Source organism: Sorex fumeus, unplaced genomic scaffold (genome assembly GCF_029834395.1).
Source record: "Sorex fumeus unplaced genomic scaffold, SorFum_2.1 ptg000006l, whole genome shotgun sequence".
NCBI classification, from domain to species: Eukaryota; Metazoa; Chordata; class Mammalia; order Eulipotyphla; family Soricidae; genus Sorex; species Sorex fumeus.
The window spans coordinates 57,667,398-57,728,345 of record NW_026606063.1 but is presented as its reverse complement, the minus strand read 5'-3'; the positions used below and the strand labels follow the sequence as shown (position 1 = coordinate 57,728,345).

The window sequence follows — 60,948 nt, the reverse complement described above, 5'->3', positions numbered from 1 at the left end:
CCACATGACCTACAGTTAAGAAATTGCTAATCTAGAGCTCCTGAATTCACTCTATTCTTTGAGTTTGTTATTTTGTCAAGAAAGTTCTTGGCATGAATGATTTTAGATTTTTTAAAAGTCATTTGCGGCTAAAAATACACTAATATAACCTCGGGAGATCATTTGTGATGCCCAGGATAGACCCTGGATCAGTTGTGTAAAAGATGGGGTTGGAGCAATAGTGCAGTGGGTAGGGTGCTTGCCTTGCATGCGACTGACCTGGGTTTGATCCCCAGCACCCTGCATGGTTCCCCGAGCCTGTCAGGAGTGATCCCTGAGTGCAGTCAGGAGTAAGCTCTGAACACTGTTGGTGTGATCCAAAAAAGTTAATTCATTCCTTGGGCCAGGACTGTAGTTTGGTGGAAGGGCACCGCCGGGTGTGATCCAAAAAAGTTAATTCATTCCTTGGGCCAGGACTGTAGTTTGGTGGAAGGGCACCGCCGGGTGTGATCCAAAAAAGTTAATTCATTCCTTGGGCCAGGACTGTAGTTTGGTGGAAGGGCACCGCCGGGTGTGGCCCAAATATTTTTTAAAAAAGATCAGAAAAGAGGTTTCAGGCTGGCGAGGTACAAAAATACAGCAGGTAAAGCACTTGTCATGCACATGGCTGACCCGAGTTCAATCCCTGGTATCCCTTATGTTCCTTAGAGTACCACCAGGAATGACCTCTGAGCACAGAGCCAGGACTTACTCCTAAGCACAGCTGAATGTGACCTCAAAACAAAACACCCTCCCCACCATAGACAATCTATACCACCTTAATATCCTGGTCTGTAAGAATTGCTCTATATGAGCAATAGTACAGTGGGTATGGTACTTGCCCTGCATATCTATACACACACACACACACACACACACACACACACATACACACACACCACATATGTATATGGGAGAAATTTTGGAGAAATCTTTTAGAATTCTTTGTCCACTTTAAAGCTGTCTTTAGGAGGGGGACAGACCTGGGGATGCTGGGGACCATATGGGATACCCAGTGAGCACCCTACCCACTGTACTATCTATCTAGCTCTCCAGCCCTGGATTGTCTTTTTTGTTTTTTGGATCACACCAGCAGTGTTCAGAACTTACTTCTGGCTCTACTCTCAGGAATCACTCCTGAAAATGCTCAGGGGATCATATGTGATGCTGCGTATCGAACCCAGGACAGCCCAGTACAAGGCAAGGCTTTAATATCTTTGCCATGCTAAGAACTGAACCAAAGGGCTTCACACATGCAAATCAGGGCTCTTCCATCAAACTACAGTCCTGGCCCAAGGAATGAATTTACTTATTTGCTTATTTTTGGTTTGGGGGCTCCATCCTGAGTAGCTCAGGAACTACTCCGTGCTCAGTGGGGGATGCTCCTGACTATGCTTGAGGACCATGCAGTGCCAGGGATAGGACTTAGACCTCCCATATGCAAAACATGGTACAGCCTGTTGAGCTAGCTTCCGGCTCAAAAGTACTCTTTCGTTTTTGAGCAAATGGCAGAATTGAGTAAAGACTTTATTTAAGGAAAGGTAAGGGAGGGGAAAGTAAGGCAGGGAATCTCCTTACTTATAGAAGGAATCTAAAGTCCTAAAGTAGGATTCCCAACTCTTACTTAAAAATTTTTTTTTTTTTGTCACACCAGTGGTGCTCAGAGCCTACTCCTGCCTATGCGCTCAGGATCTCTTCGGGGCAGGGGGCGGAGGGACCATTTGGAATGCTAGGGATCAAACTGGCTTGGCTGGGTGCAAGGCAAGCTCCCTGTCCCCTGTACTAGTATTCTGGCCTTAAATTGTTTAGAGATTACATAGCTAGAAGGAAACTACATTACCTTCTCATGCATTTCAGATTACTATTTGATTCTTTTCCCAAGAGCTGTTGACTTTTCTTCCAATCTTTCAGCTACTTAGAAAGAATCAGGCCAGCTCCAATTTCTGTTTTTTGTTTTATTTATTTATTTTTTTATTTGGAACACATCCAGTGATCCTTAGAGGTTGCTCCTGGCAGTTTCAAGGACTAAGCCGAGGCCTCTTGAATGCCAAGCATGTCCTCAATTTACTGAACTTTCACTCTAATCCTTAACATCCTGGTGTTTTTTTGTTTTGTTTTAAATTTTGGAACCAGTAGTGCTCAGGGTTTTCTCGGGGACCTGGGCTTGCTGGGGATTGAACCTGGGTCAGTAGTGTGCAAGGCAAGCACCTTACCCACTATACTATCTCTCCAGTCCCCCTCAACATCTTTCTTAAGTATGTAAGAAAGGAACTGGAGAGATTACAGAGTAAGTCACCTTTTACACAACTGACCCAGGTTCTATCCTGAACATCAACAAATGATCTCCTGAGCACCACTGTGAGTAATTCTGTGCACAGAGCCAGGAGTAATGCCTGAGCACTGCCAGATCTGGTCTCCAAACCTCCACCTACAAAAAAAGGAAAGTTTAGGGATTAGAGAGATAATGTTGCAAGTAGGGCACTTGTTTAGAATTCAGCCAACCTGGGGTCTCAGGACCCCATATGGTCCCCCAATTCCTGCCGAAAGGGATTCCTGAGCAGAGCCAGGAGTAATTCCTGAGCACAGCTGGGTATTCCTCCCTTCCAAACAAAAAGGGAAGTTTGGTGTGAACCTGGTATTTGGTAACTATTTTCACTACCTTTGAGAGATTTTTGAGCCCATAAAGCAGAGAAGCGAAGAAGACTGTCTTCATGTCATCATATTTTAATCTCTGGGGATCTAGTCAAGACCCCCTTTCAGTTCTGGGAAACAATAAATTCCACTGATGGCACACATTTGTGTCTTGCAGCTCCAAGTATTCTAGCCAGAACTTTGGCATTCTGGGTCCTTGTAGGCTGAGCCCATTTACCGAATTTTTTCCACTGGGGATCACACCCACTCAGAATACAAACTCAGTGTTTCCCAAAGCCTGTCCCTTTCATTCACATTACATCGTGGTCTCATGAAAGCCCAAGTCAGGCCTCTTGTCTTTCATGAAGCCTCAGTAATCAGAGTTCCTTTACCCTCAACAGATGGACTAGACAGGTAGCTCCTGAGGATATTAATATGTGTTCATGACTACATCCTTCATAGAGCACATTGCATCCAATATATTTAGTGAGTGAATGTTGGTGAAAAACAAATGAAAACCTCTTGGCCCTAACGAACACAGTACAGTGGGTAGTGTTTGCCTTGTTCACAGCTAACCCAGGCTCAATCCCATATGGTCCCTGAAGCACCATCAGGAGTAATTAAGCCCTGAACATCACTAGGTGTGGCCCCCCACCGCACCAAAAAAAGAACAACGTAAAAATCAAGAGACACAGAATGCCTTTCTGCACAGTAGAAGTGAGGGCTCCCATTTGCAACCATGCACACGTGCACATTCTCTCCCCTCTCCTAGAGTGCAGGGAGGCAATGACGGGAAAGGAGTAAGGACACCTCCCCTTCTTATTACAGCAAAACCCACCCACCACTGCAAGGCTATTTCAGAAGAAAATTCCCCACCTAAAATGGCCATACTAGAAATCTGGGTGAAAGGTAAAGCCAGAGGCGGCTAGTGGGTCTTGTTAGGCCTTCCCAAGAGGAAAGGGTCTCTTATGGTGCTAGGTGCTAAGTAGATAAGTGGTGGACTGACGGGCTTATATCCTTGAACCCTATTAGGAAGTCCCTCGCCACAGACTCCACCGTTTCCCCACACAAATCCTTCCCTTCCCAGAGACCAGTGATGTCTCACCTGAGGACTGCTTCACCCTCCACACGTTGTGTCTTAATTCTGAATCCTTAGCAAAGTGCCTTTATTTCATATAGACCCCAGGAGAGTTTCCCCCTCTCTGCGCTTCCAATGCCCATTCAAGTGCCATTTCTGCCAAAAAAATACAGGAAATGAGGAAAAAACAAAAACTAGAAAAGCAAGGACCATCAATCCATTTGTTCCTCTATTTCTCCCTTTGGGCTGGAGTGATAGCACAGCAGGTAGGGCATTTGTCTTGCAAGCGGCCAACATGGCCTGCCTGAGTTCGATTCTTCCGCCCCTCTCGGAGAGCCTGGCAAGTTACCGAGTATCTCGCCCGCACGGCAAAGCCTGGCAAGCTACCCGTGACATATTCAATATGCCAAATACAGTAACAATTGTCACAATGGAGACGCTACTGGGCCTGCTCCAGCAAATCGATGAACAATGGGAGGACAGTGACAGTGACAGTTTCTCCCTTTAGGGCTTCAGAGGGATAGCACGGTGACACGGTGACACGTTACTTACAAATGTTCCCTAGTCATCCTAAGGAAACTATCCTCCCCAGAGACCTTTCCCAGATCCCTCAGGTTCTCCCTGCCACCTTTCACCTTCTGGAACTCCTCCTGTGTGTGCCTCTAGGCATGGTTGCTTGGGTCTGCCATCATGTGATGGGCCAGCAGGGCCAGAACCCTTGGGCTCCCTCCTCTTAACACTTGGCTGAGACCTTGGGTCCTGGGCCAGCTGTGTCTGCGCCTTTCCTGCTGTTGCCAGCTCTCAGGCTCCCCCGTGCCTGCACTCTCTGCCTCTTTGGCACCAGACTGACCTGCCTTCACATGGCCGCTGGGCATTAAAGCCAACCTGGGCTCTCCTCTCTCCTCAACGTCCACAGCTCCCTCAGCACTTTTTGTGCCTTCAGTGAGCCTCCTTACCTAACCTCACGTCACTTCTTGGCCACCGGTTGTGCTTCTGTTGTCATCCAGTCAGCAGGCACACCCTCACCTCCAGATACTCTCCACGGTCGATGTCATCTCTCAGGCTACCCCTGGCACAGCGTTTCCGCAGCTGTCGAGTAGGCCTGTTACTTCCTTCTACCATCTCTTTGCTTTTTCCTTTTGGTTTTGGGGCCACTCCCAGCGAAGCTCAGGGATCACTCATGGCAGGCTTGGGGGACTCTATGGGGTCCGGGGAATAAATTTGGGTCGGCCATATGCAAGGCAAGAATCTTAGCCACTATCACTATCACTGCCGAGTCCTTCATGCTGCCTTTTCATGCACAGATCCACTTACGAACTAACATAAAATCCCTGAGAGACAGGGATGCAGGAGACAGGTCAACACATTTCCCTCATGACACTGTGTTCACAAAACAGGGGCTCTTGTAAGTGTTGCATGTGCTTTGCCAATCACTGGCACTGCACAGTCACCCGAGCATCAGCAGAAACAACCCTCCTGCACAGACACAAGTAACTCCCTTAAACTTAAAAGAAATTAAATTAAAAAAATTAATTTCTGGGCCAGAGCTATAGTATAGCAGGTAGGGTGCTTGCCTTGCATGTGGCAAACCTGGGTTCAATCCTTAGTACTCCAGATGGTCCCCTGAGCACCGCCAGGTGTGACCCAAAAACAAAACATAAAACAAACAAAAAATTAATTTCTTCTTCCTCTCTAAGAGTAAGTGGATATACTAAATGAGGGAAACTGTGACCCAAAAATGACAGGAAGCCAGTGGCATTTACATTCTTATTTGTGGTCTTTTTGTTTTGTTCTGCTTTTTAAAATTTTTTTCCTAGAAAAAAAAAAAACACAACCAGGGGATTTATATGACAAAGTCTTAGTGTTAGGATGGCAGGGAAAGAGAAAGGAAGGGCAGAGGCATGGGGAAGCTAATAAAAAGTGGGTTCCGAGAGGTTCACAGGGCCATGCCAGGGCCTCAGGAGATGACGGGTCACTCTGATACGTGTTCAGTGCTGGTCACCCTCTTGGACACCCACAGTCGGAGAGAGCTGGCCCAGACGAACTTGGACAGACAGAAGACAAGACTCAATTCAGCTCGTTGGCTCTGGCTCAGGTACCACACAGCTGTCCTTGCCTAAGAGAAGAGTCGGAAGCATGTGAGCCCCCGCCCAGGTCACACTTTGGCATCACAGTGAGCTCCAGATGGCTGGTCACTCCTGTGCAGACATGGTCTTCACCGCACAAGCGTCTGTCCGGCAGACCCAGGCAGCCTGGCTGAAGAAGATGAAGAGCATGACATTCCCTATCCTTGGCAGGCGTGGTTGTTGTCCAGTCACCTGCTTTTTTTTGCTGTCTCTGCGGCCTTGGGGAGTCAATGGCTCTTGCACTCAGCACTGGACACTGATCCCAAAGCAGTGTGGCCATCTGGGTCCATACTTCATTCTCAGGTTTCTCTTGTGTTATGACCCAGATCTCCAGGGCGGGAAGTCAGCCTGACCCAGAGCCACATGTGGCCCACAGGACAGCCAGGGTGATGGCTGGGCAAGAAAGAGCGAGCAGCACACTGCAAGGTCAGAGAACATTCAAGAAGGGGGGGGGAGAGGCATGCAGTAAGCTGTTATGCCACATCACAGTCTCAGGGCTACCCTGAGCCTGAAGGACACAGCCAGGAACACGAATGTGACTAGGTGGCTCTGACGCCCAGGTGAAGGGGCCCTGCCGGCTGTGGTTTCGATGTGGAGAGTGGGGTCTGCCCGTGTTCCTGCGGGAAGGCCAGGTCCTGTCGGTGCCACAGTCCTGAGGAGCACCATGCTGGCCAGCCAGCCAGGCCACAGTCCTCAGCCCCTCTGGGGACGGGGCTCTGGGTCCACAGGAAGGCCTCTGGGAGCCAGGGCACGGGGGTGGGAGTGGGGGGTTAGGGAGGAGGGCTGCATTCTGCTGGGAGAAGTTCTGGGAAGAACACGTATGGGCTGGAAGGAGCGATGGCCACAAACGATGCCGAGCCAAAAGGAATGGGAGAAACATCTGAGAAACGACAACAGTCCTGTCCCTAGTTTAAAAAGAGAGTATTTGTTGCTGTTGCTGGGTTGGTTTTTTTCCTTTGAAAACCACTCTCGTTTTTAAAAGGTGAAGGGGCCAGGGAGTTAGAGCCCCATCACTCTGGTCCTTTATGGGGACCAGGAGGCTTCAGGCCAGGCTCAGTCCTCTCCTTGCCAGGACTCCAGCCACCCAACGGTTCTGCTCCCCAAAAGCAAATCCTTCTCCCCATAAAACCAGAACACACGTGGTGGGGACGTCCAGAGACTAAAGTGCAGAGAAGTCCACAGAGTGGGTGGTCCCCTGAAAAGGGATAGGGTCGGGGGTGGGGGAGGCTGCAGGGGTAAGCCCCGAGCTACAGCTAGGGATGGAACCTTGACCCTCAAGGACAGGAACATGCCAGGCACAGTCCCTGCTGCCTGGGGCTGTTCACGGTTAGCAGCTCCCCAAGGAAGGGCCTGGTCTCAAAGATACGGCCCGTGACGACAGAACACTGTGTGATCACCCCTGGTTGGTAATGACTTAGTGACTATGAAGGAGAGAAGGTGGCAAGAGGGTGACTGCATTATATAAAACTGCTGAATCTCCAGAGCTGCGTGCTGTCACTAGTGCACACGAGTCTCACGGCAAAGTCTGTCCTGGGACAGGTCTGGTGACGAGAGTCAGGGTCCTACTGGTGAGGCCTGCCGGGGCAGGAGTGCCTCTGGAAGTGGGTGGAGGGGGGTGCTGAGGAAGCAGGCACCCTCTGGTGGTGGCTTTAGGGCGTGTAGGCCGGGGGCGGCTGAAACTGGTTGATGACCTCATACTCTGCAGGGTAGGGCTCGTTCTCCTCCATCTCCGAGAGCAGCTCCAGCGCCTGCTCCTCCTCCTCCGTGGGGTAGTGGCGCAAGAGGTTGGCCGCCGTGGCCAGGATGGACGCGCCACCAGCTCCTGCCACCAGGTAGAAGCTAACGGCGAAGGTGACGTACACCTGGGATCCGTGGTACTTCTTATGTTGCTGCTGCAGGGCCAGGATGAGTTCAGAAGCCCAGTAAGAGAAGCCGATAACAGTGGCACACTGCAGGACTGGAGACACAGGGGACAGTGGGAAAAGGGGTGAGCAGGCTGCCTGAACCCATAGCAGCTGACTACCCAAGTCGCCATCTCAAAGGCATCACTCAGTCACGGGATTCTGGGATGCTGGGGCCCCGGATTGGGACAGACACTGATACTCTGCACCCCGAGGCCAGTTGGCTTCTCCAGTTTATAGACGTGGTCACTGGAATACTAGGGCTGCGTGAAGCTGGCGGGTGGCTGAAAGAAACAGACAAGGTCATGCGACCTGAGCCCTGGAATTGGCACCACCAGGGGCCAAAATGACACTCCAGCCCCATCCTGAGAGAGAGAGGGGGGATCATGCACAAGTGGAGAAAGCTGGTCCACAGCAGGGCTGAGGGGAGTGGAGGAGAATCTGATGAGATGGTGTGCTGGGGGGGGGGGGGTCGGGGATACACACACCCAGTTCCAGGACCCAAGAGTCCAGTCAGAGGAGCTTCAAGCCCAGTGCTTAGAGACCCAAGACTTCTCGGGTGATTCTAACAAAATCCCCTTCCCTGCTGCTGTGCAAGTGGCGTTGAGTCCTGGCAAGCGACACCAGCAAGCTGCCATCACACCTGTACTATCTAGGAAGGGGATGAACATGTGGACAGGTTTCTGTTCCTGAGCAAAGGAATCCTTTTGTCCCCACCTGCCTCACCTCCGGCCGTCCCCCTCCAGCCGGCTGTCTTACCTGTGAGGATGTGGGCAAAGGCATAGCGACGGGTAATCTTCAGGGCTGGGTGTTTGGGCCCAAAGACGTCAAGAAGGAATGCAGAGAGACTACACAGGATGCCCAGGAAGCAGAAGGCAGCGATGACCCGAAGGAGCAACACTGTCTGGGGATTCATGCAGAAATCTGCAATGGGAGAACCACATTCAGAACCCAGGTAGCACACGGGGCAGGAAGCCCCCAGCTGGCGGGAGCTTCCTCCTCTCCATCATAGTCTGGGGGAACCACAGAAATAGTCTCGCTCCTGCAGAAGAGGTGAGGCAGCCTCTGTCTCGCAGAATAGGCACTGAGCCTTCCTCCCTTTCAATGAGACCAGGCTGGAGGCCCTGGTTAGTGATCAGGAGTAGAGTGTTGTTTGCCATTCAGATGTGAGGCCCTGGGTTGGATCTCTGGAAACACACACACACACACACACACACCTGGGTTGGATCTCTGAAACACACACACCTGGGTTGGATCTCTGGAAACACACACACACACACACACACACACACACACACACACACACCAAAACCAAAACCCAGAAAGCAAGACTAGGCGAAATGCAGGGCTGTGTACACACACACACACACACACACACACACACACACACACCTGGGTTGGATCTCTGGAAACACACACACACACACACACACACACACACACACCAAAACCAAAACCAAAACCCAGAAAGCAAGACTAGGCGAAATGCAGGGCTGTGTCTGTACACACACACACACACATACACACCTGGGTTGGATCTCTGGAAACACACACACACACACACCTGGGTTGGATCTCTGGAAACACACACACACACACACACACACACACACACACACACACACCCCTGGGTTGGATCTCTGGAAACATACACATACACACACACACATACCTGGGTTGGATCTCTGGAAACACACACACACACACACACACACACACACACACACACACACCCCTGGGTTGGATCTCTGGAAACACACACACACACACACACACACACAACAACAACAAAAACCAAAACCAAAACCCAGAAAGCAAGACTAGGCGAAATGCAAGGCTGTGTACACACACACACACACACACACACACACACACACACACACACACACCTGGGTTGGATCTCTGGAAACACACACATACACACACACACATACCTGGGTTGGATCTCTAGAAACACACACACACACACACACACACACACACACACCGCAACCAAAACCAAAACCAAAACCCAGAAAGCAAGACTAGGCGAAATGCAGGGCTGTGTGTGTACACAGACACACAGACACACAGACACACAGACACACAGACACACACACACCAACAAAAACCAAAACCAAAACCCAGAAAGCAAGATTAGGCGAAATGCAGGGCTATGTGTGTACACACACACACACACACACACACACACCCCAAAACCAAAACCCAGAAAGCAAGACTAGGTGAAATGCAGGGCTGGGTTCCATTGTATGTGCTGTGTGGTTCTAACCAGGCGCTGCAGACCCTGACAGTTACTCAGCAGCTCCCTCATTGTTCTGAAGCAGACCTTGGGCAGGCAGGAAATGCCTTCTGGCTTCACTGAGGACACAGCTGGGGGAGACTAAGGCCAGAGGCTAATTAATGTCAATTCTCCAGCCAGCCACTAGCTCAGTCCTTTTTGTCTAAGCTCTAGCTCTGACGAATGTTCCATTACCAGAGGGCACTAAACAGACAAGGAAAGATGACAAACTGGACCTTCACCTTTACTTTGGCTCCCTCCCTGAGGCCCACTAAAACAAAACTGAACAATTTTTCTTGTTGGATTTTTTTTTCATTTTTGGGGGCTACACTTCATTATGCTTAGGGCTTATCCTGGCTCTAGGCTCAGGAATTACTCCTGGAGGTGCTCAGAGGGGCCATATGGAGTGCAGGGATTGAATCCCAGTTGGCCACAAGGAAGGCAAGTGCCCTACGTGCCATACTATTGTTCCAACCCAATAACTTTATTTTTATTTTTTTATTTTTAGATAAATTTAAAAAAAATAAGCCCACAAAAAGCTGAGGGGCAAAAAAAAAAAATTCTGAAAATTGGAAGTAATACGATGTGGCACTATCTCAAATAAACTTGAGACTAGGGGGTGTAGATCTGAGTGGGGAGCTACAGTTTAGGGGCACGAAATCTGAGGAGCACCTAAGTTTATACCAGAAAGATCTAAAAAGGTCCAGACCTTGATAGCACCAAGTATCTTTTATAAGAAGGGAAAAGGGACTGGGAGAAGACTGGAAGGGCGGAATCACAAGCTTTGCATGTGGGTGCCCCAGGTTTGACCTCAAATACTGCAAGGGTTCAAAGAGCAATGCTGTAAAAAGAAATCAAACAGGACAAATAAACAACATGAACCTGTACCTTTGAAGGGTGCAGGTTCTACCAAAATGGGGGAGCAAGCCCAGTATGCAAGCAAAGGTCAGGACACCGATGCAGGGAGAGCCCAGGAGGACCACATACATGCACAGGGGAGAGCGACCTGTGTTTCCTGGGCAACTAGACAGCAGGTGAGTCCCCTCTGATGTCTATGCAGTCACAGCACCCAGCATCAAGGCTGACCTGGAAAGATGCCAACTGACTTAAGAAGTTCTGGAAAGAGGTGGTGAGATCTCAAAGTCCTTTCCAAAGCCTGCCTCAACACCAAAGGGGAGAAGGCAGCTAGAATAGAGAAGGGATCACTAAGAAAAAGATGGCTTGGACTGGAGAGATAGTACAGTGGGTAGGGTGTTTGCTCTGCATGCGGCTGCCCGGGTTCGATTCCCAGTATCCCATATGGTCCCCTGAGCACCGCCAGGAGTAATTCCTGAGTGCAGAGCCAGGAGTAACCCCTGTGCATCACCGAGTGTGACCCAAAAAAAAGAAAAAGATGGATTGAGGAACTGGTTGGGATGGGAGATGTGTGCAGAAAGTAGATAAAGGACCAAACATTGTAACACCTCAGTGTCTGTATTGCAAACCATAATGCCCAAAAGTAGAGAGAGAGTATGGGGAATATTATTTGCCATGGAGGCAGGGAGAAGGTGGGAAAGGGGGGGTGGTATACCAGGGATATTGGTGGTGGGGAATGTGCACTGGTGGAGGGATGGGTGTTTAAGTTTAACATGCTTAAACCAGCGTGTTAAGCACCAATGGGGTTTGATCATTCTGTGATTGTAACCCAAACTTGAAAGCTTGTAACTATCTCACAGTGATTCAATTAAAAAAAAAAAAGTCTTTTCCAAGTCCTGATCTCAGGCTGAGATGGGGGTAAGGAGCAATAGTACGGCAGGTAGAGCACTTGCCTTGCATGTGGCCAAACGGGATTCAATCCCTGGCACTCCATATGGTCCCCTGAGAACTGCCAGGAATAATTCCCGAGCACAGAGCTAGGATAAGCCCTGAGCACAATGGAGTGCACCGACACCCCCCCTCCAAAAAAAACCCAACAAAACCATCACTCTTTAGACCAGTGGTTATCCATTTTTTGTTTCTCTAGAGCAGCACCAGCCTACAGATAGATGACTATTGAAAACCAGCATGTTAAGCACCAATGGGGTTTTTCCCCCCCTCTTGGGGAAGGGCACACCCGGTAATGCTCAAGGGTAACTCCTGGCTCTGCATCCAGGAATTACTCCTGGCAGTGCTTGTGGGACCATATGTGATGAACCTGGCTTGGTTTTGTGCAGGGCAAGTAAGTGCCTACCTGCTTGCCTGTTATCGCTCCAGCTCCAACAGCTTTTCTATGAGCCAGCAGGCAAGGTGTGCTGACCAGTACTGGTCCACAGATCCGTGGCTGAAAACCACTGTTCTGAAGCACTGCAGAGTTAGCTGAGTACTGGGCGAAAGAATTTTCCCAGCCCCCCGTGATTGTAAGCTCTGGATCTGTAGCAGGAACTGGGAACATGGTGGGTATTTTCCACACAGCCACCGTCATTCCTAAGCAGGTGAGTTGATCCTGGACCTACAGGAAGGTGGAATGACAAAAACCTGAAGCTGGGGCCAGAGAAAGTATGCAGGTACCACGCTTGCTTCACATGCAGTCAACCCGGGTTCAATTCACAGCACCCAATAGGGTCCCCCAAGACTCATCAGGAGTGATCTCTGAGCGCAGAGCCAGGACTAAGCCCTGAGCACTCCCAGGTGTGACCCAAAATAAAACCTGACGACAACAAAACAGACTGAGAGCAATACACCTTGCTGCATGGGGTGGTGAGCAGCTGCTCACCATGGGGAAGCAGACTGGCCCCGCAAGGCCTGGCTGGCACAGCATGCATTCTTCCCTCAGGAGCAGCATGTCAGGCCCACACATGTTCTCAGTCTGGCTTCAGGTCACCCACTAAGTGGTCGTCAGAGTCATGTGTCACCTCCAGTCAGCTGACCACCTGGCTGGGCTCTTGTCATCCATCATGGAGCAGCTGACAGCAGAGGCCTGACCGAACTTTAGCTCTGCAGCCTTCGCTTGCTGCAGCCCCACAGAGCCAGTGTTGTGGGTTGAGTCTAGGGGCTTCCTTGAAAGAAAAGATCCTAGTGGGCTGGGGAGATGGCTCAAAGGATCGGGCCACATGTCTGGCATGCACAAGACCCCAAGGTCAATTCCTGATACTTCAGGGGCCTTTCAAACACCCACTGGGTATTGCTCTAGTGGCCCTCAGAACTGCTGGAACCAAGTACTGAGACTTAAGTCCACATAGCTGGACTGAATATTGTTGGAGTAGCCCCTGAGACCCCTGAATATGGTCGAGAGTTCCCTACCACCGCCCCCCCAATAAAAGATTAAGTTTTCAATTAACAATGTAAGTTATTTATTTATTTTTAAATTATTGTTCTGTTTTGTTTGGGGCTACACCCAACTATGCTCAGGGCTTACTCCTGGCTCTGTGCTCAGGAGGATATATATGGTGTTTGTGGGACCATATGTGGTGCCAAGGATTCTATATGAGATGTACACAAAAAATACATTTTTTGATTTGTTTTAGGGCTACACCTAGTTGTGCTCAGGGATCACTCTTGGTGGGGCTCAGGAGACCATATATGATGTTGGAATTGAACAAGTTCGGCCATGCACATGGCAAGTGCCCTACCTGCTCTGCACTCCCCCCCACAGAACTCCCCCCGGCCAAAGTACATTTTTTTAAATTAATTTATTTATGTGGGTTTTTGTAGCTGCTATTTGTTTGTTTTATTTTGGGGTCATACCCAGCAGTGCTCAGGGCTTACTCCTGGCTCTTTGCTCAGGGATCACTCCAGGCATGGCTTGGGGAACCATATAAGATGCTTAGGATCCAATCCAGGTCAACCACGTACAAGACAAAGGCCCTACCCACTCTACTATAACTCTGGCACATAATACTCTTCTTTTAATTCTAAGGAAGAAGTACTTGGGATAGAAAACCTCACAGAGACCATCCCTCCCCTCCAGAGGTAAACAGACCTGGCAGTTTCTGGTGCACTCACCAGGAATAGCCTGCGGGCACAGCTGCCTTAAATGTTGTCTTTGTCAAGTGCTGGGAATGTGGCTCAAGTGGTAGAGTAGCTCTGTGGCAGGTTAGAGGCACCAGGTTCCCTCTCTGGCCCTGCAAGCCCCTCACCCCAGCACCCTGAAGTTAGGTTCTAGAGGCCCCAGCAACAATAAAGAAAGGACCATTTAAAAAAAGTGATTGTAAAGACAGTAGAGGTGAAGGGGCTGGCCTCTTTATTTTTAGAGCCATATCCAGCGATGCTCAGGGGTTACTCCTAGATTCTGCACTCAGGAATCACTCCTGGAAGTACTCAGGGGACCATATAGCGTGCTGGGAGCAGAGCCTGGTTCAGTGCGTGCCTGACAAGTGCCCTACCAACTGTACCATCGCTCCAGCCCCAGAGGTGCTTGCCTTGGATGTGACCAATCGAGAACCACAAAATCTCTCCTGGGCCCCACCAGTATAGAGCCAGGAATCAGCCCGGTGCACTAGTAGGTGTGAGTACACCCGTCACCTCCACACCCAAAACAAGTGACCTCAGGGATGCTTCCCTGAACTCAGGGGATCTCCGCACAGCTCCAATGAGAGGCAGAGGCTCCAGGAGGTTAAGCAGCACAGAGCTAGACCCCAAATCCTGGCCAGGTCCCCTGTGTGGCACTCCTGGAATCACCAAGCACCAGTTTCAATGTTTCCCGGATGGACCAGTCAGTCCAGCCCTAACAGCTATGTTGGAGCAGCTGACCAGGAAGGAGACCAGCACTGCCCTCAATCCACCAAGGGCTGCCAAAGCAACAAGGCTGGGATCACTGGGCAGACCTGCTCAGCATGGCTGAAGCCTCAGCAATCGTCCAAGCCTAGAGACCCCTGAAAGGGACATCTTAGCCCCAATCCCTAGACCTAGACACAGCCCGAGGGCAGGTTCTTCATCTGCTAGCAGCTCTGTCCTCAGCCACCAACTGAAAACACTTCGGCAGCCCTTGCCCACGCTCACAGGGACCGTTGGCAGCATTCAACCTGTGGAGACCACCCTTGCTGGCCCTCCAAGAAGTAGTAGAAACCACTGGGTGACCCACCGGCAGCTTTTTCTTGGACCGATCACATTTCTGGACATTTAATAGCACCTTAACCCTTATTCTACCTCTCTGGCCCCACACCAAATGATTTTTAAGCTCAAATTTTAATACAAACTGTATGTCAGTGTGACGGCCTTTCTCTAATCCCCAAATAGTGAGTAAAGCCTCAGCTTTGGCAGAAACCAAGCATGAATTTCCCTTGGAGGGATGCCAACAGGCACCCCAGGAGAACTGCCCTATACCCTGCTGCCCTCTCTTCAGAAGGCCTAGAGGCATGGAGCGGTCAGCAGTGGGTCCAGATGTGCCCCCCTGGGGATCTCATCCTCCTGGCCCAGACATCAACGTGTCAGGCCTTGAGAGGGCTGAGAGCAGCAAGGGGCCTGCCTTCTCTGGAGCCCAGTGTTTGAGAACGAGCACCCCTGTCCTCTCCCCTCCCATGGGCAGACTTGCGGGCCGCTGGGGCCGATGGACTCTGGTCTACACTGCATGCTGGCCCCTCCAGTCACTAGGGAAGAAGGCAGCTGCTATGTAACAGGATCCCCAGGCACTGACTTTGCCCAAGGTCACTGGTGAGTCACTGGGCTGGGTTTTGTTTGGAAGGCCCTGGCTCTTCCGGTCTACCTGCTCGTGCCGACGCCAGCTCTTCAGCTCCCCACACCCCCTCTGACCCTCCCTGGACATTCAAGTCACGGGCATGGCGCTTGGCCCCTTCTCAGCACTCATCCACAGGCCCAACTGCGCAGCCTGTCTCCTCGGGTGGGGGTGGGGGTGGGGGTGGGGGGTTGGTTATCTGGTCTGGGACCCAACAGGGCCCTCCAGTACCTGGCCGGGTCATCCCCACCCACAGCCAAGGGCCAGCCCCACTGCCTCTGCGGACAGGCCTGGCAGCATGTGGACATACCAGCAGCATCAGTCATACCCCTCCGGCTCTCAGGGCCTCCCTGGAAAGCCTCAGTCTCCCTGTGGTTAGTTGTCGTCACCTGACTTCCTCATTTCCCAAAGATGCTTCCCGAGGCTGCTGCCTCGCTGACCTTCCTTGGCTCGCCACACTCGAGGGCAGACAGAAACAGAGGCTCAGAGGGACGATTGTCTGGTGCTCCACTGTCTGGGGTCACTACAGTCTGAGCGTTATTCTGGAGCCACAGCCCTGGATGAAGAGCTGTGTGAGAAGCAGGCCCCATACACTCAGCCCCCAGTGGAAGAATTTGGGAATCACTTTTTTTCTGGTTTTGTTTTTTGGGACACCTGAAGGTACTGGCAGAGGGACAAAGCCACGCGGGTTCCGGGGCCGAGACCTCCAAGCCTACTCGATTTGGAGTCGAGCATCTTCCACCCAGATCCTCCAAATTCCAGTAGGCGGGGGTCACACCCACCACCTGGCCCCCTGGCGCCGTGTAATCCCATCAGCGGCCAAGACTCAGAGACTATAAAATCCAGATCCCGGACATCTTATCAGGACATCTTTTTATGACATCTTATTATCTCATTCCTACTTTGGACAAACTTGCAGGCTATCGAATGTAGCCTGCCCACAGGGCAGAGTCTGGCAAACTCCCCGTGGCCTACCAAATATGCCAAATACCAGTAACAATGATGGGTCTCATTCTCCTAAAGAGCCGTGAATATAATCTCAGGGCTAGGATGAAAGAGACGTTACTGGGGCCTGCTCGAGGCAATCGACGATTAACAGGATGATGAAATGAAAATGTTTTTTGGGTCACAACCAGCTGTGTCCAGGGCTTACTCCTGGATCTCTGCTCAGGGATCATTCTTGGTGGGCTGGGAGTGGGGGGAGAACCATTTGGGTACAAGGGATCAAATCCCAGTAAGCCATGTGCAAACAAGGGCCCTACCTGCTGTACTATCACATGGGCCCTAGAATCTGGAAACCTTCTAAACTAATCCACAGTTGCTAAAGCCTTCCAGGCCCTGCAATGACGGTTTGGCCTTTGAATCATCAGCTGAAGACTGAATACAGAGGCAATGGGAAAAGAAACAGGCAGCTTTGACTATTCTTATCAGAAAAACTCAACCAGAATGGGAACTAAGCCTTGGGCCACCCAGATCCTAGGAATGAAGAAAAAAGGAAGCCAGAAAGAACAATGCTTTGTTTAGTGTCTGTGTCACGCAGATCTGCCATGTGCCCTGAGCAAGTTCTTTGGCCTCTCTGAGCCGGAGGTGTCTGTCAAGTGTGGGGTTGACCGTAAAACCTTCCAAATAGGGGCTGGAGCGATAGCACAGCAGGCAGGGCATTTGCCTTGCACACGGCTGACCCAGGCTGGATCCCCAGCATCCCATATGGTCGCCTGAGCACTGCCAGGATCAATTCTTGAATGCAGAGCCAGGAGTGTCCCCTGTGCATTGCTGGGTGTGACCCAAAAAGCAAAAACAAACAACACACACACACACACACACACACACAAACACCTTCCAAATAATAGTGTGGCCCAGAAGAAAGGAAAATTGAGCCTGCTGTGTGCCTGTCCAAAGTGTGCCAGTCCAGGTCAGTGCATGACCTCTGCTTCCTCTAGAGATGGGGAACCTCCAGGTTTCCAAATAGGCCTGACAATGAGCTTGCAGGTCCAGTAAGCACAGCCGGAAGGTGACAATATGTCTGAAGGCCCTAGGGGAACCAAAGAACAATGGAGACAAAGGACAGAAAGAATCAAACTCTTGGGGCTGGAGTGATAGCATAGAGGGTAGGGCACTTGCCTTGCAAGCTGCGGACCTGGGTTCTATTCCCAGCATCCCATATGGTCCCCCAAGCACCACCAGGAGTAACCCCTGATCATCGCATTGCTGGGTGTGCCCCAAAAAGCAAAAAAAAAAATCAAACTCTTGTCCATCTTCTGTGATGCTCCAGGCCTCCCCTTGCCTCCCCATGTACTCTATGATCGGACAGGAGATGTTCCTAGTTTGTGAGATGGCCACCAGCAGGCAGGGAGAAGTTCAGTGAATAGAGAGCGGTAAACTCCAGAACACCTCAGTGTCCATGTGTAGGAAACACACTTTTACAAAAGTCCTACTCTGGCCACAGTTACAGTTTAGAAACAGTAAAAAACAACAGAGAACTTGCACAAGAACTTGTTCTTATGTTTTACATACTTTTCTCAGGGAGGCATGTGACAGTGAGGTCACTGAGAGCACATGCCCAACGAGAACTGAAATGAAATAAAGGACAAGAAACTGAGACGAGGGCCAGGAGCCATAGCACCACGGGGAAGACACTTGCCTGGCATGGGGCTGCCTGGGGTTTGATCCCTGGAATCCCATATGGTTTCCAGAGTCCTGCCAGGAGTGAGTCCTGAGTACTGCTGGAATAGCCCAAAAGCCAAAAATAAAAAAAGAAACTGAGACAGAAGGAAAAGATGAAGGCAAGCTCAGTTATGCCTCCCCAAACTGTGCTCTCTGGAGAGGCCACTTGTCTGAGCCACAGATCCCTGGACTCTGATATAAAGACCTGCCATCACATTGCCTCTCTCAACCCCAGGAATTCTGGGAGCCTCCCTTGAGAGCAGCTGACAAGAAAGGAGCATCCTCATGCTCTCTGGGGTGAGCAGGAAGCACCAAGTACTTGGGAGACAGAGATACCAGGGGATAACCGCAAAGGTCTGGATGCAGGATGGAGGGGTGGCAGCTGTCCTTCAAAGGACAGTAAGGGCCTGAGTGCGCAAGGACAGGGGAATGTGCTGAGGGAAAAAAACAACATCCAGCCTCCAATCAAATGCAGTGGCCTTTACCCAACAAGCCCACACTGGAGAAAAGGCTGCATGTCACGAAGCCACATGCTGGGATTTACGCCTGATTCAATGAACCAACTCATCAAAGGCATTGACACAATGAATCAGGTAATCAAGTAGGGGCTCCCAATCTGTTCTCCACAAATTCTCCTAGAGCCACAAAAATGCAAAAGCAGGAAGGGAAAGGCAACCGTAGGTCATGGGGACAAGATTTTCCCCGGCCAGCCCTGTAGCAATAACCTGTGATCCAACGTACAGGAACTTGACCTTTTCAACAAATCCCCCCACCACCTGCATAGACCTCTAAAGGGGCAACATAAAACTGCCTTACTGGAAGGGCTTCTGGAATGCATCGTGGATAGGAGGAGGCAGAGAGAAAATATGAAGACCTTCAAAATCAGCTCAAAAGATCATGGGGGTGATAACAGTATTGCTATGGTCTCTATGGTGTCCACTGACTGTATTTTTTTGGGAGGGGTCAAAGGGAGATAGTGCAGTCCTGTTGTGAGAGTCAATCACCCTATATATTCTTTCCTGGAAACAGGGCTAGGTAGGATGAGCTCTGGGGCTCTCTGGGAACATCCTTAGGAAACCCCCATCCCTGCCCCTTTCTCTTTTCAGTACCTCCCTGACTAGGAAGGATGAAGATCAACTGAACAACCTTAGCTCAGCAGTGTCATTTGATCTAATTCCAGGACCCATTCTCAGTGGTTCTTCTGCAACTGATGTCTGCATTAGGCTCCCTTTTTCCTCCAACAACAACAAAATTCCATTAGCACAGTTGTCAAAAATATCTTTTCAACTGTAATCATTCCAAGTTCCTTTTTCTCCACTCATCAAGCTGTCCCAGAGAAACCTCACTGCATCTCAGAGGCTACTTAGCAGGGGGCAGCTACCGCGGAGCTCCCGCACCCTTATCTCTCCTCCACGGACAGCGCCCTTCCTCCGGCAGAATCCGAAAATAGCAGCAGTCCGGATTAGCACTGGCGTGTGGAGTAGGTGCTTGGCTGAATAACAGCAGAATTAATGACAGGTCGGACCCCAAACAGAGCCACCTGCTGGGCATGGACTGCTGGGCTGTTAGCTGCAAGCTCCGCGCCAGCCCTCTCTGCTCTGTCAGTCCGTCGGCCCCGCGCCGCTCTCACCTTTCAGCAGGTCCGGGTGCACGTAGCCCAGCACGTCGGAGACTCCCAGCTCCTGGCGGGAACAGGTGCCCCCATGGATGTGCAGCCAGGCGGGCTCTGCGAGGGCGGTGCACAGCGCCGTGATGGACAGGGCGCCCGGGAGCGCCGAGGCCAGGCTGCGCTCCGGCTGCTTGGGCAGGGCGCTGCCTCCCGGGCTCCTCCGCCGGCGCCCACCGGGCAGCCCTGCGCCTCCGGGGGCGTACATGCCCAGGGCCCCCAGCCGTCGCTGCGCCGCCGCCGCTGGTGGTCGCCGGGCTCCGCGGGGCGCGCAGAGCCTGCCTGTCGCGGGGAGAAGAGCAAGGAGCTGGGTTTGCCCGGGGAAGCCGGCGCAGGACAATCGGCGCTGACACCGGAGGACGAGGGGCGGGACCTGGGGCCGAGGGGGGCCGGCGAGGCTGCAGGGATTTGGGGGGCGGGGACCGGGTGCCGGGAATGAGGCTGCGGAGGTGCAGGAGAAGGGGAGACCCCGAGGAAGCTGGAGTCCCGCTGGGACCTAAGGTGAGCAGGGTGGGCTGCAGAGGAACGGAGGTTTCGGTGGCTGGAGGGAGAGAGACCTGGAAGCCCGGGTTCGGTCAGAGAGAGAGAGGAGGGGCGGAGGACCCGGCTGGGCCGCGGGGATAGGGACCCGGGTTCTGGGGAAGGCGCTCTGGGGTGCGACCTCCACGAAGAAAGGACTCGGCCCACGCCGCCCTTTTGCCTCACCGGTCAGCAGGCCTCAGGCTGGACTGGCAACGCTCCGTCCTGTCACAGAGCCCTAAGCAGCTGCAGGCCGGCGATCGCAGGCCCAATCTCGCAACGCCCGGACCGACCCGGGCCGATCCACTTCCGGCTTCCTTCAGCTCTGCCTCCGCCCCCTCCGGCTCCCCGCCCCGCCCCGCGCGCGTCACAGCCCGGGCGCGCCGCCGCTCCCTGCGCAGGGCCTCACGGGACTTGTAGTTCAGCGCAATGCTCGGGGCGACGGGCAGGATGCGGAACTACACTTCCCAGGGGGCAGCGCGGCCGCAGGAGCGGGCACTTCAGTTCCCAAGACGACCCGGGCCCTCGGGGCGGAAGCGGCCGGACCCCGCGGCCGGAGAGGTGGAGTGGACCTTGAGAGGGGATCGCGCTCGGGGACCGGCTGTCGCCTCGACTGGCTCCGACCACCCGGCCCTCCCCGGGCCTCGCCGCTGCTCCGGCCGCCATGAAGGAGTCGCTGGTGCTGCTGGGCCGGGTCCCGGCGCACCCGGACTCCCGCTGTTGGTTCCTGGCCTGGAACCCCGCGGGGACGCTGCTGGCCTCGTGCGGGGGCGACCGTCGGGTCCGCATCTGGGGCAAGGAGGGTAAGGCCGGGCGGGGCGGCGCGACCCCTTGCTGCCCAGCGCCACGCCGCCGGCGAAAGTAACTCGCTTCCCCGGGAAAGAATTCATGGGCTGAGGACCAGAAGTAGAACCGCCCGCCTGCGGGCTAGAGCTGTTGGGGCAAGTGTTACCCTGGCCGAGGCAGGGAGATAACGGGGGTGGGGGCGTGGGGGAGGGCTGCAGGAAAATCGCCCACCTGCGGCGCAAACCCGGGCAGGTGAGATTGAAATCTTGGGGTGCAAAAGTACCAAGGGCACTGAGGCTACCCACTGCCGGGTGCCTCCCGGAGTAGAGTCGGTTACATCTTTGCAAAAGCTTGGTGTTAAACTCACTGCCGGCCTTTGTGCCCCAGTGTGGCTCTGGTGCTCGCCCTTCGGCTTCTAGGTGACAGCTGGATCTGCAAATCCGTCCTGTCCGAAGGCCACCAGCGCACCGTGCGGAAGGTGGCCTGGTCCCCTTGTGGGAACTACCTGGCCTCTGCCAGCTTTGATGCTACCACCTGCATTTGGAAGAAGAACCAGGATGACTTTGAGGTAACCAGGCCTGGGCTGCTATTTACTGTTGCCTGTTTGCTTGTTTGCTTGCTCCCTTGGGCAGGGACCTGAGCCAGTAGGGCAGAACCAGCAGTAGGCCCCCCTCCCCCCCCCCACCCAGGGAAGTCTGAGCTCTTGCTCTTGTTGATTTGTAGTTTTCTACCCCCGCCCCCCTTCACAGTGTGTCACCACTCTGGAGGGCCATGAAAATGAGGTCAAGTCTGTGGCCTGGGCCCCATCTGGTAACCTCCTGGCCACCTGCAGCAGAGACAAGAGTGTGTGGGTCTGGGAAGGTGAGTCCGGGGGCACTGCTGGTGCATTTTGGAGGCTGGGCAGACACCCCTCTCCACCTTTGTGTTCTGACACAGTTGGCTTATGAGTTTTTCTTCCACAGTTGATGAAGAAGATGAGTATGAGTGTGTCAGTGTCCTCAACTCCCATACACAGGATGTAAAGCATGTGGTTTGGCACCCAAGCCAGGAGGTAAGAAGTGAGAAGGAAATTTGGCCTGGACACTTGTGCCCCAGCCTTCCTCCAGCTCTTCAGCCTCAGCATGGCTGTTTTCAGAGAGCTCAGTTTCTCAGAACCAATCCCCAGAACTGTCCTGCCTGAGCATTTCCAAGGTGCTGCCTATACATTCTGTTTTCCTCCCACTTCAGTTGCTAGCTTCTGCCAGCTATGATGACACAGTGAAGCTCTACCGAGAGGAAGAGGATGACTGGGTGTGCTGTGCCACCCTTGAGGGCCATGAGTCCACAGTCTGGAGTCTGGCATTTGACCCCAGCGGCCAGCGCCTGGCCTCTTGCAGCGATGACCGGACTGTGCGCATCTGGCGCCAGTATCTGCCAGGCAACGAGCAAGGTGAGGGGCTGTTGGGCCAGTTAATGGCAGTTCAACTCCTGGGGTTTGTTTCAGTCAAGGGGCTAAGATGTGTCGATGAATTCTAGCAAGTAAAAGTCAGAAATAAGATGTGGGGGCTCCAGAATGAGTGTGGGAACACTCTGGGCAAGCTTGGCTCAAGAGGAACCAGACTCGAAAGGATGTGTAGGATTTGCTCAGGAGAATTCTGGGTGAAAACATGCACATGAATAACTGCACTGATGATAGAAACAGTAGCAGTGTTTCATTTAGATGAAACAAAGGGTATAAAGGCTTGGGAGAACTAAAGGAGATTGGGCTGACTGGTGGCAGGCTAACTTGTCTGCAGCAAAGAGTTTTTTGGTTTTGTTTTTGGCCCACACCGGGCTGGGCTCAGGGAAGCATATGGAGTGTCAGGGGTCAAAATCCCAGTCAGCTGCATGCAAGGCAAGTGCTTTACTCACTGTGCTATCTCTCCAGCCCCTCCAGTAAAAGGGTTTTTATTTATTTATTTATTTATTTATTTTTTATTAGTGAAACACCATGAGGTACAGTTGTAGACTTACAAATTTTTGTGCTTGGGTTTCAGTTATACAACGATCAAGTACCCATCCCTCCACCGGTGCCCATTCTCCATCACCATTGATCCCAGTATCCCTTCCACTCTTCACCCCCCTTCCCACCCTGCCTCTGTAGCAGGATATTCCCAGTAAAAGGGTTTTTAAAGAAAGAAATGTGGGGCTGGAGGGAGTGCTCATGGGGCCCTGTTGTATGTAGCACTAAGCTAATAGTAACCTCTGAACAGTCTGATGTTACCCAAGAACTGTAACACTGTAGCACTGTCGTCCCCATTGTTCATTAGAGGGGGCAGCAGTGTGTCTCCATTGTGAGACTTGTTACTGTTTCTGGCATTTCAAATACCCCACTGGTAGCTTGTTGGGCTCTCCGAGAGGGACGGAGGAATCGAACCTGGGTGAGCCACGTGCAAAACAAATGCCCTACTGCTGTGCTGTCGCTCCAGTCCAACCCAAGAACTAAGGGGGAAATAAATGTCAGGGGGCCAGAGAGATAGCACAGTGGTAAGGCACTTGCCTTTCAACGTATGGCCAGCCTGAGTTCGATCTCTGTCACCACATATGGTCACTTGAGCAGGAGTGATCTTTGAGCACAGAGCCAGACTGGGGCCAGGCAAGAAACTCAGCAGTACAGCCTCACATATTGTAAGGCCCTGGGTTTGATCTCTAGTACTGCCCAAAAACACCCCCCAAAATCAGTCTGACCAAAGTTGGGAAGATAGTCAAGGTTGGGGAATCAGAAGGCAGAGGACTTAGTACCGACGGGTAGAGAAGGGTCAGTTAGGACTTTCTCTGCAGTGAGACAGTAGCTCCCAAGGGGCACAGGGAGCAGCACACTGTGGGCTCAGGAGACGTCTGTCATGCAGGGGTGGCGTGCAGTGGCTCTGACCCCAGCTGGAAGTGTATCTGCACCCTGTCAGGCTTCCACTCCAGGACCATTTACGACGTCGCCTGGTAAGACCCCCACCTCCTCGTCCGCATCTTCTCTGCGTCAGTGAGTTCAAGAGAGCAAGGACTGGTGTGCTCACCTGAGTCGGTGGGATTCCAGAGCAGTCATGTCCATTCCTTCAGATCAGGCCAGGCCAGCTGGCGTGTGACTTTGAGCTGACTGACTCAGGTCCACGGCATGGGGACAGGCTGGTGGCTGCACTGGTAGTACAGTTGGGGCAGTAACAGTCAGCAAAACTGCAGCTTCTAGCAGTAGGGGACCTGGATTTGGGGCTGGGGGCATTGATGATTTAATTACACTCATTCTACCCTTAAAGAGTCTCGAAAAGCCCCCTGATAATGGAGGCCCTTACCTCACCCAGAAATAATCCTAAATAATGGAAAGCAAATGTTTAAGCTTCCTGTTGGCAAGCTTATGAGAGTAATAGAAATAGACTTAAAGTATGGTAGAATCCAGCAGCGTGCCATATCCCTGTTAAGGAGGGGGTCAGAGGGAGGGCTCCACAGGCTGAGGACACACTTGTTTAACCAGAAATCACATCGTCCCTTGGTCATTGTCAGAACAGCCTCTGAGCACAGAATCAGGAGTGACCAACCTGAGTTCTGACAGGGGTGCTCAGACACAACCCTGAGCACTGGCAGGGGTACCCAACCCCCCCACCAAAAAAAAAAAAAAGGATTAGAAACATTTCATAATAGGACCAGGTTGAAGGCCCTGGCTTTCATCCCTGGCATGGCAAAAAAAACATGCAGATCCCAGCTCATGAGGGGAACTTTGTAAGGCAAGGGAGAAACATAAGCCAAGAATTCCACAATCTGAATTCTGTGCAACTAGGTTAATTATGTTGGGGCCTGGTGGCAGCACTTAGGGAGACTAAGGGTTGGTATTTGCGGTCATATAACAGGGAAATGCTTTGATTTGAGAGGTTTCCAGCTGGGTAGTAAAGCTTGAGAAGAGCAGGCTGGGGCTGTAGAACTCTTCTCGTTGAGGTGTCCCTGGTTGAGGGAGTGCAGGAGGTGGCACCTGCAGATGCACTGATGCCCAATTCTTTCTAGGTGTCAGCTGACGGGAGCTCTGGCTACAGCTTGTGGGGACGATGCCATCCGGGTGTTTGAGGAGGATCCCAGCTCAGATCCGCAGCAGCCCACCTTCTCCCTCACTGTGCACGTGCCTCAGGCACATTCCCAGGATGTCAACTGTGTGGCCTGGAACCCCAAAGACCAGGGGCTTCTGGCCTCCTGCAGCGATGATGGGGAGCTGGCTTTCTGGAAATACCAGCGGCCCGAGGGCCTCTGAACTACCTTAGCATTAGACAAAATCACAGTTCCTTAGAAAAGACTTTTCCTGGTTCTTGAGACAACCCGAAGAGCATCTCTGACCTTCGTCCAGTTCGGCTCCTTCAATTTGGACTCAAGTGGAACCATGAAGTCACAAACACTCTTTTCGCTCTTTTGACTCTTGGTAAACAGCTTCAGAGCATCATCCATTATAGTCAGGCCAGGTTTTGTTTGCTTCAGGGTAAAAGCCTCTTAGTCCTTTCTGAAATCACAAGCTACATGGAAATAAATGTGACATCACAAGTCCTGCTTTCTGAGGACAGTCACTTTTTGAAAGACTCCCATGGTGAGTCCTTAACTGCACCAGGTCCTGCCTTCTTCCTTCTTCAGTTCTTAAGGTATCACTGTGGGCTATTACACTGGTTGAGCAAGCACATAGCTCGAACGTGTGACGTCCGGAGTTCATCCCTGTTAACCACCCAAAGTTCAGAATATACAGGGAAGCCTCTAAAGGGAGCCAGGTTTAGAAAGCAAGACAGCTCTGTTCTCTTCAGACCCCCTGTGTACTTTGTCATGTGCTATGATGGCAACTAGAGAATGCTAAATAAATGGGAAAGATACGAACCCTAAATGGGACAGTTCTTACTGGCCTTCGCCCATTGATTCTCACTGGGGACAGAAAAGAGGTGGGGAGCAAAATAATTTTTCAGACAATACTTTGTGGTTCTCTAAAACAGCATTCTTCAACTTCTTTACCCCTGTGGACAGGCATCTGTGCTGATACTGCTTTGTGGATCTCATGGATCAATAGCATCAAGGCAGGAGCCCAGTAGCATTACACCTGCGGAGCAGCAGGGTCCATGGGCTGCTGGCTGCAGATCTTGTTCTAAATTTGTCCACAAGATATACATATAGTACATTTGTGCTATTAACTTTTCATGGTGGAGGTGGTCAGAGGAGAAAAGGCTGTCTGGGAGTCAAGCCATGACTCCTAGAGCATAGCACCTTGCAAGTGTGAAGCCCACACATGAACACGAAAAGGCTCCTTATAGAATTAATTGCTCATAAGAGACACGGGGGTGGGGGTGAGGGTTGGGGGAGTACAGAGCCATAGTACAGCTGTTAGGGTATTTGCCTTGCACATGACTGACCCAGGTTCAATCCCCAACACTCCATATAGTCCCCAGAGCCTGCCAGGAGTGATCTGTTTATAGAGCCAGGCATAAGTTCTGAGCACTGCTGGATGTGGTTCCAAAATCAAAGAAAAAAAACTGCCTTAGACACTCGATTCTTCACTTGCACTCAAATTGTTTGAAAGTCATTTCCAAGTAGGTCTTTGTTTAGGTCTGTCCCCATGGTACAGTCCTCCCTTAACTTTTTATACCACAGAAATCATGATTTTGAGATAACTAGAAGGGGTTAAGGTAATTAATTGCCTTGCATATAGTCCCTGGATCAAGGCCAGGGATCCCTTACGAGCAAAGTCAGGAAATAGCCCTTAAGTTGGATGTGGTCCAACTCCCCCTCTCTCACCACTCTCCAAAAAAGATAGCTGGAGGTAAAGGTTTCAAAATGCGGTTTGATCCCTGGAAATCCTGAGGACCTTGGGGGATGGGAGGTGGCCTTGAGAGGTCAACCACTGGCAACTTCACTGAGAAATGACCATATAGAACTGTAATTGTTTTATATCTTGACTCTGGAAGACACATTCCATGACAGTGTCTTTATAAATTCCAAGCATTTATAAAACACTTCCATGCACTGAAGAATGGCTGTCCTTGGCTGGAGACTTCAGTGGGTAAGATGTTTGCCTTGTAACCAGTTGGTCCAGGCTTGATCTCTAGCACCCCACATTACTCCTTGCCAGGAATGATCCCCAACTGGCCAGGAGTATGGCAGGTCTGGGAGTCAGGTGTGGCACCCTCAAAAAACAATGGCCATCTTGAAAGGAAGACAACTGAGTTGCAAGCTGAATTTGGTATATGATTCTTTTGGCCCGCGATGCTTGGGGATTACTCCTGACTCTGAATTCAGGAATTAATCCTGGCAGTGCTTGGGGGACCATATGGGTAGCTGGGGGATTGGACCCGGGTCAGTCGCATGCAAGGCAAGTGTCCTACTCACTATACTACCGATATCTCCAATCCTAAGTCATACCATTTTTATCTGAAACAGGCAAAATTTCAGAATTTAGACTTGGCCTTTGGGTTTTTTTTTTTTTTTCACTTTTTGGGTCACACCTGGCGATGCACAGGGGTTACTCCTGGCAGTGCTCAGGGGACCATATGGGATGCTGGGAATCGAACCTGGGTCGGCCGCATGCAAGGCAAACGCCCTACCCGCTGTGCTATCTCTTCAGCCCCGACCTTTGGTTTTTGATATAAGAGAAATGGATAATGTTGCCAATGATAAAGTGGTGGCTTTGAAACAAAAATTAATTTCCAAAAACTTCTATTGCTACCATTTTCCCAGTATTTAAGCTTTTCTGAGGAAACTGATGGTGATATTAACAAACAGGCTCTGTAGAATGGAAACTTAGGACTTTGGGAAGAATTGAATAATTCTGTGAAGCATAATTTTCCAAATAACTAATACCAACTGTTTGAATCTTTTGTGGATAAGAAATGTATTCAATGTGTAAGCTTAATCTAGTGGGTTTTAATGTCACAGTACAAAAAAGCCCAATGATTTGAGATTCCAGACTGTCTTTAAGAAACTACTTGCACAGTTTTATTAGTATAATATCAAATGGCCACAACTACTTGAAAAGACTAAAACTTTTCCCTTTTCCAACTTATCAATCTTCACTATACTTCAGCTCAAATACTCAGCAGATTGTAAAGAAGCTGTGAGAGTCCAACTATATTAAACCAAAGGGATTTGAAGAAAGGAAAACTGTAAAAGCCATCTTCCTAGATGTTTTTGCAAGTTATTTTTCATAAAAGTTAACATAATTTACTGTTATTTTTAAAAGCATTGCATTTCCTATTGTCATGCTGTGCAGAGATCAAATACAGGGCTTCATAAAGGTGAGGCATGCTTTATACCACTGAGACATATTACTCATTTTTTTTTTCCAAGTAAGTTTTAATTCTTTTTGTTCTGGTTGGTTTCGGGGCCAAAACTGGCTCTACTACTCAGGGACCACTCATGGCAGGGCTTGGGGAACCAGCTGTGGTGCTGGGGACCAGCCACCACCATGCTGAGATCTCTCTCCGCACACATGAAGGTACCGGCAGAGGAACAAAGAAAGGCATGCGGGTCCTGGAACTGAGATCTCCAAGCCTACTCGGATCAGGGCTGAGCATCCTCCACCCAGATCCTCCAAATTCCAGTAGGCGGTGGTCACACCCACAAACTGGCCTCCTGGCACCGTGTAATCCCATCAACGGCCAAGACCCAGAGACTATAAAACCCAGCTCCCGGAAGAGAACAGCGGAGTCTCCTGTCCCCGTGCCTGGCTGTCCTTGCCGGGGCCCCTTGGAGGGGAGCGGGTTGAGTTTCCCTCCCTACCCCAACCAGGGCTCCAGCAGCCAAAGACCTCTAGAATCAGCCACCACCATGCTGAGACCACTCTCTGCACACATGAAGGTACCGGCAGAGGAACAAAGGCATGCGGGTCCTGGGACTGAGATCTCCAAGCCTACTCGGATCGGGGCTGAGCATCCTCCAAATTCCAGTAGGCGGGGGTCACATCCACCAACTGGCCCCCTGGCGCCATGTAATCCCATCAATGGCCAAGACTCAGAGACTATAAAACCCAGCTCCTGGAAGCAGCATCTTATTATCTCATTCCTACTTTGGACAAACTGGCAGGCTACCGAATGTAACCTCCCCACACGGCAGAGTCTGGCAAACTCCCTGTGGCGTACCCAATATGCCAAATACCAGTAACAACGATGGGTCTCATTCTCCTAACTCTGAAAGAGCCTTGAATATGGCACTTTTTAAAAAATCTCAGGGCTAGGATGAAGGAGACGTTACTGGGGCCTGCTCGAGGCAATTGACGAATAACAGGATGGTCGTGATCGTGAACAGACATTGAAGATCCTGAAAAACCTAACCTGTTCGTCTCCCCACCTTAGTTCAGTGTGTTCCAATAGTCTGGGGACCATGTGAGTAATACACAGAGGAAGTTGCCTAAGGACTGACTACGGACTGACTTTAGAGAACCTAAAACTATTCTCTGCCCCATACAGACAGAAAAGGCTGAGGATGACAGCCCAGCAGCACGCTTGTGTCTGGTAAGGTATTCACATAGACCAAGGTTCACTTACTAATGGCACCCATATGGTACCCTGAGCGCTGCCAGGAGCCATCCCTGAGCACAGAGCAAGGAGTAAACCCTGAGCACCACTGGGTGTAGCCAAAACTCCCCAAGCCCCAAAGCAAAACAAAGCCAACAAACAGCAAACTTAACCCACTTCAGTGGCTAAAGACCTGGGTGCAGTGAGACAGTTCAAAGTATGCTTTGTATGGGGTATCCTGGAGCTCAATCAACACCACCACATACATGCCACCCCACCCCCGCACAACCACCAGTGTGTACGCCCCTAAGAGGGACACCTCCCCAGAATAAATTTTATCCAAGTGAGCAAAAAAAAAAAAAAAAACCCACTGAATTTGGAATCATTGCCAAGACAAAATGGTTTCACGTTATTTAATTGGAATGTCTAACACACATACAAAAAAACTACAAAAAAAAAAAAACACCTGACACAAGATGCTGCTGTCCCTATGGGCAGCTACAGACATTGCGGCATAGAACAGGAGCAGGCTGGGTCAGCATCTGCACAGCTGGGTGGGGCCACGGTCCATGCTCCCGCTGCAGGCTCAGCTCTCCTCTTTGCAAGAGGAAATGCCTCTTGACCAACTCAATCAGAGTCGCTGTCTGTCTCAGCTTCTTTCACATCCACACTGAACTTGTATTCCTGGTCACAGCCCATGTAAGCATCGCTCATAAAGTACAGGGTGTAGTTGTGGGCCCCGGTGGCTGGGGCCACGAAGTCAAGTTTTACCTAGACAGAGCAAGCAGAAATCAGGCAGAGTTTGGACCCAGGGGTGCTCCTGCCCCACCAGCATCTCAGCATGCCAGGGTTGGCAGACACACTCACCTTTGCCTTCTGCTGCAGGGTCAGTCTTTTGATGGAGATGAGGCTGTTGGACTTGGCGTCGCCGATCACTACCCACCAGCCCTCTTCACGTTTCTGCAGTGAGGTTACCAAAAGCCAAGAATTTCAGCATGCGAAACTTCACAGCCATATGCAAAACCAAAACCAAACAGAAAGCTGTCTAAAATTTCCTCTTTTGGGGGGTGGGGACACAATGGCGATGCTCAGGGCTTACTCCTCTCTCTGCACTCAGGTGATGCTCCTGGTGATGCTCAGGAGACCAGATGAGGTGCCGAGGATCAAACCTAGGTTGCCTGTATGCAAGGCAAGTGCCCTCCCTGCTGTATGATTGCTCCAGCCCCTTGGAAAACTCTATAAAGTTTCTACTTTTAGATAGAATAGACACACAAACTCATCTGTTCACCTGGGCTCATTTATCCTGCAGGCCCTTCTACTTCATGCTTGCCACTGAATCCCACAGTCCACATTTAGGGATCTATTTTTGAGAGGCTGGCAGCTTTGAATCCCTCTTAAAGAATGCCAAATGGGAAAAACATCTTAAGATGGAGATGAGCTTGACTACAAGAGGGTCAAGCAGACTCTGTTTCTTCAGAGACACTTTCTTCTCATTTTAGTGCTCTTCCCTCAGACCCTAGACTCAGCTAGTTTGTAAACAAGCATGACACTGTATCTGCTTTCAATCTTCAATGATTCTTCCAAATTAAAGGTAAGATTTTCTTCTTGTTGGTAAAGAACCAAGCAACTGGAAGCAGTGTAAATGGAATGAGAAAGGAGAGAGAAGAAACACCAACTAGAAAAGACCAATTGTCCAAGAAGCAATTAAAGACAGGCATCTTCTTTCCCCCTTTGGTTTCTGACCACACCTAGTTATGCTCAGGGCTTACTCCTAGCTCTGCACTCAGGGGTCACTGCTGGCAGGGCTTGGGAACCATACAGGGGTGCAGATATCAAACCTGGGTTGGCTCCAAGGCAAATGCCTTAACCCCTGTACTATCTCTTGGGCCCTAAGATAAATGCATCTTAACAGAGGTCAACAATACTATAAAACATGTTGATCCAAAGAGTTTAAAACCAAAATCTACCAGAAACATACTCATAGCCCTGAGGTTACTTCTCAACCTTGTGATTTCACCATTACTCTAAATGGCTCTCCCGGGAGAGTGTATGCCAGACTCTGGCGAATAGCCAGAAGCTCAAGTCCAGCCCAATATGACACTGGCTACCGGAGGATATACCTGTGGAAAGAGAGGTGCGATCACGGGGCCGGTGACTTCCTCTTCTCGCTCCAGCTGCACCAGCACCACCACAGGGCCACCGCTGGGGAGAAGAGCAGGGGAGTCAGTGGAGTGGCAGCAGGGTCCCCTGGGGCGGGGCGGGGCCCCGAGGGCTCACCTGCGGATGCTGTCCTTCTCTACCACTTCATAGGACAGCTCAATATTGGGGTAGCGGTTACAGAAGCGGGCCACGTCCGCAATCTGGCTGTCACTCAGTTGGAGCAATGCGTTTCGCTCTTCATCCTCCATCTCCATGATGTCGAAAACACTCTCTACCCCCTGCAGGAAGCATGCAGAGGTCAAGATGGAAGCAAGAGCACGGACAGCAAGTGAGCCCAGCTCTCAATAGTCCTTTTCACTTCCTACACGGGAGGCTCACCCACAGAAGTCACGACCAGAGGCAGGACTCTGTCCTCACTATGCAACACATCAACAATGCCAGAACGTGGGGTCAGTGCAACCCCTCCTACACCCCTGGCCCTAGAGTCCAGGACATGCAGCAACCAGGCCCTGCTCTCCCAGACTCAATGGAGGGTCTGGCTCACCTTGTCTGTGCAACGCTTGATGTGCTCTGAGGTGAAGTGAGGCAGTTGTTTCAGGTAGGAGTCCTTGGACCACATGGCTTGGGTGACCATCTGGGCCAGCTCCATGGCTGCCAGCGCAGGACTGAGCCACCCATTGCTGGAGAGGACATCCACGCAGGCCTGGATCAGCCGGATGGCCTAGACGGGAGCACAAGAGCGCGCTTGCTGGGACCTGCCTCAGTTCACAGAGCCCCCGGGGGCCCCCGCCCGCACCCACACTCTACCTTGCTAAGGATTTCCTCGGTGTCCGACTGCAGCTCGGCACTCAGCTGCATGCGGGACAGGTGTGCCTGCAGAAGCAGGTTGGTCTTGACGTGCGGGTCATTGAACTTCGGGTTGTTCAGCTTGTGAGGCACCTTCTGAGCCAACTGGAAAGGAGAAGAGAGTTGGAGATGAGCAGGTAACAAGAGACTATTCTCAGGCATAAAGCACCACCTGTCTCAGACTTGCCTCCCTGCAAACTCTGTAACATGGCGATGTGTGTGTGACGATGTGCATATGTGATAGGTGGATTTAGAATGTGTGAGGGAGGCAGGAAAGAGTGCAGGTGTGTGTGTCTGTGTGTGTGTGTGGTGGGGGGGGGGGTGCTGGGATTTTCCCACTGGTGACAGGGATACCATGTGCTCACGGCACAGGTCAGTGTTCAATTCCAGGATGTCTGGAAGCGCAAGGCTGTCCCCACCTGCCGCAGGAGATTGTCCTCATGGTGCCGGATAGGGATGTTCTCATACTCAGCCGCATTTGAGATGATCTCGATAAGGCCTCGCACTTTCGTCTTGGCATTCAGGGACATGCTAAAGAGCTCTGAAAACAAAGACAAATTGGACATCAGAAGCAGGTGGAAGGCAGCAGGAAAGAGAGTCAGCCACAGCCCTGGTCCTGCTCCCTCCTGACACAGCGCAGGGCACTGGGAGCCCCGTCAGCTCTTTCCAGGAAAACTTCTTCAGTATGAATCAGGGAGAGGGCTCCGAGGGCTGCACTGTGAGTCTGCATCCCCCTAAGCTGCAGAGTCCCTCCTGCCACTGTCTGGTTCTCTAAACAGTGCTGGATGTGCCCCATCAGCAGTGGTTCCATACCAATGGTGGTGTAGTTGATATAATAGTAGGCAGCGATCATGCCCAGGTTCAGAGGTGCCACATCCATCTCGTCCTCAATGCTGATGCACTTGGACTGTTCCAGGTCACTCAGGGTCTGTTCCACCAGTTCTGACAAATGGTCCGACAGGTGACGATGTGAGATGCCTGTGAGGGACAGGAGTTAAGCAGGGTCTCTCAGAGACACAGCCAGCCAGGGCTTGAAAAACCAATGGGTAATATGTGCGTGGACGCCCACTGACCCTGCAAGTTGTAATAATTGGGGTTCTGTGTCATGCGGCGGTACAGGAAGGTCCAGGTGAGGTAGTCCACAGCATCCTGTTTGTTCTCAATGGTCTTGGTAACAATCTCCGCATTGAAGTGATCATGCATACAGTGATCCAGGTGAGACTCTACCGGCAACGGCTCATACAAGAACTTTTTGAAGAAATCCTGTAGTTTGGAGAGAGAAGAGAAGGGTAAATGAGAATATAGTGATGAAGAGGGCCAAGGCAACACCGTAAGGGATTTGCCCTTACGGGGAAATCCGGGGAAACTTCCCAGACGGCCCTTGTCTGCCAAGAGTTAATATGAAAATGAAACAGCTGCACAGTGAGTGGTAAACTCGGAGAGCCAAGGCTGCTGCCCACACAGGATTACTGGTTACTCTTACGAACATGGAGGTCAACAAGAAGGATGTCAACAGTCAGAGAGGAGGAAGAAGCAGTGGCAAAAACCAAAGGCTATACCATTTCATGTGGCTAAGATGAGTATTACAAAGGCAATGTGCGGTCTACAGACCGATAAAAAAAAATAACTGAAAACAGCCAATCCAGCAGTTGGAAAATGAAAAGAATTTACTCTGAGGCCCAGGATCCCCAGCTGGTACTTGAGGCAAGGGCTTACCTTTTTGGAGCCCTGGCACATGATGACACAGCGGCCCTCGTCATCCTGCAGAGGGCGGTTGGCGTGGCCCACCATCTGCAACACATCATAGATGGGATAATCCACATACCTGGAGAGAGAAGAGAGAAAGAGGGCAAAGGTGCATCAATGAGTCTATGCTCAGGAGGCTGACTCCTGGACCACCAAGGAAAGGCAGACATGGGCAAATCAGAGCCAAATTCCCGTGAGTTTTGTGTGCTTAGGCACTAGTCTCACTTGCTTACTATACATCATTTTCATTTTCACTGACAGGAACTCGAACTTTCTGGCTCAGGGTCCCAGAACCAAAACTATAAAATAGAGGAAAATAAATACTAAGACACCAAATACAGAAGTGAGGAGATGACCTCGGGGTCACAATGCACGCTCTGCCAGCAGGAGGCCCCGCTTCAATCCCAACACTGCTTGCTTCCCTGAGCAATGAGTCAGTAGCTCTCCCTGACCATGCCAAGATCTGGCTCTCGAATGTAGGACTGTATATAAATCTCAACAGCAGGGCATGCCTTTCACGTGTGAAGCTCTGGGTTCAAACCCTCGTGCAAGTTAACAGTTGCCTATCTTAAAATCCAGACCTAGGGCCAGAGAGAGAGTACAGGAATTAAGGTACTTGCATTGCATGCTGCTGCTGACACAAATTCAATCTCTGGGATTACATAAAGTCCCAGAGCATCAATAGCAAAGGGGTATCATCTCCCCTCACCTCCAAAAAAGGATCCAAGCCAGAATCAGGTTCATACATTTAAGAGTAAGCCCATAGGGCCCGAACAGATTGTTCAGCAAGGTCGTCACTTGCTTGCACACAGCTGTCCTGGGTTCAAGCCCAGGAACCCCATCTGGTCTCTGAACACCCAACAGGAGTGACCCCCAAGTGCAAAGCCAGAAGTAAGTGCTAAGCATCACCAGATGTGGTTCCCAAACAAAACAAAACGAAACAAAATAAAAGTCCATAAAATTAAAGCTCATTTCACAATAACCTGAACTTTGCGGAGAAAATTGTTAAAACTGTTCAAACGGGGTTGGAGCGATAGCACAGCAGGTAGGGCGTTTGCCTTGCACGCGGCCAACCCGGGTTCGAATCCCAGCATCCCATATGGTCCCCTGAGCACCGCCAGGAGTAATTCCTGAGTGCAGAGCCAGGAGTAACACCTGTGCAATGCCGGGTGTGACCCAAAAACCAAAAAAAAAAAAAAAAAAAAACCCAAACAAACAGACAAGAAAACCTGTTCAAGCTAGGGGCTGGGATGATGGTACAGCAGGTAGGGGGTTTGCTTTGCAAGTGACCAACCCAGGTTCAATGCCCGGCATTCCAGATGGTTCCCCAAGGACCGCCAAGAGTAATTCCTGAGTGCAGAGCCAGGAGTAACCCCTGAACATCACAAGGTGTGACCCCAAAAGCAAGAAAAATAAGCAAATAAATGAACAATCTACTTCTTGTCACCAAAAGTATGTGACCCTGACCAAGTCATTTTACCTAACTATAAAATACACAGGTTAACGACATAATCTCCAAGATTCCTTCTTGCCACTTCCTGGTTCTCAACTCAGGACAGCAAATATAGGAGGACCAAAACTACAAAAGCAAATGTGGAATCTGCGACCCAGGGGCTCTAAATTCTCTCAAAGCTCCACCGTGGTAGAGCCCTGCTATTTATTTCCCTTTCTTCCTAGTGGCGCGTTTCTGGTACTGTGGATGGCAGGTTTGTTTAAGGAAGGAGGTTCCTGTGAAGTGTAGGACCACCGGACTCACGCGTGTATCTTGCCATTGTAGTACTGGGTGTCCATGATGATCACAAGGTGGGCAGCCACACTCATGCCCCAGCAGAGACTCCGAGAAGCCACCACCACTTGGATAGCCCCTGCGTGGCAGAGGAGAGAAGACTGAGTATAGGGCTCCCTCCCGGAGTGAGGCACGCTTTACTGCCTCTTGGGGATCTTGTGTACTGTTTCAGAACTCAGCGGAAGCTAGCTGGGAACAGGGTCTAAAATACTCAGAGGGCTGGAGTCAAGAAAGGTGGCTCTGTGCCACAGGTGCTCCCTGGCAGAGGAAAGGAGGCCAGCCTGGAACTGCCTAGGTAGCTAGGCTTCTGATACCTGCCCAACAACCTGGCCATGTATGTGATCTGGGATCTGCCAGCACTTCTGCAGCACATGCACGTCAGCAAAGCCCAACTCTCCCTCTCTGACAGTATCCCCAAAAGCAGAGGAAAGGCACAAAACAGTGACAGTAGATGATCCTGGCAGAGTATCTTAATTGTGCTGCCACCAAGCAGGGTTCAAACCGTGCATAAAATTCCAGATCAACAAGGGATTAGCTCTGTCACTTGCTGTGTCCTCTCTCGAGTCTAACATTCTCGGGGACTCTGGTATCTATGGAGAAACAACTCTAGGGCTGGAAAGATTATGCAGTACGGGGGACAAGGAGCCTGCAATGCTTACAGCTGACCTCAGTTCAATCTCCTACATCACATACAGTTCCAAGCCAGGCCAGTTATGGTGTCTGCAACACCGCCCTCTGCCCAGAAAAGAAAACAGGGTCAGACGGTACAGTGGCAAATGATCCCAAGCTCAGAACCCTTAGTAGTAAGCCTTCAGCACAACATGGTGTCGCCCCTTCAAAAAAACAAAGAATGCAAAAACAGAACAGAAAACAAAAGAAAAGAACTTCGAGTGGGCCAAAGCCCCGGTATAGAAAAGCAGGTTGAGCCCTTTCCCCATCTTCCCTCCTGCATTCTCAGCCAGTGGGGAGAGACACCTGGCCAACTAGATCACAAGGTTATTGAGACAAGGAAGAGTAACAGGTAAGAGTATGAGAAGTGTCCCCCACACCGTAAAGCCCATTCCTCAGCATCACCCTTGCGAACAGACACCACCTCACTCTGTGGACAGTACCTGAGCTGAAGAGCTGCTCCACCAGGCGCCGCTCCATGGGGCTGAGCCCCTCGTGCAGGTAGCCCACCCCGTTGAGCAGCGTCTCCTTGAGTGTGCTGTCACTGAGCTTCTCCAGGTAGGGGATCAGGTCCTTCTCAGTGCAGTGCAGGAACCTGGGCATGCGGGTACGGGAACACTCAGCTGATGGCTCCACCCCCACGCTCCCCCTGAAGCCAGGCCCCAGCCCACCTCTGCCGCTGGATGTCAGCCGCGCATGTGGTGAGGATGTCGATGGCCGTGAGGCGGGTCTGCTTGCGCGAGGGCACGAACACAATGACGGGCTTCTTGGGTGAGTGCTTGGTGATGGCATGGTATACAGGCTTGGCCATGGACAGCAGGCGAGTCTGGGTGTGGCTGATGTTGAAGCCCTGGGCCGGGAGGAGACAGGTGAGCAGAGCCAGGCCGTGGGGCCAGCGGGGACCCGGGAGGCAGGAAGAGTGAGCCTACCTGGATGTGCAGCTCCAAGGGCACGGGGCGCACGTTAGGGTGGAAGTTGAAAGTGGAGGTGGCACTGCAACCCAGCCAATGGGCCACATCCTTAGCATTCGACAATGAGGAGCTCAGTGCCACAATGCGAATGGGTCGTTCAATCTGGGAGGAGATGTAGCGCATCCGAGAGCAGATCACTTCCAGGACAGGCTGGTGAAGAGACGAGAGTCACTCCAGGTCCACATACCCCCCCCCCCCCCACCAAAGTTACCCTTCACACATCACCTCCTAGACCCCCCCTTCTTCCTTTTTATTGGGGGCTCTAGTGTCCTCACCCCGACTAAGTGATGACACCACTTCCAGAATTCTAAACACCCTCTCAACTCTTTCAGGAGTGAGCCTAGAGAGACCCTCGGGGAGCTGGCCTGGTCTGACCTCAGAGGGCAAGTGCCAGCCTCTCTCTCTTCCATGCCCGAGGTCAAGCCGTACCCCATTCTCGCCTCCGATCAGGTGGACCTCATCCACCACAAAGAGGTTGATGTTCTGGACATTCTTGCGCTGCTTCCAGCGCCGGGACAGGATGTCCCATTTCTCAGGGGTGCTGATGATGATGTTGCCTTTGCCCAGCAGCTTCAGGTCCGTGCTAGTCTCCCCCGTCAGAAGCACCACCTTCTTGTTGAGCCTGTCCTGGAACTTCTCATACCAGTCCATGTAAACCTGTGGGGACAGGCGGAAAAGCATCAGGCCAGGCCGGGCATCACTTCACTGACAGAAAAACTGAGACGTCACACTGAGACCTGGGATCTGCAGGTGACAAGCTCTAAAGGAGGGGAGGAGGAGCAGGGGGAGGTGGGAAAGGGTGGGGAAATCGAGGGTGGGGGGAAGAGAGAAGAGGGAAAGAGGGGGAGAGGCAGGAAGGGGAGAAGCATGGGAAAGGGGAGAGGGGAAGGAAGAGGGACATGGGGAGAGGCGGGAAGGAGCATGGGGAGGAAAGACAGAAGGGGAAAAGCGCGGGGAGAGGGCGAGAGAGAGGCAGGAGAGGTACAGGGAGAGGGAGAAATAATTCTGCTCCCTTTAAGGGATACAGGAGATTTCTTTCTCTCTGCTGGTGCAGAGACTGAGGAAAAGACCATCAGAGTGCAAAGAGCACCACCCAGTTGACTCTGCACACTTCAGGGCTGAGCACTCCTTGGTCTGGATTCTAATGAGTCCACGCACAGGTGACCCCTGCCCCTAGGTACCTGCTCTGCCAGCGCCTCCATGGGGGTGATATAGACACAGCGCCCCTCCGAGTTCTGCAGCAGCATCCTGAGGATGGCAAATTCTGCGCAGATGGTCTTCCCGCTGCCCGTGGGGGCACCCACAAACACGTTGTCGTCACTGTTGTACACGGTGTTGAACACTGCAAGTCAGAGTCGCACAGTGAGCACAGAAAGGAGAGGCTCAGAACACAGGGAACGAGCCACTCTCCAAGATGGCAGACACCCCCACTGGCCATCCCGCACATGAGACAAAGATGACACTGGTTCGATTCCGGCACTACTACCCTCATCCCCAAAAAGAGGCCAGCACCAGAAACAGATGTGGGCACGTGTGCTTCTTTACTGTGAGTACCAGAAGCAGAAAAGTGGAAGCTGGCGATTCTGCCCTCTCTAGCATAGGGAACGCTGTGAATGAAGCTGGGCATGAAACAGAAAGGGCAGAGGCCTAATAGACACTGAATGCTCAGGTGAGTGCTTGAGCACTGGGTTGGCAGCAGGCCTGTATTTGAGGAATCACAATGTGGACTGGGTCAAGCAGAATGTCCAAGATCTCCCGCAGAGGACAGTGTCCCCAGGCCCTGATCCCCACCGCCACAGAATACAACTGTCTTTATGTGACCCTAAAGGGCTCAAGGGGAGGCCTGGTTTCTCCCCCATCGCCCCCTGGAATCCCAGGCATGTTACTGGGAGCAGTCCCTGGGCATGGCGGGTGTAGTTCAAAAAACTAATAAATGTTTCCAAAAGACCTGATCTAGAAATGGGAGCACATACCCTGGGTCTGGATGGGGTTGAAGAAGGGGAACTTTTCTTGGTAGAGGCTCTCAAAGGCGCTGTTTCTCAGGGCAGACACAGGCAAGGGCTGTAGGTCCAGGAGCTCGGTGGGAGGTGGGTACTTCTCCGGGAGGATCAGGTGTCGGAAGGACACGGGCAGCTGCGTCTCACAGGCTGTGGGAAGGACAGGCAGGTAGCACACAGGAGGCCCAGAGCAGAGCGCAAGGCGTTCTCAGGAACCCCTACAAGGACCTGTTCCCGGGGACCAGGAGAGGGGACACTCACAGAGCCAGCGGTCAGACACCACCCGGATGAAGTACTGCGGAGGCAGCGGCTCAAAGACCGGGACAAAGAATGTAATGAGGTGCTCATCCTGCGCATACTTGGCCTTGAGCAGGAAGTACTCATGGTGCAAAATCACCTCGCTGTCCACATCCTCCACCAGGATCCAGAAAGCCTCCGAGGAGCCATGGACCTGAGAGCAGCAGCATTGGTCACAGGAAGCTGATTCAGCCTGGGAACAGCCCGGCCACCCCAGCCCCTGAAGCCAACCTGGGCCCCACCTTCTCATCCCACTGAAAGTCTGGTGTGATGGTCAGCTCCACCTTCAGGGTGGAGCGCGTAATGGGCTGCAGGTGCACGGACAGCTCCAGCTTAGGGAAGAGGTGGACGTACTTGTGGATGGTCTTCCCCATCTTGGGCATGCGGATCAGCTCCCCTGTGAGGACAGCAGTGGGCACAGAGCTGCAGGCACTGCTCGCAGCCCCACAGGAAGGTACTTCCTTCCCCCTACGGCAAGTCCTGATACCCAGAGCCTGCCCCGCACAGCAGTGAGAAGTGAGAGGGAACTAGGAAGGAGAAGGTCTGGGAGACAGCAGAGAGTCCTACACACCGATCTCATTATGGTTCAAGTCGTACAGGCGCTCAAAGGGGAAGTTTTTCTTCTCGATCTTCTTCACTACCTCCTCGGGGAGCTTCCGGAACTGGCGCAAAGGACACATGGACTGCCACCTAGTCAGCAGAGGGACAGGATCTTAGTCCTTTCGGCAGGGCCTCCAACCAGCCACCCCTGCAGTGGGCTCTGGGCTAGACAGACCAGCCATGGCACCAGGAGAGTTAGAGATCTTGGAATCGGTGCCAGCAGGGAAGCCCAAGAGCCAAGCCTAGCCCCACCTGCCCTCCACTCCCTGGCCCCGCCCCGAAGTGCCTTTCCTCTTGCCAGCATTCATCCATGCTCACGACACACAACATGTATCGGGATCACAGAGCAGACACATGCTCTGAGTTTCTGAACACCCCCCTTTTCCTGGGGATCCCCAGCTCATGGCAGCTAGTGTCCAGCTCGCTGGCCTTACATGCGTTTGTCAATCATCTTGCAGAGGTTCAGGGTCTTGTCTGTAAGCTGTGCCCAGCCTCGATTGAGGACAATTTCGAAGATGGCGCGCATCAATCGGCCAGCCGACTGCAGAAAGAGGAAGTGCCCCCCCAACTGGTGAGGTCACAGCCAGTCTCTTTCCAGCCCTAAGGCAACCACCCACACCCCAGTCACTCTCATCCCTCAGATGGCAGATGCTTGACAAAACACAACAGTCACAACAGCGAGCCAGGGATGTGGCAAAGATTAGGTCTTACAGGCACGAGGTCACAGGTTCAATCCCCGGCACTGTCAAAAACCCACAACAAAAACAAAAGCCTCAGTCACATAAGTGAAACCCTACTCCTCGTCTTCACTTAACATTCACTGTATTATTATTACTTTTGGGAGCTATATCCAGCAGTGCTCAGGGACCACATGTGGTGTCAGGAAAATCCAGGTCAGCTGTGTGCAAGGCAAGAGCCCCACATCTGTATTAAGGCAGGCTCTGACCTGACATTGAATTATTTTAAAGCTTTTAAGCTGTTTAGAGATCAAACAACAGTGACATAAAGACATGTAGTAGTTGATTATCCAGTGCTGCTTCTGGCTGTCCTGAGCCTAGCAGCCTCAGTGCAGAGCCGTCCTGGAGGGAAGCGAACAGCTCAGGGGTCCCAAGGGCGCTGCAAGAGCTGGCTCTGTTGGAGGATGGCTGACCCACGAAGGCAAAACTCAGTGCTCCTCTCTCAAGCACTGAGCTACTGTCCCCAGAACACAGCACCAGACGCACGAGGCCTGCCAAAGCCCTCACCTGTGTGACGTAGACCATGTCGGCCATCAGGGCAAAGCCCTCCAATTTCAGCTGTGAGATAAAGGCCTGGAGCAGCACATTGATCTGGAACAGAGCAGGGGCAATCGGAGAGGCCAAGTAAGGAATCACATTTCTTCTCTGAGTGTGCACAGCGGGTTGGTCTCCCTTAGCTCTTCACCAGCTGGCGGCAATTCACTGCTGCTCCCAGTAAAACATACATGCAAGAAGGACGCAGAAGCAGGGAGAAGCCCAGCACGAACTTAGGCCCATCTTGCAGGAGATGACGGCAACAACCTGCTCGAAGCTCTAGACTCACCTTGGCACTGGGTTCCTCGATGCTCTCCTTCACAGGGATGGGCACCCGTTCCAGCAGCTTCTGCAGCTCCAGCTTCTCCTCCTGTACCCAGAAGGAACCGGGTCACGGCAAAGCCAGGCAGCCGAAAAGCTGGTCAGTGCGCTGGCCTAAGGAACCACACCCAGTCCCCACAGGCTACAGGGCTCACCTCTCTCACTGTGATGTTCTTAAACTCGGAGGACAACGAGAAGACCCGGAAGAGCTCTATCTCACTCAGGGTAGGCTTGAGCAGCTGGTTGTAGGTCTGCACTGTGTCGTTGGTGATGTAGTAGTGGCTGGCGATACGGCCCAGTTCCGTCACCTACGGCGAGGGGAAAAGCCATCCAGTGCTGACCACTAAGAGCTCACCTCACTCACTCTGCAGAACAGGTATCCCCCAGACAAGCTACAGCAACATGCGGGCCTGCCCCAAGCACAGGAAGAAGACAGCCCGATTGACTGGCCTACAGCACCTTTACAGCGAGCAGAGAAGACTGACGTTAACCACCCACCTCAAGTTGTGGGACAATATTAATAATTATTATTAATATTGTTATTTTTGTTTGTGAAAGTAAGTAAGTAAGTAAGTAAAGGCCCTCCCGTTGATCATCGATTTGCTCGAGCGGGCCTGAAAATGCCTTAAAATATCTAGAATTTTTCTCTTCACATTATTTTTCAATTGTTTGTGTTTTGGGGCTATACCCAGGGTGCTCAGGGCTTACTTCTGGCTGAGCTAATGAAATGGCAGTGCTCTCAGGGGTCCATATGGGATGCCAAGAATCAAACCTAGATTGGCCGCATGCAAGGAAAGCACCCTACCTATGTACCCTGACACTTTTCTTTTTTTTTTTTTTAATTGAATCAGAGTGAGATAGTTACAAAGCTTTCATATTTGAGTTTCCATCATACAATGATCTAACACCTATCCCTCCACCAGTGCACATTTTCTACTACCAATGTCCCCAGTATTCCCCACCCCCCCCCCCCCCAACCACCACCACCATCCCACTCCTCCCCCTGCCTCTATGGCAGACAATTTCCCCCATACTCTCTCTCTACTTTTGGGCATTATGGTTTGAGATGCTCAATAGGGTTTATTAGACCATTCTACAGTCATGGTTTTCCTTTCCCCACTGCTTGATTACTGCAACTGGACAGTAATGAAAGCGACAGAGCAGGTGAACAGTCTCTCCAGGGCTTCACGCCACCCCAGAGTCCACTCACCTGAAAGTTGCCTGTCTTCTTGTCATACTTGACCAGATTGTTCTTATCCAGCATCAGGGCCGCAGTATGAACCAGATCCAGTCGGCGCTGGTCAAGCAGGGGGTCTCCCTTGAGGTCATCGTGAGAGATGCCATAGAGCGTCGGGGACCGGAGCATTCGTATGTACAGGTAAGCATAGCCCAGCCAGTTCACTGCATCCTACAAGACATCGCTTGTGGGTCTGGGCACAGAGAACTGATATCCAAGTAAAACATTTCAACAGGACACCAAGGCTCAGGCTGTGTGTTTCCACTCTCTCCTGAATACTTAGTAAACGACTTAAGGACACTCCTTGGCAAGATATTTGTAGCAGGGTCAAGTGTTGGCAGCAGACCCTAAAAGCTAATGAGGGCTACAGTAAAGATGAAGGGTGAAGGGAGGGCAGGAGTGGAGGACCCCAGCTGTTAGGAAGCACCCTCTTCTGGCACTGCTGCTTCCCGGAAGAAGGCCACAGTGCCAAGGACAGAGTCCACTCCTACCTTTGCATTCTGGACATTCCCCAGTACTATCTCCGCGTTGAGCATGTCAGGCAGCTTCGACACCATCTGGCTCTCAATGGGGAGCTGCTGGTTGAGCAGGGACAGGTAGTACTGGAGCTCCCCATGAGAAGTGATGAGTATGCCTTCACCCTTCGTGTCATACTGGGGTCTGCCTGCACGGCCCAGCATCTAGATCGGAGACAGCAAGAACACCTGGGCTCACGCCAGGCTCCTATCTCAGGCTGACATTCCCCCTGCTATCTCTCTGGCATCCCCGTGGTTCCCATACAGGACACACTTGCCCTCTCAGAATGAACCCCAAGGCTCCATACCTGTAGAATGTCCAGTGCACCCAGTTCTGTCCAGCGGCCCTTCTCTGGACTATACACCTGAGTGCCTTTGATGATGACCGTATGTGCAGGGAGATTCACACCCCAAGCCAGGGTTGCTGTAGAAACTAAGACCTAGAGAGACAATGGAGAGAATAGGCACTACCACCAGAGTGGTCACACCCCATCTTCAGGACCTGGCTTCCGAGCTCCTGGGAGAACTCAGATGGGTCGCACACTTGCCACTAGGGCACAGGAAAAAGATCAAAGGAGTTCTTGGGCTCCTCATCAAGCCAAAACCTGTTCATCTCTTCCTCCTAACAACCTATTCACTACCAATGGTTCCAGGTCTTAGAAGCTGCAGCAGAACCCCAATCATCAACCTGCAGCTCTGAGACCATTAGCATACACAGGCCATCTGAGAGAAGGCGAGAAGAACATCCTGATCTTAGGAGTCTTAGTTTGACAAATCTGTGGAGTCACCTAGCACTTGTTTTGCTCCTTGGTCAATTTTTTTGGGGTGAGGTAGGGGAATTTTGTCTACCACCATCTGACCTGGGTCACCAGGGGATGAAAACAAATGAAATTCCAGGCACAGGCACAGACTTTTGGTATAATCTCACCTGAATATGTTTATCGGCAAAAAGATCCTCCACGAGTGTTCGATCAACTCTGGTCATGCCTGCATGATGGATAGCGAAGCCATAGGGGAGAAGATCCTTCAGCTCCAGATTCTAGGTGCAGAAAAAGAATCGGTGCTGAAAAAGAACAGACTCCCTGGCGGAAGCCCTGGAGATGAATCAATCCTTCACAGGAGACCTGTCTTTTACATTATTCACACCATGACCTCAGCATCAACCTGAACCTATGTGAAACAACAGCACCACAGACACCCAGCAAATGTGACTTCGACTGGGCCTGTCACCAGGTAGGAATCAAACAGGGGTGGCCTCTCCTCACCTTGCACTGCTCAGCTTCTGTCCGAAGCACCTCTGTGGAGGCTGAGCCCTCTCTCAGAAACAGACCCAGAGTATCCTTCTCTAAGCACATGTCCCGAATGGCCCTGGCCGTCTTCCCAGTCTCCTTTCGGGAATGGACAAACACCAGCACCTAAACAGAAAACATGGTTTGTCACTATCCAGAAACATAGAACTTAAGGCATGGAGAGTGAGTAACAGGATTAAGGTAACTTGCCTTACATGTAGCCAAGAATGGTTTGTGTCCCACACCCACAGGACACCAAGGAATCACTCCCAAGTCTAAAACTGCCTGTTAACACTCCCTCCTGAATACTTAGTGAAAATATCAAGGATACTCCTCGCTAAAATACTTTTTGTTGCTAGTTGTTATTTAGGTACAGTTTAGGTGGTGGTGTGGTGGTAGATTTACATTTATTCCCCATACCCTCCCTCCACCTAACAAGATTCTAAGCCACCTGAAGAAAACTACCTGGAAAACAACGAAAACAGTAATAGGAAACAACAGGAACTATCCTTTGTAAAAGAAGAGAGAATAATTCTATCACAGGGTTAGAGAGACAGAACAGGGAATAAGGCACTTGCTTTGCTTGCACCCAGCCCAGGTTTGATCCCTGGTACCACCAAATTTGTTCATCTGCGAGTGATCCCTGAACCCTGAAAACAGAGCCATCAGTAAGCCTGCAGCACAGGTGTGCAAGATCCCAGAAAAACAAAAAACGAATCACATACTTCTTAGTAAAATACCTTCTTTCCTCTAGTCTTTCTTTTCCTTTACCTCCCTCCCTCCATCCCTTCCTTTGTTTTGGGGTTATGCCTGGTGGTATTCAGAAAATCATGCAACGCTTGGGATTGAACAGGGGTCTTCCGTATGCAAAGCATGCACTTAATCTGCTAAGTGATCTCTGGGGCCCCTCACTTTTCATTTGCATTTTTCCCTCGATGTGTATTTTAGTATAAGCCACACAAATCATTCATGGGAAGACTCTTAATAACGTAGAAGAATATCTGGATCTAAGGACTTCTTTCTAGGAAGTTTTAAAAATTACTAATCCAACTTCTTTCACAGAATTAATTCAAGTTATTTCTTCAATGCTGAGTTTTGATAGTTAGTGGCTTTGAGGAATTTACCCTTTTGTTCTGTCAACTTTATAAAGTTCATGAGGGAGGGGCCAAAGCAATAGTACAGCAGGCAGGGTGCTTGCCTTGCATGCAGCTGACTCTGATTCAATCCTTGGTATCCCATATGGTCCCCTGAGCAAGCAGTGCCAGGAGTGATCCCTGAATACGAAGCCAGGAATAACCCCTGAGCACTGCCAGGCAAAAAAAAAAAAAGAAGTTCTTGAGGGATAGGATGCATCTCGGTGGCAGAGCACTTGCCGTGCATATGTGAAGCCCTGGGTCCAATCCCTATCACTCAATATAACAAAAAAGCTTTTTATAACTATTCCTTTATTACTCTTTCCATAGACACAGGTTTTGTAGTAATACCCTATGCCTTTCTTTTTGGTGATCTGTGTTGTCTTTTTCTTTGTGAATTTTGTCCTATCAAAACTTTACAAGAATAAAGTTCAAGGAAAAACAAGTAGTCACAGACCTGATTTTTTCCAGCATGTTCCATTATTTTCTCATAGACGATTTCATTCATGATCTGGAATCTCTTGATAGCTTTTTTTTCTGTGATGCCCACGTAAGTCTGTTCCAGAGGCACTGGGCGGAAGCTAGAAATTGAACAGAAAAGATAAAGGCAGATTTTGGTACAAAATACAGAAAAAGCAACATTCCTTTTCATTGCCCCTGAGGCTATATTCCTTTCTGAATCCACATCACACCAAAACCAAAACCCCATACAAGAGTTACTCCAGGACAATGCATGAGAAAACAGCAGGAAAGACATCCTGGGGAAACCTCCTCCTCTGTGTCCTTCTACCTGTTGTCGAAGTAGAAGAGGCCCTTAGCAGGATCGACACGCAAAAAGGTGGCCACGTCTTCGTAATTGGGGAGGGTGGCACTAAGACCAATGAGACGAACATCCTCTTGGGTCATTTCAATGTTTCGAATGGCCCTGGCCACCAAAGCTTCTAAAACAGGCCCTCTGTCATCATGGAGAAGATGGATCTCATCCTAAGGAAGGGGTATACAGAAAACTGAAGCCCATCCTGAGCATAGTTCATACCGCAGGTGCATAATCCATAGTGAAAAAGACAGGAAAGCAATCCCAAGCCAGAAACCTGACAGCTACGGAAACAGTATGTTCTGGCCAGCCCCACCAATACCTGCTCTCAAACATGAAAAATCACTGTGAGGTCGCTTCTTGGCAGTCTCCTGAAGTCACTCTCCTCCATGTGCTTCTGGGACCCTTACTCATTTCCCCCCAAGAATGAATGAATTATTATACAAGTCCTGAATGTTTCTGGAAGTCATACATATTTCAGTATTTCAGATGTAAGAGGGGCGGCCCACATGCCTATTCTGAGAGGTTTGTCTGGCGAGAGCAGCAATATGATGACAGCTGTCAGCACAGAGATCAGTGACACAGAAAAGTTTCCCAGCAGATGTCTGAGAATAGGACAGGCCCCTCTGCTCACCAGGATGATGAGCCGCACCAGCTGGGTGTAGGTGCGCTCCCCGCCCTTGCGGGTGATGATGTCCCACTTCTCAGGGGTACAGACGATGATCTGAGTGGCGCTGATCTCCTCCTTGCACAGCTGGTGGTCACCCGTCAGTTCTGCCACAGTGATGCCATAGGTGGCCAGGCGCTAAGGCGGTGGGGGTGGGGAGAGAGAGTCAGCAAGGCTTCCTGAAGGGGTCTTGGACCTACACAGGGAAGGCTGAGCACACATTTCTTGAAACAGGTACTGACCCATCCAGTGCACATCAGGTAATGACTGATCCTATGAACATATATTGCTAAAACAATGTAAGTCTTAGCAAAATCTATACAAAGGATCAAGAGTACTGCACCCAAAAGAAGGGAATGGAAATTTGTAGCTCTCAGACTTTCGGCCCTCATTAGGGCCAGTATCAACCACATCCATGTTTCTAAACTACATCAATCAATCACACAAGTGATAGCAGAAAATCACAGTAAGAGGGTGAAAGGACATAAACGCCTAGAAAGTCCAAACAAGACAGTCTTACTTCAGAAACACGTTGACCCTATTCAGTTCACCTTTAAAGTGGGAGGGGGTACAAGGACATAACACCATGTATGGTGCCCTGATACTGAGCAGCAGGGAGAAATGAGGCTGGCGAGTATGATGGCTGCAACCCACATCTTCAGAAGGCAAGTTCCGCCCCCCCCTTACCTTTCCGAAACTGCCGACCATCTCCTGAACCAGAGATCGCATGGGAGCGATGTAGATGATCTTAAAGTCATCCACGTTGATAGTGCCGTCCATGTTAATGTGCTTCCCGATCTCTCGCAACATACACATCAGGGCAACGTTGGTCTTACCAGCACCCTGGAGAGCCATAGTAAGAAGGCAGGTTGGCCTGGTTATGCTAAGATAGAGAACAGAGCCTGTCCTTTCATCATACCATTAACACTGCTTAGACCAAACAACAAAGATTAAAAGACGCAAGTGTAAATGGACAGTAACAGTTCATGCCACCAGAACTGAGTGCCAAGTTCTGAGAGAGTTGGGTTGTGCTTACAGTAGGCGCACACAGCAGCAGGTTTTCATCTGTCTCCAGAGCAGCGCGGTAGAGTTTACTCTGAATCCGATTCAGTGTTTTGAAGCCCTCAAACCCAGCCTGGGCATACTTCGGTAGCTTCTCCACTGGAAGCAGTTGCTAGAAGGATGGAAAAATGCCATTTACTTCACACTGGCAGCACCTCTGAACAGACTGTCAGCTTCTCCAGGCATGACACGAATATACTTCGTACAACGTGTCTGGGTAATATTTTCATGAAGGCCAGGTAAGAGAGATCGATATGGTGCCCTGAGCCCAAAACCAAAATGGGAAAACTGCAAAGCCACCTGAGAAAAGGAATATACTCACTTCCTCTGAGCCAAAGGGTTTGGGCTTCAGAGCAGGCACATGCACCTCTTCATAGCCCTTGCGCTGGCGCCGGAAAGACCCATCAGGAAGCTGACACCGTTTATTTGCCATGAAGTGGCTGCCTTGGGTAAAAACCAGGTCCTCCAGGTCCAGAACCTGCCTTGGAGCCAGTGCCTGGCAGCAGCAAGAACAAAAGAACACAGGAAATGAACAAGCTGAACAGATAAAACTCCCACCCACAGAAGCCTCGGCTATGGCCCCAATAACCACCTCTCCGCCCTGGTCCAGGTCCATGGTCTCCAGATCTGTGTCCATCCGGGACTGTCGCACTCGCTCTCTCCGGGTTCGCTCTTCCTGAAAAGTGTGAGGAGAAGGACAACAGTGGTTCACTCCATCCCAAGTCACCCTCCCTCTCAGGCTCTCTTCAGTCGAGCTCACTGCCAAGGGCTGACCAGTAGGTCCTCAAACAGAAAGATGAGTCTATACATTCAGACAAATGTCACGGGAATAAACAAAACGATGAGCACAAGTCAAGAGGTTTTACAGGACAAAACACAGTGGATGTGAAAAGCAGTCACTCAACAGCTCAGCTCTGACGGCTCTCAGAAGGGCAGAAGTGCAAGTCCTGTGCTCAGCAAACATGTGTTCTATTCCGGCCAGTGAATGTCATGACTCATTTTGTGTGTGTGTGTGTGTGTGTGTTATGACTCATTGTGTATGTGTGTGTTTTACTTTTTCAGGGTTTTGGAGGTCACACCCGGCTATGCTCAGGCCTATTCCTGGCTCTGCACTCTGAGACCACCCATGGCGGGACTTGGGGGACTATATGGGATGCCAGGGATCAAACCCAGGTCGGCAGCATAAAACACAAAAGCCCTACTCACTATACTATTGCTCCAGTCCACAACTCACTATATAAAGGAACACAACATAAAGAGCCCCAATGATCTCAAGCACCTCTGTACTCACCGGACAACTCAAGAGAATTTACTATTGTTAATTTGTTTCCGCACCTCCCTCTTCTAACAGGAGTTTAGGTTTACTATGCAGTCCCCCCTTTCTGAAGCAGAGAAAACATTTTTCCTTGAGATTTGGGCAGAGAAACCAGATGCCCCTTACCCGGATAAGATCTTCTTTCTCAGTTTCATGCAGCTGATACAGGAATTTGGAAAGCTCTGGATCAGCTTCCATCTTTCCCATGATCCTTTCCTTTTCAGCTTCACTCTGAGCACTGGCCAGCAAGGTACAGTATAAAACTGAAAACAGCAAAAGAGAAAGGAAAGGTGAGGAGGAACAGGTGAGACCAAACCAAGCGGGGATTCATTCATTCATTCATTCATCATCCTGTTATTTGTCGATTGCCTCGAGCAGGCCCCAGTAACGTCTCTTTCATCCTAGCCCTGAGATTATATTCAAGGCTATTTAGGAGAATGAGACCCATCATTGTTACTGGTATTTGGCATATTTGGTACGCCACGGGGAGTTTGCCAGACTCTGCCCTGTGGGTAGGCTACATTCGATAGCCTGCAAGTTTGTCCAAAGTAGGAATGAGACAATAAGATGTCATAAAAAAAAGTTCTGATAAGATGTCCGGGATCTGGATTTTATAGTCTCTGAGTCTTGGCCGCTGATGGGATTACACGGCGCCAGGGGGCCAGGTGGTGGGTGTGAATAGCGGGGATAGAAGCGGGGATAGAAAAAAAAAATACAAGTGCTGAGGCTCTGAACTCACTCATCCTCCTGTGCTGCCGCAGTACTTTGATGAAATCAAAAGTATTGAAACCAAGCAGCAGAACCAGCTGGTTTTCACATTCCCGGTCATCGCTGGCTGTCTGCAGAAAGTGACATCGTGATTAATGACATGGTCACTGATGGCATTTACTGTCAATGCATTTACTAAGTCACACTTGCCACAAAAACATGATCTCGATCTCACCTTCAGAATCTCCAGCACTTCATCTGCTTTCTTCTGGGACACGATGGCATCATCATAGAAGCGACTGAGCTGCCGCTGTAGCCAAAACGCATCAATATCCCGAGGATGCAAATCTTTCTTCTTGGAACTCATCAGTTCACCTGAGGCCACCAGCTGCAAAAGTAATAAAGCACTGGTTACCCAGGTCTCCAGGGCAACTGCTTCCTCCTTATCCTGCCCACCCCCCCAAACCCGACCTCCTCAGAGAGGTATGCACTCTGTCACACTGAGCTCAAGAGCTCCAAGCTAGGATCTCATCAACACATGCTCCAGGGAACAAGATGGCTAAGATGTTACGAAAATCACAACACTGCAGGCTTCATCTGGCTCACCCTCCCACAAGGGGACCCAATAATTTCCAGCAGGATCCTGGTGTGAGAAGTGAAGCACTGTACCCAGAAGCCGAAGAGCCATCGGTACTCACATTAGCTGAGAGGGTGCAGCGCACAACAGCCTCGTCCCCTTCCATGTCGTCATCAGAAGCCTCTTCTCGGACCTCTCCAAATACGTCTTCATCACCTTCCTGTGGAAAGGGCCCCAACTCCACCTCATGGTCTGGAGCTGGTCCTGGCATCACCCCACAACCACTCCCAGGAGTCACTTAAAAATCAGGTCCACTGGAGCCAGGGACTGAGTATATACATTGCATGCAGGAGTCCCAGTGCTGGGAAAAGTTTGGTCCCAAGAACCACTCCCAAATAAAGACAGGAGTAGCCTCTGTCAAAGTCCAGGTAAGACCCCACAACATAAAAGCAACAAAATTAGCTCCACCAGGGCTGAAGAGCGAGCCTAAAGACCTAGAAAGCATGCTTCGTATGCTGGCACCACACTTTCAATCCTTGGAACCACAACGTACCCTCAGCTCTGGGTCAGGAGCAGTCCCAAGAACCCTGTTGGTCTGCATCCCACTCCCCCCGCACCCACAAAGAGAAAACCAAAGATATAACCCCATATGACTTTGGGGTGATCCCAGCAGCCAGGGTGAGCTGTGTGCAAGTGCACTTAGTAGAATGCTCTCACTTCTCTAAGTCCACAGAGCACAGACTTAGATGCTTCTCCTCATGACACCCAATAGGTGAAGGAAGAAGAGGGCTACAGGACAGAAGAGCTGTAAAGAAGCCCACTCGGAGTTTGCTGCAGAGATGCCTCTAGACCTTGTGTCAAGCTAATTTCATGAGGATGCCTCAGACAGGAGCAGGTATCGTCCCTCCACCTGTCCCCTATGAATCCTGGTGGCTGCAAACTTCCAGGACCCAAAGAAAAACTCAGGTAAGCGGGAGCAGTGACTGCAAACAAACTCCAGGCCTCAAGGGCTCAGGGGCGAGTGGTCCTTGCCATCTCCCTGCCCCTACAGGATCCACAAACTGCCACTGGGCATCATTTAAGCACATTAATGGACATGATCCAGAGACTAACAAATGAATCTCAGAATCAAGCAGCTCACTGCAGAGATGCCTGCAGACCTAATTATTTAAAATTTCAGAATTCCAGGAGCTTGGGGCCCACGACATCTCATGCTATTCATAACAAGCAATACAAAATCTATTATCTAGCATCTGCCTGTTGGGCAGGCTTGAGTGGTGGTGGGAAGGTGTACTGGTGGTGGGATTGGTGTTGAAATATTGAGTGTAATCCATTATTGGAAACAACTTTATGAAATTAAAAAAAAAAAAGCAGCAGCATGCTCTGGACAGCACAGAGTCAGAAATCTAGAGTTGACTTTCTTTTGTTTGTTTTTTGTTTTGTGGACATCTGATGGTGCTCAAACCCCTAAAGTTACCAATCCCGACAATTTTTCTCTTTTTCAACAGGGGTCACCCTCTATGCTTCTCAAAATGGCAGTAGGCCTTTTCCAAAGTGGCACTGATACTTTGGGGCTACCTGTGAGTTCTGGGAGCCAGAGGGTCAAGGGTCTAACTTAACAGCCTCATGTATGCTAAGCACATGTGCTCTAGGCCCCAAGGTAACTCCCTAGCCCCTACCATGTTTTTTCTTGCAAGTACATGCCTATAACAATTTGTAAGTTAGGCACAGTAAAAAATTAAATAGCCTAATATAAAAGTTATAATATGAAAATACTGTGAATTTGGTCCTTTGCTCTCTGAAGACATATTACATGTATTACTTTTTGTTTTATGGGCCACACCCAAAAATGCTCTGGAGTTACACCTGGTTCTGCACTCATGCAAGTGCAATCTGCATGCAAGGTAAGCGCCCTATCCACTGTCCCCTACAAGTGTTACTTTTAGACCACAAAATCCAAACCACCCTACTTGTGCACTATTAAAATGCAGTAAAATACAGCAGCATGAAGTTATACACTGAACTTTAGCTTTGGTCTACATTTTGCTGATTGACTTGGTTATTACATTCATCTTTATTATTATCATTTGCTACTTTATAGGGCTGGAAAAACAGTACAGGGGTTGTGGTGCATGTGGTAGATCCCAGTTTAATCTCTGGTACCACATATAGTCCACAGCGCCACCAGGAATGACATCTAGCACAAAGTCAAGAGTAGCCCCTAAGACCACCAAATAAAGGGTGTTGGTAGGATCCTCCCAGGATGGGAGAAGAATGCTGAAAGTAGACTATAGACCAAACATGTGTGCCACTCAATGCCTCTTTTGCAAACCACAACACCCAAAAGGAGAGAGAGAACGAAAGGGAATGCCCTGCCACAGAGGCAGGGTGGGATGGGGGGGAGGGCGGGTGAGAGAGATACTGGGATCTGTGGTTGTGGAAAATGGGCACTGGAGGAGGGATGGGTATTTGATCATTGTATAATTGAAACCCAAGCACAAAAATTTGTTAAGTCTACAACTGTACCTCATGGTGTTTCACTAATAAAAATTTTAAAAACAAACAAAAAAAGAGTAGCCCCTAAGTACCACCAGGTATGGCTCCAAACTGCCCCTGCCTAAAATAACAGAAATCTAAAAATAACTGAAAACTCTTTAGCAAAGTAGTACTTATGCCCAAGCTTTTCACACCCATAGAACAATATGAAATTTATCTTAAACTGGATAACTCCCTTTTATTAGAAAATAACTTCCTCAACAATAACCCCCCCCAAATAGGTAAAAGGTAAAGGCCCTCCCGTTGATCGTCGATTTGCTCGAGCGGGCCCAGTAACGTCTCCATTGGAGATTTTGTTGTTACTGTGTCTGGCATATCAAATACTCTCGGTAGCTTGCCGGGCTCTCCGAGAGGGGCGGAGGAATCGAACTCGGGTCGGCCATGTTGGCCGCTTGTAAGGCGAACGCCCTACCGCTGTGCTATCGCCCCCAAATAATAAAATTAAAAAAGGTTCCATTTGCTTTATCACTCACCTCCTCATCAGATTCAAACTGTACATTGACACCATAGGTCTCATCAATATTGTCATCTGAAACAAGAGTCAGAAAAACAGTGTTCTATTAGAGAAAAACAGCAGGGGAGCCAATTTCTCCCCTGATTGACAACATAAGAGAACCAAGGTCTAAGGACTCACAGAGACACTTAAGTCATTAATGCAGATAAGTTTCCTGTACTGACACTGCCCAGGCTTCTCCAACTTTCCAACCAGACAAGGTTGGAAAACACTTCAACCACTAGGTCGCCCCCCTCCTCCCCCGCAACGTCCCTATCCAAGCTTCTTCTCATGGGTTTTTGCGTTTGCTTTTGGGCCACACCTGACTGTGCTCAGGGCTTACTCCTGGTGGGCATGGGGGACCATTTGGGATACTGGGTATCAAACCCAGGTCAGCCCTGTACAAGGCAAGAACCCTACCAGCTATATGATCACTCCAGCCCTAGTCTTACTCTTGTGTTTTAAATAGTAAAAGGGTCTCAGAGGAAGAAACAAAATACAGGATTCCTAGGATCCATGAATCATGATTTCTCAATATACCCCAAAACAGGGGTACATGAATTCACTGACACAACCCAATGTTTTAGCGATCAGATAATATGCACGGGACAGAGATTTCAGTTACCCATATTCTGGATCTCCTTGTCTCCACCATAGTCTGTGATTTTTTTGCCCAAGTTCACTAACACATGGTATCTGGTATCATCTGTCTGACCCAGCAGCAGATCAATCTCCTTTCGCCTTTCCTTGTCGCGAAGCTTCTCATTCTTCAGGACTGCTAGAACCTCATCAGCTGCCCCACAAAGGATATCACGTGGCTGGAGGCAAAAAGCAAAGCCATATTCAAAACAATGACACAGTTCATCAGTCTTATAGGACAACAGGAAGTGAAGAACCAAATCTCTTTAAAATCTACATCATACCAGGTTCTGATCATTTTCATTACTAGTAATAACAATTGTCAACAAGTCACACAACTGATGGAAGACTTCTCTGTGTAGAAAAGACCAGGCAGCGGCTTAAGGAAAAGCAAGAGGACATGAGTTCCACGAGAGTCTCCCACATGTGTCACAATGCCAGAGGCAGTTAGCATTCTCCTCTAGCCTGCACGGTTGTTTCTTTTTTGGTTTTTGGGCCACACCCAGAGATGCTCAGGAGTTTTTCCTGATTCAGAGCTCAAGATTCACTCTTCGCGGGTTCAAGGTATCAAACGGGATGCTGAGAACCGAACCTGGGTTGACCAATGCAAGGCAAGTGCCCTACCCGCTGTACAATCAACCACCCATAACCTGCACATTTTTCATGGCAATCTTTGCCCCCAACTCCTTTAACACCCACAAAGAGCCTCACAGAGATCCTCACTTTAATTACACACATGTAAAAACCAAGGTCAGATTCTGGATATGGACCAGCATGACCGCCAAATACTCTCCCCTATAAAATGAGCACTCAGATGCAAGGCCTGCAGATAACACAGGCTGGCAATGTAGCTCAAGTAGTGGTAGAGCAAGGCCGTGCCTCAATCCTCGAACCACCTGCCTGCACCCCCTCGATGCAGCCCAGACGGCCCCCAACAGAAGTGAACACTGCCAGAAGTGACCAGAATAAAATGAATCAAATACACCCAGAGACAAGGTTTTTCTAGTGCATCCCAGTTGTGACCACCCCCCCCACACACACACACACCACCACCAAACCTGTCTTTACTCTCTAGCCACCTCACCTGGTCCCCAAGGGCAGCCTGGATGAAGCTCAGCAGAACCTCATAGGTCTCTCGCGTTTCCTTAGTTTTAGGCTTATAGATGATGCCCACCATCTCGTCGATGCCCTCTGACAGCAGGGTGTATCCCTTCATCTTGTTGATGTCATGCCGGTCCTCATCACGCTTTCTTCGCCTAGTGAATACACGATGTGATGCTGAATAGGCACATTTCCCCCTCATACAGGCAAGAATGAATCAAACCCCCCTTCATCTTCTCAATTTCATGACTGTCAGATGATATGTAAAGATGTCAATCTTGGGTGAAGAAATGACACAATGGGCTGAAATGCGTACAAGCTATGCACTCAGGAGAACCAAGTTTGATCCCAGCACCATATGGTCTACCAAGCACCACCACATGTGATCTCAAAACAAAACCCAAAAAATCAATCTATACCTCAGCAAAATGTTGCCCATTTGGGTCTGAGAGAAAGAGTACAGCAGGTAGCGTGCTTGCCTTGCAAACAGCCAACCTGGGTTTTGATTCCCAGTACCCCATATGGTCCCCTGAGCACACCATGAGTGATCCCTGAATACAGAGCCAGAAATAAGCACTGAGCTCTGTGGGGTGTGGCTCTACCCCCTCAAAAGAAGGCTCCCCATTTGGCTTAAACCACTTGGTCTCTATGACAATAGTCACAGTGTTATCCTCTCAACTTAGACGCATGAAATCTGACAATGGGAATGTCTCCGCATACATTTTAAAAGTCAACCCTTTTTACTTTCTATGACACTATTATAAAATTGGATTTTGACTAGTTTTTCACTCCACGGACAGATTTTCTCTCTTAAGCCAGAGACAAGTGAACTCCAAAGAAGCCTCATGCCTGTGATTCCTAGCAAATAACAATAAAACTGTAAAAGGAGTCATACTCTGCAAACTGAAGCACCCATGATGTGTTAACTCATTTCATGAAAAACTGGTCTGTAAATTTTAAGACTTCACAGCACAGCAGGTAGGGCGTCTGCCTTGCACATGGCCAACCCGGCCAACCCAGGTTCAATTCCTCCGCCCCTCTCGGAGAGCCCGGCAAGCTACTAGTGCCCGCTCAAGCAAATCGATGAACAACAGGAGGACAGTGCTACAGGACAGTGCATTACAGAAGGAGGAAGACGGTGAAGAAATGACCAGGGTCCAAACATAATAGCAAGAGCTGGGAGAGAGTTCAAAGGGCTAGAGCACAGCCTGGCATGTGGGAAGCCGGAATTCAATCCCCAACAGTGCATGGTCCCTTGAGGTAGTGTGGTTCAAATACAAAGAAAATGATGAGAAAGTTCAATGATATACACATACATATAAAACCCTCTCAAACTAAAAAATAAACACAGTTTTGGGGGCTGGAGCAATAGCACAGCAGGTAGGGCGTTAGCCTTGCATGCAGCCAACCTGGGTTCGATTCCCAGCATCCCATATGGTCCTGAGCACCGTCAGGGATAATTCCTGAGTGCAGAACCAGGAGTAACCCCTATGCATTACTGGGTGTGACCCAAAAAGCAAAAAAAATAAAAATTAACATTTTTCAAACTCTATGTGTTTGTTGGATTATAACAATGAAGCAGTGCAGCAGCAAAGAAGAGGTGAGAAATTAATAAAGGAAGGAAGAAGAGAGTTTTGCTTAGGCAGAAAATGCAAAGGACTCGAGAATATCATGACGTAATTTAAGATCTATCTATGGGTGAAACAGTCATGGGGGGCCAGAGCAACAGTACAGCAAGTAGGGCATTTGCCTTGCATGCAGCCAACCCAGTGTCAAACCCTGGCATCCGATATGGTTCCCCTGAGCACAGCTAGTGAGAAACAAACAAACAAAAAAAAACCCACTTCCCCAAAAAAGAAAAAGGTCCAGGGGCTGAAGAGACAGTATAAGAGGTAAGGGACTTATAGGCAGCTGTGATGGTCATGACACTGGTTTGAGCCTCCCAGCACCAACTGTGGTGTTTGGAGAATTGCTAAGAGTCAATTCTAAGCAAAGAGCCAGGAATAACCCCTGAGCACAGCTGGATGTGACGCAAAAAAGGTCTTGGGCTAGGGAGTGAGCTGGAGTGAATGCTCACCTGAGCACCACCATACAGAATATAATTTAAAAAAAAATTTAAAAAGTCTAACTCTCCACAAGCACAAACATAACTTAAGTGCCTCAGCTAAGAGTGCTTGCCCCTTGGAGCGGGAGCGATACTACAGTGAGTGCAGTGCTTGCCTTGTACACCCAACTAGGGATCAACCCCTGGAATTCCATATGATCTCCAAGCACCGCCAAAAGTGATTCTGAACACAGAGCCAGGAGTAATTCCTAAGCACTGCCAGATGTAGCCAAAAAAAAAAAAAAGAAAGCTTGCCCCTGCAAGTGCATGTAACAGCACCATAACTGAAGGAGTGCAAACCTTGGCAAGCACCCCAGGGAGTGTCTGACATCAACCTGTACCCCAAAGAGCACCACAGCTAGAGAAATGTGAAACCACTCATCATTATAATGAAGAGAGGGGAGGAGGCAATCAGTGTTTTTCAAAAATAGCACTGCACTGTTGCACTCACTATCCTTCGATTGTTCAGCAATTTGCTCCAGCAGGCACCAGTAATGTCTCACAACAAACTGTGAGACTTGTTGTTAGTGTTTTAATACTTAAAATAATGTAAAAACCCGCTAGACACAAGTGTTATGACTAAGGACTCTTTAAATATCATTTTTTTTAACCGTTACTAAGTTCTTTTATGCCCCTGGGCTCACTCCTATGCCAGGAATCGTCACCAAAGCTCAACGCTCACAGGAAGACGAACTTAGAACCAAAAGAGATGTCAATTTCCCCTGCTACTTACTTGGCCCTTCTTTCCTCCTGCATCTGTGGCTTGGTGCGTTGAGCTTTATCTCCCATCCGAGTCCCCTCCAGCTTCCCAACCAGGGATAACACCTCTCCGGTAGGCTCATCCCGGCGGGTACGGTCAATGAGAGAACGGTCGGCTTGAAGGACAAGATTGGAGTTCTGCAAAGAATCACGGTATTAGGGCAGTTCTGGCGGGTGCGGGCCGGATCCCTACACACGAGTGGGTGGAGTGACAACAAAGTCAGTCCTGGCCGGAGTTAGGGGACCTTCCTGAGGAAATTACATTCTAAACGTTGCGCTAGAGCCACAAGGGATTGCACGATGACCCACCTACGGCGAGCGCAACAGCTCCGAACACTTCCCGTGGTGCACACGGGGAGTGCTGGGTGTTTGCGGGGGGTAGCTGTGCATGCGGTGGTGCGGCCCAGGACGCGCAGTGGGCAGAGCCCTCGGCCCCGGCCCCGCTGCGGGGCGTGCACCCAACCAAGTTCGACCCGATCGCCTCTCCGCGCGCATCCCCGCCTCGAGCTCCTCTCCCACGGGGCCCGAGTCCGCCGCCAGCCCACACTCACCGCCTTGTACTCGTACTGCAGGCTACGGGCGGTCACATCCGCCATGGCAGCGGCTGCTCGGGGCCCGAAGAGCCGCTCTCGCTGTCGTCAAACAACACAGCGAACCGCCTAGGTTCGGGCTCCGCGCGGCAGGCCTTTCGGAACGACGCAGCGGAGTCGCGCCGGAAAGAAAAGAGAGGCGCAACTTCCGCTTCCGGGGCGCGCTCGGGGGAGTGGGCGGGGCGCGCGTCAGGCGCGCGCTCGCTCGAGCGAGGAAGAAGAGCGGAGGGATGAGGGGGAGGTGTGCGACTATTGTCAAGTGTGTCTTTACCTGGGCTCTGTATGTGTGTGTGTGTACCTGGGCTCTTTTTGTGTGTGTTTGTGTGTGTGTATACCTGGGCTCTGTGTGTGTGTGTGCTCTTCCCACCATCAAGTGTGTGTGTGTGTGTGTGTGTGTGTCTGTTGTGTCTGTGCTCTTCCCACCATAGGGATGAGCGGGCGGTGTGTGCGATTATTGTCAAATGTGTCTTTACCTGGGTTCTCTGTGTGTGTGTGTGTGTGTGTGTGTGTGTGTGTGTGTGTGCGCTCTTCCCACCATAGGGATGAGCGGGCGGTGTGTGCGATTATTGTCAAGTGTCTCTTTACCTGGGCTCTGTGTGTGTGTGTGTGTGTGTGTGTGTGCGTGTGTGTGCTCTTCCCACCATAAAGCGTCCCCGCACTCCCGCACCCCTGGTTTTAGGAATAGAGGGATGGAGGTAAAGTTGAAGTGGAGCAGAAGGGCTAGATTATAAAAGAATAGAATTTGTACAGAAGGATTTTGTGTAAGAGAAAATGTGACTCCCTAGAATACCGACTCCTTCCAGGGGGAGGGCATAATAATGTAGGATGAGGCTCCAGCCAATTACTGCAGAATTAAGAGAAACGGGCGCCAGTGGAATTGACCGATAATCTAGAAATACCCACACTGTATTAGACAATGATTTTGAAGGGAATGTGGAGGTCGAACCCAGAGCCT

At 50.4% G+C, this 60,948-nt stretch overlaps 3 protein-coding genes across 5 annotated transcripts; 1 reads left to right on the top strand and 2 right to left on the bottom strand.

Moving 5' to 3' along the window:
- Positions 1–2,138: 2,138 nt before the first annotated feature.
- TMEM127 (transmembrane protein 127) lies at positions 2,139–20,561 on the bottom strand. 3 transcript variants are annotated; one of them, XR_008793689.1, is made up of 5 exons: positions 19,956–20,561; positions 8,514–8,678; positions 4,684–7,810; positions 3,755–3,883; positions 2,139–2,446 (listed from the first exon to the last, which is right to left on the bottom strand). XR_008793689.1 is itself a non-coding variant. In XM_056122800.1 (3 exons), exons 1-3 carry the CDS (start codon positions 20,197–20,199, stop codon positions 7,503–7,505), a joined length of 717 nt encoding a protein of 238 aa, XP_055978775.1. In that variant the 5' UTR covers positions 20,200–20,561; the 3' UTR covers positions 2,139–7,502. The 3 variants fall into 3 exon arrangements, 1 of the variants encoding a protein (XP_055978775.1); XR_008793688.1 differs by having other exon boundaries at positions 2,139–3,883; XM_056122800.1 differs by having other exon boundaries at positions 2,139–7,810.
- A 408-nt stretch (positions 20,562–20,969) lies between these two features.
- On the top strand, positions 20,970–26,304 carry CIAO1 (cytosolic iron-sulfur assembly component 1). Its single transcript, XM_056122740.1, has 7 exons — positions 20,970–21,313; positions 21,716–21,864; positions 22,046–22,157; positions 22,259–22,347; positions 22,524–22,725; positions 24,164–24,251; positions 25,302–26,304. The coding sequence occupies exons 1-7, from the start codon at positions 21,175–21,177 to the stop codon at positions 25,540–25,542; spliced, it is 1,020 nt and encodes a 339-aa protein (XP_055978715.1). The 5' UTR covers positions 20,970–21,174; the 3' UTR covers positions 25,543–26,304.
- Positions 26,305–30,199: 3,895 nt separating this feature from the next.
- SNRNP200 (small nuclear ribonucleoprotein U5 subunit 200) lies at positions 30,200–60,109 on the bottom strand. The gene is made up of 45 exons (XM_056122605.1): positions 59,955–60,109; positions 59,378–59,541; positions 56,524–56,695; positions 55,426–55,618; positions 54,781–54,836; positions 51,873–51,971; positions 51,410–51,562; positions 51,206–51,305; positions 50,593–50,729; positions 49,744–49,827; positions 49,474–49,647; positions 49,126–49,263; positions 48,777–48,932; positions 48,057–48,227; positions 47,399–47,592; positions 47,066–47,189; positions 45,452–45,601; positions 45,115–45,225; positions 44,495–44,626; positions 44,163–44,351; positions 43,645–43,842; positions 42,590–42,742; positions 42,403–42,483; positions 42,087–42,170; positions 41,277–41,383; positions 40,814–40,932; positions 40,485–40,639; positions 40,207–40,396; positions 39,922–40,095; positions 39,130–39,290; positions 38,378–38,605; positions 37,907–38,098; positions 37,649–37,827; positions 37,421–37,572; positions 36,279–36,387; positions 34,493–34,601; positions 33,850–34,039; positions 33,590–33,754; positions 33,196–33,317; positions 32,738–32,881; positions 32,475–32,651; positions 32,048–32,208; positions 31,891–31,972; positions 30,638–30,730; positions 30,200–30,541 (listed from the first exon to the last, which is right to left on the bottom strand). The coding sequence occupies exons 1-45, from the start codon at positions 59,997–59,999 to the stop codon at positions 30,398–30,400; spliced, it is 6,411 nt and encodes a 2,136-aa protein (XP_055978580.1). The 5' UTR covers positions 60,000–60,109; the 3' UTR covers positions 30,200–30,397.
- Between the last annotated feature and the right edge of the window lie 839 nt (positions 60,110–60,948).

Excerpts from the sequence above, each read along its gene's own strand:
- TMEM127 (XM_056122800.1), bottom strand. The coding sequence starts at position 20,199 with ATGTACGCCCCCGGAGGCGCAGGGCTGCCCGGTGGGCGCCGGCGGAGG. Across the intron at positions 8,679-19,955 it reads GCACCCGGACCTGCTGAAAG|ATTTCTGCATGAATCCCCAG; the intron begins GTGAGAGCGGCG and ends CTCCCATTGCAG. Across the intron at positions 7,811-8,513 it reads CTTTGCCCACATCCTCACAG|TCCTGCAGTGTGCCACTGTT; the intron begins GTAAGACAGCCG and ends CTGTGTCTCCAG.
- CIAO1 (XM_056122740.1), top strand. The coding sequence starts at position 21,175 with ATGAAGGAGTCGCTGGTGCTGCTGGGCCGGGTCCCGGCGCACCCGGAC. Across the intron at positions 22,726-24,163 it reads TCTGCCAGGCAACGAGCAAG|GGGTGGCGTGCAGTGGCTCT; the intron begins GTGAGGGGCTGT and ends TCTGTCATGCAG. Across the intron at positions 24,252-25,301 it reads ACCATTTACGACGTCGCCTG|GTGTCAGCTGACGGGAGCTC; the intron begins GTAAGACCCCCA and ends AATTCTTTCTAG.
- SNRNP200 (XM_056122605.1), bottom strand. The coding sequence starts at position 59,999 with ATGGCGGATGTGACCGCCCGTAGCCTGCAGTACGAGTACAAGGCG. Across the intron at positions 50,730-51,205 it reads GCGGCAGCACAGGAGGATGA|TTTTATACTGTACCTTGCTG; the intron begins GTGAGTTCAGAG and ends TGCTGTTTTCAG. Across the intron at positions 44,352-44,494 it reads GTGCACTGGACATTCTACAG|ATGCTGGGCCGTGCAGGCAG; the intron begins GTATGGAGCCTT and ends TCTCCGATCTAG.